This window comes from Diadema antillarum, unplaced genomic scaffold, assembly GCF_040938485.1.
Source record: "Diadema antillarum isolate AM-2024a unplaced genomic scaffold, OU_Dant_1.0 seq00000124_RagTag, whole genome shotgun sequence".
Taxonomy (NCBI): domain Eukaryota; kingdom Metazoa; phylum Echinodermata; class Echinoidea; order Diadematoida; family Diadematidae; genus Diadema; species Diadema antillarum.
The window spans coordinates 54,327-126,415 of NW_027271204.1; the positions used below are offsets into that span (position 1 = coordinate 54,327).

A 72,089-nucleotide genomic window follows, 5' to 3' on the forward strand; every position below is an offset into this window, starting at 1 on the left:
CTGACACTTCACAAAACTTTCAGCTCGTGAAGTACCTGCATTGTTGGAATCTTGTCTGCAATCACCAGCATCATTTGTCGCTGCCTCCTGCATCCTCAGCTTCTGCTGTGATTTCCGCATAGCAATGTATTTTGGCAGCTCCCCCTCCAGCTTCTTGCGGAAGCGGTCTTTCATGGACTGCCAAGAGTGGTTCGTTATCTGGCAGAAGAAGTAATTAATGGCAAAGACAAAAACAACAAGAAAAGAAACATGGTAGTGTCAATTGTCAATGCCTGCATCTTTCTCTTGGGTTTATTATTTTTTTCTTCGTTTCTTAGACTTTCATTTTCAAGTCATGAGAGTATATACATACTTTGGGGAAAAAATGTATACAGGAACTGAGAATAAAAGGGTTATTGAAAGGGTACTGCCAAATTAGACTCTACAAAAGAGCTGAGAATGTAAGGGTTATAGAAACTGGTCTGTACAATGAAAGGGTGTACAGAGGTACAGAGAATAAAGGGGATATTGAAAGGGTACTGTCAAATCAAGGCTCTATAAAAGAGCTGGGAATGAAAGGGTTATAGAAAATGTTCTGCAAAATGAAAAGTGTACAGAGGTACTAAGAATAAAAGGCATATACAAATAAAAGGCATATGGCACTGCCAAATGAAAGGATCTACAAAATAGCTGGGAATGAAAGGGCTATTCAATGTTCTGGAAAATGGAAGGGTGTACACAGGTAGTGAGAATAAAAGGGTTATTCAAGTTCTTGCACAATGAAAAGGTCTACAAAATAGCTGGGAATGAAAGGATTATAGAAACTGGTCTGCAAAGTGAAAAGGGGTACAGAGGTACTGAGAATAAAGGGGTCATTGAAAGGGTACTGCCAAATCAAGGCACTACAAAAACGCTGGGAATGAAAGTATTATAGAAACTGTTCTGCAAAATGAAAGGGCGTACAGAGTCATTGAGAATTAGAGAATTATTTAAAGGATACTGCAAATTTAAAGGCCCCACAAATAAGCTGGGAATGAAAGGGTTATAGAAACTGGTCTGCAAAATGGAAGGGCCTACAGAGTCATTGAGAATTAAAGGGTTATTTAAAGGATACTGCAAATTCAAAGGTTCCACACACAAGCTGGGAATGAAAGGGTTATAGAAACTGGCCTGCAAAATGAAAAGGGGTACAGAGGTACTGAGAATAAAAGGTTATTGAAAGGGTACTGCCAAATCAAGGCTCTACAAAAAAGCTGGGAATTAAAGGGTTATAGAACTCTTTTACAAAATGAAAAGGTGTACAGAGGCACTGAGAATAAAAGGGATATTTCAAGGGTACTGCCAAATGAAAGGGTCTACGAAAGAGCTGGGAATGAAAGGGTTAATGAAACTGTTCTGCAAAATGAAAGGGTGTACAAAGGCAATGAGAATAGAAGGGTTATTTCAAGGGTACTGCCAAATGAAAGGCTCTACAAAATAGCTGGTAATGAAAGGATTATAGAAACTGTTCTGCAAAATGGAAGGGTGTACAGAGGCACTGAGAATAAAAGGGTTATTTTAATGATACTGCTAATTCAGGGGCTCTACTCAAGAGCTGGGAATTAAAGGGTTATAGAAACTGGTTTGCAAAATGAAAGGGTGTACGGTGGTACTGAGAATAAAGGGATTATTTGAGGGTACTGCCAAATCAAGGCTCTACAAAAGAGCTGGGAATGAAAGGGTTATAGAAACTGTTCTGCAAAATGGAAGGGTGTACAGAGTCACTGAGAAAAAGGGTTATTTAAAGGATACTGCAAATTCAAAGACTCTACAAATGAGCTGGAAATGAAAGGGTTATAGAAACTGGTCTGCAAAATGAAAAGGGGTATAGAGGTACTGAGAATAAAGGAGTTAAAGGATACTGCAAATTCAAAGGCTCTACAAAATAGCTGGGAATGAAAGGGTTATAGAAACTGTTCAGCAAAATAACATGGTGTAAAGAGGCACTGAGAATGAAAGGGATAATTAAAGGGTTCTGCCAAATCAAAGGCCCTACAAGAGAGTTGGGAATGAAAGGATTAACTGGTCTCCAAATTGAAAGGGTGTACAGAGGTCCCAATAATGAAAGGATAATTCAAAGGGTACTGCCAAATGAAAGGGTCTACAAAAGCGCTGGGAATGAAAGGGTTATGAAAGAGGGAGGGGGGCATGGTTCCCATTTGAACAAAGTTTGTTCTCCCTAGGGATGCTACTTGTCAAGGTTGTCGAAAGCATGTATTGGGATTTTCCAGAAGAAGACGAAAATGTACAAAATTTATGCACAACAGACAAAGCACGATGCAGGATGCAAGACTAATAACAACACAGTGACATGCCGGACACTGGACGATGAGTGATCGCTACAGCTCAGGCCAACTAAAAATGGTACCTTCATGATCTCCATTTTCTTCCAGGTTTGGTTGCCTCCATAGTTAAACGGGTGCTTGGCGATGTATTGCAAGATGGCCTTGTCCTCAGCTGCAGTATAGAAAGACCGCCTGTCACAGCAAAAACACACAAACATCACACACAGTCACTCAAACAATGTGATACATGGATTATGCTACCACTAGTGTAAACTCAGTGTAAACTCAGAAATTTTTTTGGTACATTCATTTTTGTGTTTTTCGCGCTACTTCTGGTTAATTATAGCATGAATTGTAAAACCTGCAAAAATAAGATCACAATTTTTTCTGCACATTTGTATTTTCGAATGGGTTGACAACCAAGTAGCACAAATTTATCAACCCATTAATATGTTTTTTAGCTACTCAGTGGAAAACTTAATAATCCTTGGAAAAATATTGACATTTACAGTATTCAATAATTCATATTAATGTCATTCTAATTGTCATACTATAAAAAGTCGAAAGTTTGGAAGTGTGGAATCTTTTTGAGCACTGCTTGTGAACAAAAACCAGCATGAAAATCCAAGCATGAGAATATTTTTGCTTGGTTTTAACAACATTATTTTAATAATACTTTGGTTCTGTGTAATCAAAAACGTTCAAAATACATCTAACCCAGCAGAGTGTGAAAAATTGCTTGTGCCAAAATTTCCACTTTTACAGTACTCTTGACAACATTTAGGTATTCTTCTGCTCACAGTTTTCAATGATCTGTAACTTTTGCCCCATAGTTGTTATTGTGTGTGTGTGTGTGGTTTTTTTTAAGTCCCCTTGTCTGACTATTACTCTAAAGGGACATTTTTTTGAACCAGTTCAAAGTTGGCACGCAAAAAAAAGTACAATCTCACAAGCACAATAGCAAAAAAATTGATCACATTGGCATTGCGGAGTTTATTTCCCACAAAGGACAAATGAGAGTCCTGGACCGTTTGTTATCTGTTACAATTATAACGCAGAACTTTTCACTTTGTATTTGTTTACTTATGTTCAATTGTTGTTTAACATATATCGCCATGGTCAGTCGAGTGTTGAAATCACCACAAGTTTTATGTAAAAGTTGGAATATGTTGTCATTATCTTGTTTTGACAAGCTGTTGAGTATTTTGTTTTGGGTATGGGGTAAAAAATGATGTTACAAATAAGATCATTTAATTGTAGGGGTTTACAAGATAGTTTTAAGAGAAAAAAAGTGTTTAATAATTTTGCAAAAAAAATACTGATATATTATTTTTACAAGAAATACATTCTGATAAGGGAAATGAAAATTATTGGTCATCACAGTGGGGGGGTCAGTCTTGGTTTTCTAGTTATACATCCAACAGCAGGGGGACCGCAATTTTGTTGAAGGCCGGTTTAAAAGCTACAGAAATATCATGCTGCAAAGATGCAGAAGGACGGTACATAATTTTAAAAGTGATTATTCAGAACATATCATATGTATTAGTTAATGTGTATGGTCCAAATAGGGACTCGCCTGAGTTTTTTGTCGACCTTTTTGGACAAATAGAGCAAATTGGTACCGCCAATTTAGTGGTTGCAGGTGACCTCAATGTCACTCTAGGCCCTTTGGACTATAAAGGCTCCAGTAAATGTCATTCTAATAAATTTGCTAAACAACAATTACATACACTTATGGAGGAATACAATTTGGTCGATTTATGGAGAAGGAATAATCCTGATACACCCAATTTTACCAGATACCAGAAAAACCCGGAAGTTTATTCTCGACTAGATTATATTCTGATATCTAATGATCTTGCTAGCAGTGCTAAGGATCCAGATATTTGTGTCGGTATAGATTCTGACCATAGTGTGGTTGGGTTGAAATTAGCATGTGATAGTACCCCTCGAGGCCCAGGATATTGGAAACTTAACTGTTCATATTTAAGGCATGATTCAGAATTTTGTTTGTTTATTAAAAGTAAAATAGATGATTTTAAAAGTAACCATGTGGGTTGTACCCAAAACCCGAATGTGATTTGGGATGCATTCAAATGCACAATAACAGGAAATTGTATGGAATACACTGTAAGAAAGAAGAGAGCTATTCGCAAGGAAAAGAGTGATTTAGAAGCTGCAATTGGTAAAGTGAGGGAAGAAATTGCTTCTCAGTGTATGACCCATCAAAATGGTGGTTCTAATGACACCTCCCATGATTTATTGACTAAGTTAGAAGACCTGCAATTTAAATTGAATAAGATTTTGGACAATGAAACTGCCGGTGCAATTACACGGTCTAGAATAAAGTGGGCAGAATATGGAGAGAAAAGTTCTAAATATTTCTGCAATCTGGAGAAAAGAAATTTTGAGAAAAAGAATATTCGTCAAATAAAGGTGGACACAGGAAATATTATAAATAATCAAACACAAATTTTGGATGAATTGAATTTGTTTTATGCCAACTTATATAGCTCACAGGAGACTCCCCTTTCAAAACAAAAGGCTTTAGATTTTCTTGACAAGGTGGACATTCCCGTATTATCTAATGATCTCAAACCCATTTTGAATGATCCAATCACGAAAGCTGAAGTGTTGAATACGTTGAATACCATGAGTAAAAATAAGACTCCTGGATTAGATGGTCTACCAGTTGAGTTTTATGTTGTATTTTTTCATGATATAATAGATATGTTGTTAGATTCTTATAAAATATATTCTTTTGAAAATGGACTTTTGTCACCTTCACAAAGAAACGGGATAATCACATTAATTCCTAAGAAAGATAAGGATCCTTTGTTTGTCAAAAATTATCGACCTATTTCATTATTGACAACTGACTATAAATTGATAGCTAAGATTATAGGCAACCGTTTGAAAAAGGTGTTGGAAAACTTAATACACTCTGATCAGCAAGGATTCATGAGAGGCAGAAATATCAGTTGCAATATTCGAACAATTATTGATGTAATTGAATATGCTGATATGAATGATATTGATGGAACAATTTTACTGCTTGATTTTGAAAAAGCTTTCGACAGAGTGGAGCATAACTATCTGTTTGAAGTTTTGAAACGGTTTAATCTTGGGGATAATTTTATTCAGTGGGTAAAGACATTTTATAATCTGAGGACGAGTTATGTTTGTAATAACGGCTTTTTATCAAGGCCACTGTCTTTATCAAGGGGAATCTTTCAGGGATGTCCTATTTCTCCTCTGCTCTTCTTATTAGCAATAGAACCTTTAGCTATATCTATACGGAATAATGAAAATATTGAAGGTATTTCTTTTGATGGTTCGGTTAAAAAAATCAGCCAATATGCTGATGATACTACTATTTTTTTGAATGGCAAGGGCAGTTCTTTCAATTCCCTCTTTGAAACATCACAAACATTTTCAGAATTCTCTGGATGTAAACTTAATATGTTAAAAACAGAAGCCATTCATATTGGCAGAATGAAAGACAGTGATTTTCAGCCTTTTAAATCTGAAGGTTTAGGTTGGCGTACCCAGTCATTTCAAACATTGGGTATTACTTTCTCCTTAAATGTAAAATCTCTTTATGAGTTGAATTTTGTACCAAAACTTCAGCAACTACAGCGTACTCTTAATTGTTGGAAACACAGAAGCCTGTCTCTTATTGGAAAGACTACTGTGATCAAAACTATGGTTCTTCCTCAGTTATTGTACCTGTTTTCTGTACTGTGTATACCTATACCAAAATCTTATTTTAAAAAACTGAATGGAATTTTTTTTAAATTCATTTGGAATGATGGTAATGACCGGGTGAAACGGTCTATTCTCTGTAATGACTATGATCAGTGTGGTTTGCGCATGATAGATCCTGAGACCTATGCTAATGCCCAGAAAATAGTATGGGTGACCCATTTATTAGACCCCCAATATAACAGCCCGTGGAAATCATTAGAGGAACACTTTTTGATAAAATTTTTCCCAGATCAGTCAGTGTTATGGAAAACTAATGCACCAGACAGTGTATTGAGCAAATTACATAATTGTCAGTTACAGGAAACTATAAAAGTTTGGTATTTGTATAGAAAGCAGTGTATTCTTGATACGAATTTGCAGAACTATCATTTACAAGAGTTTTTATGGTGGAACAAAGGTATCAGCTTAAAGCATAAATCATATTTTTATTATCCGATTTGGCTAGAAAAGGGTTTAGTTGAACTTTCTCAGTTATACACTGCATCTAGGGTCAAGCTCTTTGAAGAATTAGTAATCGAATATGATATTCCAATCAGAGATCGAAGGAAATATGATTCCCTAATGAATGGAATCTTTTTACAGTGGTTTGACTTCCCCCAACAGAATGAGGATATTGGAAATTTGTATGATACAATTGTCTCACAATTACTGAGGGTAAAAAAAGTTCCACGTCATTCGTATAGTGTGTTGGGATGCTTTATGAATTCATGCAAGGCAGAAAATAGATGGAATGATGTATTTCAAGAGGAAGGAGAGGACTTAAAGGAGGTAGATTGGACTATTTATCATACCAACAATTTCAGATGTACAATCGAGACTCAGCTACGAGCATTTTACTTTAAAATGTTTCATAATGCAATAGGGATCAATAGTTTTCTTTTTAAGATTAAAAAGAAGAATTCACCAAATTGCTCTTTTTGCAATGAATATCCTGAAACTTTGGATCATTTGTTTGTCAATTGCCATAAAGTTAAACCGCTTTGGCATAATTTGATTTCTTTTATTTCAAAAGAAACCGGTATGAATGAGGATTTTTCATCATTTCATCTAATGTTTGGTATTGATGAGGAAACAAAACATAAAACATGTATCAATTTTCTGTCTTTATGTTTGAAGTATTTTATATATGTGTGCAAATTTCAAGATCGCCATCCAACTTTTGAGGCATTTCTGGTTTTTGTAAAAATGAAACAAAATATTGAAAAGAAAATTGCTGAAAAGAAAGACAAATTACCGAACCATTTGAATAAATGGACAATCCAGCTTAACCCTCCATAATGTTTTTTTTTTTTTTTTTATTGTACGCCCGTTTTATGTGATGATATATTGTAATATTTGATAATTTTATAAACAACACCCAATTCCCACAAGATATTGACAGCTGAAACTTCGGTATAACCAATATTCTGTATACTTAGCATGTGATTTGTTGACCTTGCTGATATTGACTTTATGTGTACCTTTTGTAAATAATGTAAATATGTTGTTTACCTGTTGGTTTACATCCAATAAAAAGTTTAAAAAAAAAAAAAAAAATTGATCAAAATCCTATGAACACTCCAACTGTGTGGAGGACTAGACTATGTTTCCTATGCAAAGCACATTTGTGAGCAGGCCTTAAATCAGCTTCAACAGACAAATATGATTCTTCAAAATTATTTCACATGAGAGCTGCTACCTTCAAAGCAATGTGTGATTTTGCTTGTTTTGATACTGTGCCCTACTTTTTTCTGTCAAACTAAAAAAAAAAATCTTAAATTGATATTGTGGAGGAAAGACAGTAAACAGTAAACAAATGGTTTAATCAATGCATGTAAGTGATCTTGCCTTTCACGATTTTACATACAAAAATTAGTAAAACAAACAAAGCAAAACAATCCATTAAGATAAATAAAAGGTTATTTACCCTTTGGCATGTCTGTCTACAGACACCTTGGAAGGGGAGAGCACATCCCCTTTCTTGGGAGCAGATGTTACCCTGAAAGTTAAAGGAAGCAGAAAAGAATTCAGACTTGCACAAAATACACACCTTTCTTTTAACTGTGCTACACAATGTAAAAGATGGAACATGACAATCAGTATGTTCAAAATGAGATCCATTAACTGCAAATACTAAGAAAAAAAGACAATTCAGAGCAAAAAGCTTCTAACAATGAAGTCATTGGCTATGTCACTGACTACATATTACATGGTGCATACTGTACAATTAGAAATTTTCGCTGTGTTGAAATTTTTGCACATTTCACGCAACCAGACACTAGCGCGAAAATAAAAGCATGCAAATATATTTGCTTGCCATATGTGCCAGTAGTTGATGTCTTGACTCCGCGGAATTAAAAACACAAAACTCTTCCTACCTGGCTGAGCGCAAAAATTAGTCGCACGAAAATATCCACTTTTTACAGTAAACAAATCTATCAGCCCGTTGAGGACGGGCTGATATTGCTACAAAATGCATTTCCCATAGACACTTGCCCAAGTATACTCAGGACTCGCATTCAATAGGTTAAAAAGGCTATCACTGGTATGCTTCATTGCTAACACAAACACACACACATACACACAATGCAGATACAAATTTCAAGGAGTGCTGCTCTGCTATAATACTGTAAGCCTATAACCGGTAATATACAGGGCAGGAAACTATCACAAGTCAGAGAGCTGACTGCTCTTTTTTTTTCTTGTGGTGAAACTTTTTGGAATTGCCACTACCGTTCAGTGCATTGTGCAAACAGAAACTTTTATGTGCATTTTACTTAAATTGTGAATTTTGCCTCCTCTAGAAATTCCAGAAAGTTTTATGCATGAAACAATTTCTGGTTTTACAGTACTGTACTACACTGAAACATATCCTTTCTAATTTTCTGACAAAAATGCTCAGCCATCAGAAGGCAGTTTATCACAAGACAATCAGCACCACCTCAGGGTTTAACAAGCGGCATGCCACCTTTGTAAATCCAACATACCAATGATTTGTATGGGAGCAAAAGAGTCAAAGGAGACCTCTGAATGATTTTCAGATTTTTACATTTGAACAACTAAAAATTAGTTATACTGAGGACAGAGCTTCAGAATTTATGATAATCAGGATAAAGAATAAGAATATGTTCGACATTTATAACAAATTGCTATGAACAAGGATGATGACATGGCGGGGTCACCATAAGAATGCTTGAGTTGGGGCTCAAGGAAGCAGAACAAAAGAAGAAGGCACGCATAAATTACCACACAGGTGAACTCCCAAGCAAGTGGTATTGTAATGGAATTACACTGCTACATTTCTGAAATATGTGAACCTCCTATGTCATCATCCTTGTTCAGTGTAATTTGTTTAAGGTTTTTCAAAGTATTGTTTCTCTGCTCAAGACCCACAATTAATTAAACAAATCTATACATGGAGCTGTTGATTTATGTACTACATGATGTGGAATTATAAAAATTGTATGGAATGCTCCTTGAGAATACCTGTACTCTGACTTGTCTAGGAGGATGTTGGCAGCCCAGCAGGCATCGATGTACTCATGGGAATAGTAGTCATTGGACTTGCACTCATCTCCTTCTGCCAGAATCCTGTGAGAGTATGTGGGATAGTTTTTTAGTTTTGTCTTATTCTTTTGATGACTTGAAATTACTGTATGAGCTGTAATTTTCGGGGTTTTTTTCAGAGAGATATATTCCTGAATTGTTACTTCTCGGACAATTTCAGTCTTTTCATGCAGAAAAGTCTTTGAATAAACACCAATGGTGAGAAGCAGCAAACGTCAGAATATGACTAATTTTGTGTATTTTCCTTGGAAATTACAGACTCGCTTGCTATTGCTCACATACACAACCTTGCCAAATAGTGAGACATACATGTCCACTTCCCTAAGTTGTCTCTTTTTACTCTGGAAAAATGTGCGGAAAAGATGGAAAATGAGATTACAAATCATAATCAATTAGGTAAAAAGTTAGCTTTGTCTCAAGTATCTACACTTTGCTGATGAAGATATCTGAGCTGTGATATAGTGATACATACTGCAACCGCATCCATTTTCCTTGATTTAAGACAGTTATTTTCTTCAGCACATTTGTTTTATAATTTTCAAAGCTGTGTTGTGTTTTGCAGCTCTGGCTTGCCGGTGGCGGCGATCATGAGATCAAAGCAGGGAATGTTTATAATGTTTTTGTGACACTTTTGACACAGACAGATGCATGCATTAATTAGCGAAGTGATAATGTCCATGTGTAGTAGATCCATGAATGAGGTCATTGTGAAACAATCAATGTGAGGTTGAAGACTCTTACTTGATGACATTCTCTCTGGCTTTGTCAAGTCTGCTGGTAACCTCTCCACCTCCATTCTGGGGGAAAAATAAGACAAAACAAAAGAGAAAAGATGACAAATTGCTGGTGCCCTACATAAATGTGCATTTAACAACAGAAAAGCAAAATACTTAAACATATTTCTGACAAATCACCCTTTGTTTTAAGGCATTTGTTCATTAATTGTTGGTGGCATTAAGAACAATTCAAAGCTTACTAAATATTTGACCTTGCCTTTGATGTTTGGATTTATGCTTTACATATAGCCCCAACATAATCAGATGAATATTTAAGTAAGGAAAATCTGATCAAACTGGTCCAAGTCCCATTTTTCAATTTTGGCAATGGAGATAAATTTCCTTACCTCTCCCTACAAGCACAATTGCTGCTGCCAGCAGATATCAGATTGAACCAGAGACTCCACTGGGCTGTCTGTGGTTTTGTGGTCTGTGCCACATGAGCTTCCTAAATGACTGATCACAGGCCACTTATCATATACCATCTGCCATCAGAATTACACAACATCAACCGTGTGATATTTTCTTGAGCTCAGCTCAGTTGTCATTTTGCGAAAGAGGTTTCTGACTTAGGAAGAAACTTAGGAAGATTTTCAGAATACCATCCCAAGTGAATGACCATAGCCGCATTCACACGTACAAAATAGCGGGTTACCGAGCACGCTAGGAAACTCAAGTTTTTTTTGCAACAATTCAGATGCTCAAAATTAGCAAGTTAGCGATCTCGCTCACAAACTCAAGTTTTTTTGCAACTGTTCACACGTACAGAGAGATGACCCGCTAATTGCCGATCAAGATAACTGCCAAACTTGCAAAGTGGGTCACACAGCACACTTCCTTGCCTCCACTTCTCTTTGCCCATTGTCTTTTGTGGTGTGGTTCGCGCGCTGTTGTTGTGGTACACCAAAGAGGTTAAGGACCTCTTCGCGGAACCCTCGCTGTTGTGATGTGCACAATGAATGATGGGATATAAAAACTTGAGTTTCGAAACCCGACCATTCACACGTACCAGCAAGGCAAATTAGCGTGCTAATTCAGAAATAAGAGCAAAATTTCTTGGGTTTAGCACCATGCTGCTGATCACACCAATTTTGGGGTTTTTCGTGTCCACACGTGCAAAAAAACTTGAATTTGCTAGCGGGTTACAAAACTTGACTTTTGTAACCCGCTAAGTTGTGTACGTGTGAATCCCCCACCTGTTGCTACAAAATGTGTGACCCCCTCTAAAAACAACTCATGAGGTACACTTTCACCATAGTCAGCACTCAAATGCTCCAGTCCAAATTTGACACAATGCAGACTAGGCCTTTACCTAGCCTGACCAGACCGCTGTGCAAAGCACAGCAGTCCGACATGTACTAGTGTTTAAACGTTGTAAACGACCGTCGTTTTTGACGGCAAGACCACAAAAAATGTCTTTTATTTTGTTTGATTTTAACAGTAATACCACCCACCTATATTGCATTTTGCTGATGGTTGAGTTGAATTTGGTGTTTTGTTAGTATCCAAACCTTATTGTTGAATTTTTCGGAGTAGATTGTGCGATGATTCACAAAATCAACGAACTACCACAAACGCTCAACCCGAGGTACCGTGGTAGCATTTTACGTACGCCCGTGCGTTTCGTGTGTTACGTAAAGCTTGTCGTCTTCTACGTACATGTATTTCCGCGCGTGCTTCTCTCATGATTTGACGTCACTTCCGTTCCAACTAGCTCATCCACTTCCGCTCCGACTAGCTACGTTGTAGTATAGGAGAGTGATTGCCATTCAATAACACGCAGAAGATGAGGAGTGAAGCAATACGGACGCTTACAGACCTGATTTTAAGGAAGGATTTCGGTGGGTGTTTGACGTAATTAAAAAAAATACACATACCGTAGTTATGGGTAAACTCGGCCTAGCGGGTAAAGTCGGCCGCCAGCGCGCACAGTACAATTTTATGTACTGTGCGCGCTGGCGGCCGACTTTACCCACTAGGCCGAGTTTACCCATAACTACGGTACCGATTATTGAATGATTATCATAGATTACGGGGATTCCTTCTATTTTAGTTTTCCACGATTAATAAAGATATTCATAAGGAAACGTACACCCACTGCTGAAAAATAACGTCTGCGAAGGAGTAGACGTGCAGCGTGTAGTTAGGCCTTTACCTAGCCTAGCCCCGGAGACCGCGCCGCCAGGCGCGGTCCTGGCGGCTTCCCCGCAGTTTCGCTAATGTGAGAATAACGAATAGCTCCCCTAGTCTGTGTGCTTGTGCAAGTGATTGTGAATTCTGTGAACATCGGTGAGCTGCTTATAAGACATCATTTTGTGCATCACAAGCAATGAAATGCCTCAAACAGTCGCCGATGATAGTCATTGAGGTTTCATCGACCCATGTAAGTATTCCTAGTAGTTTCTGTTGAAAAATTAAGGAAATATAGCGCCGCAAAGGCACCCGTTTGTTCAACATGAAGATCTGAAATGGGAGCACGGCGCAGCCGCCACACCGTGTGGCGGCTGTCGCAGTTATACCTAGCCTACATTACTACACTGTAATCACATAGAAATGCCTACTACACCTGACCTATCAAGTATTACAGTAGGCCTAGTTCTCTGTAGATCTACAGTTCCCTTAGCTTAGTTCCCTTGGCCTTTTGAGCGCTTAAAGTTTGTCAAGGCTTGAACGCACCCAGACAGAAAGATCCGTCTATCCGGCGTCTGTCCGGATGTCCGGAGGAGTCTTAATTTTTTACGTTATCGCTCTCCTCCGTAGACAAGAATGCACCCTAACCTTACTTTGGTAAAATATTTGCTGACCAGGGAGTGAAATCTTTTGGTTACTGAGAGACATTTCCATTTTATATTGTCAGGCAACATGTACAAATACAGGCACTGCACTGCAAAATCTGGTACCAGCTGCCAGTGCTAGCTGCAGCCCAGCGCGCAGAGCAGCAGCGCGGCGGCGGTGCACTGGCATCGTAGCATGCAGCGGACGGTCGACAGTGCCGTAGCGGAGCGGAGGAGCCAACCATGCCAGCCATCCAGGGCTGAGTGGGCTGCAGCAGAGGCGCAGGTCCACGTTACATACAGCGCGCAACACTGAATGGGTAGTTTATGTACGATTGCAAATACGCACCTCGATGAGTTCTTTCAGTCTCGCTTTCGTTTCCGATGGCCGTATGAAAAACTGGATGGGTTGGCAATTTTCATCGGTAAAAAGCATGCTAGATTTACATGCTGCTTCATCGAGGTCTTCGTCGACATCGCCGTCGAGCTCTTCACCTTGATTCCTCGGCTCTGTCGTATTTTCCGCCATCTCTTCAAATCTGGGATTTACAGCTGATGTAATAAATGTGACGGGAGAGGGCGCTATCTCCATCATCACGACCGACAGAATACTAGTAGAAGGCTCTGCATCACGACTGTTTTCGTCACGTGCAACTTCATCTTGATCCACGACAGCTTCAACGCTGTTGGAAGTGGAACTGGAACGCCGCAAAAAGTAAAGATAATAGAAAGTACCTGCGTTATACAACAGGTGCATTTCACAGAGTGAAACATTGATTTAAAGTATCTTGATATACTAGTAACTACTAGTCAGTATGATGCTTACAGAGCATTATAACTCATGTCTGACCATCAGAGAGTCAATTTAGATGAGAACTGTACTAAGATAGCCAATAGGCCTACCGAATATGACTATAGTACATGACTTTTAATGAATCCATGCTTCCATCTCCTGCATACTTAAATTGTGTCTCTTGCTATTTTTTCACAAAAATTAAATTTCCTAAGACATCCTTTCGACTTCACTTCTTACATTACACGTGTGAACTCACATCGGTGGACTGATTTTCCGTTTCAGGCAACAGCATGAACAATAAGCTAGATTACATACAGAGATGACCAACTGCGCGGACCCATTATGCCGCGGTTAATGTCAAGAGACTCTAAGAATCAATAAATTTGTCGCTATTCTTTCTTTTTTCTTGGTAAGATCAAAGTATTGTTATTATCATCATACCATTGACTGATATAATTGGATACAATAATTTGGTGGCACAGAAATTTTCACTTGAATTCATTTGTATATGGTGTTACTCTATCTCAGAATATCACTATATTTTGTAATACATGTAATATACTCTGTATAATGTCCACTATGTGTTATACCCTGTATATTTTATCATATAATGTCCACCATGTGGAATATGAATAAATTTCATTTCATTTCATTTCATTTCATTTCATTTCATTTCATTTCATTTCATTTCATTTCATTTCATTTCATTTCATTTCTAATGATGACATTTCATTTCATTTCATTTCATTTCATTTCTAATGACGACAAACAACCAAACTCAACTCATATCAATGGACAGAACAATATCAAAATCATCAAATACAATTCGAAACATAGAAACTAGTGACAATAGTAAGTGCAATGATGTATGGGCAGATAGATAACACTAGGCTATGAACTATGTCTTTGGTCAATAACGAATGGGATTGTGAAATATGACTAAACCAATTTCAAGTACATGAATTACAGGTATATGAAATTAATGCTGGCATGTAACTAGTCGGTATTTCTGTTAAGAATAACATTTGTAGAGAACAAATCACATGAATTTTCCATGAAGATGATATCGGTAATAAACAAGAAAAAGGTTTTGAAAAAGTACGTTTAATAGTTAAATTCACTTTCTATAATAAACACCTCTTTAATATCCTTTCTTGCATGTATCAGGAAGGGGAAATATTCGCATCAAATAATACGTGCTCTAAAGCTATTATGGATGTGTAGGCAATGGCGATATTTTAAAGGGGTATAAAGTTGTAAATGGTACACTCGTAAATCATATGAAACAAAATTCAAGATCTTGCACATAATAAAAGCTATGATATAAAGCGGCATTTGGTGCATTCTGTTAAAACAACACAATGGCGTTCTCATCTCTTTTTTTTTTTTGTAGGAATGGCGTATAATAATTATAAGCTATGGGTGGACTGTTCGCCAAGCTTAATGTGAAACAAAACAAATAGGATGAAACAAAGTAAACACGACAGCAATTTGAGGATGTTAGCGCTGCATACAACATGTATGTCATATTACAGGAATTACACATATAACAAAATACGTGTATGAGAACTCTTATAGCGACCATTACAATGTAAGACTGCAAAACACTAAAAACAAAAAGAAGGTCCGGAGAAACACTGACTTAAATCTCTGAAGTATGAAATGTGCCTCTTTGTTTCAGAGGGTTTTTTTAACAATACGCAGCAAAAAATAAAAAAGTATCCTTGAGGTAATATAAATCTCTTTATAATTCTTAATTAATATGACAGAAGCGTCATCACTTTTAATCAACTTTACTTCACCCAGAAGGAAACAAGTCTATTTTACAACTTGTCTGATTGATAAGAACGTATAGATGGTGTTGATTATGTTCATTCTTGTTGTATATTTTCCTCAAATTTGTTTTTGTAAGACAAAGAAGTAGGTCTAGTCATTTCTCCTGGGACAGAAAATAAAAATTGCCATAAGACGAAATTACTACTCGCCCGGCCTTTTATTTATTTGTTTGCTTTCTTATTAGTGCATGTGTATGCTCTGTTTCATTTCTGTGGATTGAGTTATCTCATTGAACTTCCACCTTAGTCAGTGTAGGACTATGCCTATATCGTCGACTTTTGTTTTGTTTTGTTTTCGAGGACTCGATAGTGCGTGTAAAATTTGTCGGTTGAATTTCATTTTTGATCGTAGGTATAATACATAACGCTATATCAATTATCCATACTATTATCATACACACGCATCAGCCGTGGATTGACAGAATCGGAACATCAGTTCAGAACCTGAACACTACACAACGATGTTTGATTATGCAGTAAATGGCCTAATTTTTAGATACCATTATGTAACCGTTATCCATTATGTAACTTCTCTTCAACCGAATTAGACGAGTTTAGTTTATTATTAGTTTATTTAGCATTTCCCCACTTCTTTGGAATAAACTCCCTTTTTATATTCGTAACGCTGAAAATGTCGATAGGTTTAAGTCATTGTTGAAAACTCATCTGTTTACACAACCTTAATTTTGCTGCTGTTGTTGTTGCTGTCGTTATCATAATATGTACATAATGCTGTATTTTGTTTTTACGTTATATATATTATTTTTCCCCGATTTGATGCGCTTAGAAACATCAGTATTAAGCGCTATATAATATTATTCGCTATATAATATTATTCATTATCATTATCATTAGTTTATGTCCTAACATTGTGATATCGAATGATTATTTTAAGGTCACTCACTGCATGGTGAGAATGGCATGAGGAAAAGGATCATTAATATCCTCGTCTGTAACCCAACACACGTGTAAACGAATCTTCATATACCATCGAATGGCAATTAGGCAAGTGCCGCCGCGAAATGTCTTTCGACGCTTGTCTGTGCACTGTCTGTGTAATACAGTATCCGCCCCCTTTCAGTATCCCGCGTTGCGTAACGAGGTGACGAACAAGGATGGGAAAAGAGGATGGGGGGGGGGGGTGACAAATAGTTTATTTAGCCTTAGGAGGCGTGCCAATGACTGCGGTGTGGAGGGTGCTAGTCAATTCGTCCATAACATATTCGCCAACTGAAAGGTGTTATGCACCAGCCTCTATCTGTATATAAATGCTGTTATACAAAGTGTAGGCCTACTGGTCACTAGTATTATCACTATTTACGATTCACCTATACTCAAATGTTTGTGGTTTATAGACAAAGAAATACGATTAAAAGGACTGCTGTATACAGTATACTTTTATCTTTTTTGTATGAGGAGTAAGTTCACTTCCACAGTCCTGTCACTGCATAGCACGGCGTGAGGGTGAGGGTTGGTCACTTTTTTTTGGGGGGGGCGGTTATGAAGGGCCTACATTGCATAGGGACTATTTACACAGCTCCCTTTTCCGTTTTTTATCTTTTTTATTCATACATTATTCTTTTGCGCATTCTGGTTTTGGAAATACTGCGCTTTTCTGTAGCAACGCCGCGTCGAGTCATTAGACGGTTTATATTTTGGCCGAGTTACCTGTGCACGCAACCCATCTCCCAGCTCGAATCCCATCGTCAAAGTCCATTGTTTACTACGCATAGTGTGCCAGCTGATCTGTCCATACATTTAGCGAGAAGCGGGCAGCTATAAAGACGGAATACTCACAAATTATATCATAAATCGCAAACACCCCTGCTTCCGAGTCCAAGATTTGACTTGTTTCTCATTTGAAACCGGTTATCCTGCAGATCAGATGTAAGTACGTTTGCATCTCTTGTTTCTTTGTGTCAAGTTACAATCAATGCCGATCCGTTTGAATGAACTACATACCAACTTAGCGGAGAGGGGAACATTTTTGTAACCTCTCGCGGAGGTGCTCGGCTCGGACCGCGGTAGAGCCGTGGGCGACAGTCAGCGGTAAAGTCTGCTGACTTGCCACTTACGTGATTTCCTCGTTGCCGACGTTGGCTACTGGTATACTTGATCATATCAGTATATGCCAGCAAGATCAGAACAACCAAATTCAGTCCCCTTTCTTCTGTCCCACTAATTTATTTGTTTGTTTGTTTGTTTGTTTGTTTTCTCAAATATTTTCTTTTTCATGTTCATTATGTTTGCTGCATGTGGGGATTGTAATGATTGTAAGGATGATGATAATACTGATGTCCCATTGATGATGATATGATGATCTTGTATTGTTCTGATCAAAATTAAGCAGTAGGAGTAGACAGAGAAGTAGCAGTAAAACTAGTAATTAGCTGGTTGTAGTAGGAATTAATCATTGTGGTAGTCAGTGGTATATGGAGTAGTTTTGGAGTATGTCACATAATATAGTATCATATTGTTACCATGAGCTTGCACACAAAATATCCAAAAAGAAAAAAAAACAAACAAACAAACGTTGATTACGCAGCAATTGCAAACTTTTCTTCCCTAAAAAGTCATTAATAGGTAATAACAATATGACAACATTTAAAAGTTTTCTCTCTCTTGACAAAAATTGAATTTCAATACGATTTACAGGCCAATGGAAAACTTATGACTGTGACAGCATCACATCTTCTAATTTGCATATTTTGATTGCTGCGATCCCTCCCTCTCTCTCTCTCTCTCTCTCTCTCTCACTCTCTCTCTCTCTATATATATATGTATATATATATGTTTCATTGTATAAATTAAACATATTTTTCCAGATAATGTGTGTGGTTGAAAGTGATATATAAAGAAAGAAATAATATAAACAGGGAGAGGGAGACCTCCCCTGCTGTAAATGACTGAAATAGTCTAGTGCCCTTCTGTTATGATAGTTTGTAATGACTTGAGGCCCATCTATAAGGCTGTAAGATATGTTATATATATTCTGTATTTCTTTAAAAATACTTCAGTGTGATATATTGAATATATTTCTTTCTATTATGCTATTACGTCAAATGAAAGTACAGTAATATATTGACTTTAATTCAGTGAACATCTTTCATTGATGCCAGATGCTATATGCCAAGTCTCTCACTGTTCAGTAAAGAAGACTTATGTGTGATATGAGATATATAAGTGTGTCACTTCCTTTGAGCCTTTGCAAGTAACTCTCACATTCCTTCATGACATCTCTGATGGAATATGAAATATGATACTCAAACACTCCCCCCCCCCCAAAAAAAAAAATGCTTTTCATAGGTTTCAGGCTGTACCTTTTTGTTTGAATTTCAATACTTGTATTTAAGTTTCACAAGGGAGGGTACAAATTTTGTTTGTATTATTTGCAGATTTTTTTTTCCTTTTAAATTGACCTCTGATTCTTTAACCCTTCGTGTGCCTTGCTTCATTCCTTACCATAGGTTTATGTGTGCAATTTGTGCATACTTGACTCATTGGCATAGAAAGGGTTAATTGGCAACACACTTTGGAAGACAGGTCCTTGTTCCTCTCTCAAATTGGCAATGTTTTGGTTTTTTTTACATTTTTTTATTTTATGCAGATTTAATGAATTTGCATTTCAATTACAATTCAGTTCATTTTATTGATAATTTTAAAAACAGAATATGTGTATACAGTGTAAAATGTGTTCGGGAGTTCACAGAAAAGCAAATGCGATCCCCGTTGTAGAGATGAATACATAAAAATAATTATGCAAATACAGATACAGAGTCAAGTTCAGAGTACTTAGTGACAGTAACAGATTACATGTACAAATCAAATGAAATATGAAACATATTCTACTACATTAAACAAACAAAACAGACAGACAGAACAAAACTAACAAGGATGGACAGATACATTTGGTATAATTTAGTAGGCACTTACAAGATGTCTTTCATAGCTAGACTTATTAAGTGGATACGTTCTCTTAAATATTGAGTCTAGATCATTCCAGAACTTGGCACCCCTGAGTTCAATTAGTTACATGTAATCTCTTTTTTTTTTTCAATATAACATGTGCATTGAAAATTCAAAGGTGCTGATGAACAGATATATATGTGTGACAGCAAGTTTCCCCTAAAACTTGCTGGGTTATCATGTTTTCAGAGTATATATCATGGAAGACTTGAATAAATCAGCAGATGAGAAACTCTGTCATGACAGATCCTTTGTTTTGTTTGCCATTCATCTGTAAGGTCTAATGCATTTCCTGGTGCCAATCTGCTGGGAGCAAGGATGAACAAGTACACGCAGTTCTACGATGAGGACGACGATGGGGAGTGCGACCTCGGCATGCAGGGAAGTGCCGTGCTCACAACTGATCATGTGGCTGTAGACAGCAACGGTGACATTGTTACCCTTGGCAACCAAGCGGAACAGCCAAATGGAACAATCATAACAAAGGTAATTAGCAATGACCTTATGGACTGTATTTGTGAACATTAAAAGTTTCAAAGGTTTAATGGTTGCAATTATTACTTCCTGAAACTAAGATCTGCCTCGATATTAAGCTGCGGAAGTAATGCTTGTCCTTAGAACAGTGACATTATACTCATTTTTATTTGCAACTTTTAGACAATAAAAAAAACAAGCTCAAGAAAATAAATCCTGTTTGTATTTTTTCACCATTTTCACTAGTAGAAATAGCAGTGGGGGTTATGATAGATCTTAAAGTAATGGTATAGTTTTGGTCAAGATAAAAATTTGGGTTTAACTTTTTGTGAGATAATTAGAAACCATTTGTATGGAATATGAAATAATTGATTTATATGACATAATAGAATGGTTAAAGGTGGCTCCCACCATTTATTCCTTACTTTGTTTTTGGATATCTCAGCCATTTCAAACTGATTTTCATCAAATAAACTTTTAATGTGCTTAGAAATGTCAGTATTAAGCACTATATTTATTATTAGTAGTAGTAGTACTAGTAGTAGTATTATCATAATTATTGTTATTATTATTATTATTATTATTATTATTATTATCATTATCATTCCTCATCGAATTTTATGCCTTTAATATTTCATATGCATTGATAAAATGGTTTATATCGCAAAAAGATAAAATCAGCATCCCCATCTCAACCAAACCTATGCCATCCCTTTAAAATGTGTTGTGGGGAAATCCCCTAACAGGTGCAGGATGTTTAAAGGGACGCAGTCCTCATGAAATAAAAAAAAAATATGTTGTAGTTGGTACCTCCAATGAACTACTTTCATCAAAAACAAACTTTCAAATCACCAAATAAGCTCGTACATTTCAGTTAAAAAAGTGTGACTCTGCAAATGAGCAAGTCTTGGCGGAGAGTCATACGTCATCGATGCACAACTCTTTCCAGCGGTGTTCTGCTCGTCATCCCTAGTTATTTATAAATACATGTTTACTATTTATTTTTATATTAATTGTATATATAAATAAGCTTGAAATATTTTGTTTGAAATAATAAAACCACATATTGTCACATTTTATGAAAAAATCAGATATGATCATTTTGAACACTTAAATTGGTTTTCTGAGGCACGGCTGTCAACTTGAGAGTAGGGCATCAATGACGTTGCACCTTTTGGCAGGCTCTTACACGATCGCTTGCAGGAATTATTTTTTAAAAATCGCGTACGGAGACAATTTTTGATGTCCGCACGTATAAATTGGTGAAAGGTTACATTTTTTACTCTTCTTAATTATCAGTACAGTGAAAATCTCAGGACTGCTTCCCTTTAAGGGGAGAGTCACATGACCAAAAGCTAGTGACAGGTGAGTGAGCATTTACATTGGGGTTTGAGTGTTGTGTAAACTTTCAAAGGTTTTCAGAAAGTTGCCAGGAAAGTACCAATGAAAGACCAAAATATACAAAAATGTAGATGATTGTTTGTTAGCTTATTATCTGGTTAGGTAGTTTTTTGTTTGTTGTTTGGGGGGGGGGATCTACTGCCAATGTAAATGCCTCTAATATCCAATCCATGTGAGTGTGTGTCTCAAATCTCGAGCCCCTGCCTCGGTTGTGGCCTTTACATATAATTATCACTGACTTCATACTCTGATGATACAGTAGAAAGTCATCTAAAGCAATACTTGAATAGGTTTCACCCATTGTGCTAGTCTAAGGTGTTAGTTTGCTCTGTTGGTTTCATAGATATTAAATTTCAAAAATTTTGTTGTGGAAGTCCAAATATTATTAGATTGAGAGATATTTCATATTATCTTCTTTTTGTTCAATAGCCATTGAAATGATCACTTTTCATTGCTTAGTAATGATTCTGATAAACTCGGAGCAGTTATGCACTTTTTCCAGAAACTGGAAATATTAAAGGAAATTGAAGGAGAAAAAGACAGAAAACATGCAGATTTGGCTGTCTCTTTTTTTTGGTGCCATACTCAGTATCTTCGAATCATTGATTCTATATTCATGCAATATTGCATAAGGTAATTGACAAAATATACCAAAGTTAAAGAGCTATGTAAATGTTTTATTCCTGCAGTTGATGACACCCCTTTGTTGTGTTCTCAATCAGATAAAAACTAAACAAACAACTTTTTCTTTATTTAAACAAATTCAGTTTAATTTGAGAAAACAGTGTAGCCTATGTTGTGAGTGAGTAATTCTAAGATTGTTTTTACCATCTCCAATGACGCAATGCACTTTTAGATATTTTCATTGTTTTTTATTTCTGCATACAAATAAGAAAAAATGTGTATGTTCATTGTAATTTCACTGGAACTGACAAGATAAAATAGAGGAAGGAAATGATAATGATTGATTAGTATATGAATTCCTGGTCTTCAGGTTGATTTTTTTCCCCTAGGCTTGTGTTTATAGTTGAATATTGACCCTTTTATATTTTGTTTGGATGACTCTGAGTTTTAAGATTGGGAAATATTTTGCAAGCTTTAAATCAGGTGACAAGATGTGGCCAGAATTTGTGGTCAAAACTTATGGCCAACAATGTAAATAGATAGATGATCAAACCACAGTGGATGAAACATATCCCTTTATAATAATGCTTGAAATCATATAGTCAAGGGCTTGCATTGATTTCAGTTTCATTCACGCAGTCGGTGTCAAGTATCTGGTCTAATTTTTCAGCTTGGCACACACATCAAAACTGTGTCTCTGTGTGGAAGCATACTGTGTGTTCACTCTCACTGGATTGCTTTCTCTGAAGAGGAGTTGATCCTTTTTGCCGTTGACTAGGTGTCACTGATATTTCAGCAACAGTCACAAATGCTGCCGCCTGCTTGCAAATAGGAAAGGCCCTGGACTATACTCATTTAGACTTCTTTCCTTGTAGTGTACATTTAGTCTGTAGAGACACCTGACTCTATTTCCTAGTGAGATCCTGCTCTGTATATTTGCTACAATTTTGCAAGATTTTCTATTCTATTCAGTCGGAATAGAGGTTCCCGTATAGATGTCCTAGTGAATCTGAAGCTTTTGAGGAATTCTGGGATATATACCACTTAAACAAATATTTGTGCACAATGCTTTTGGTGAGTATAAAGTATATATTTCTTTTAACTAGAATCATGTTAGATAAGAAAAGTTTTATCACAAAACAAGCTAACTCAATTATTTTTAAGTTGAAATATTTGTGATTAAAGCTGCTAAAAAACAAAGAAAATAAGAAAATATAGAATATTTTTAATCATAATTTCTAGAATATTTCTTGCTATGTCAAAAGTGAGGTATTACTGGAAAGGTTTAATTTTGCTCTATCTGATGATAGACTTACTTTGAAATGTTTAAAAATGGCACTTAACTCATTTTGCAATAAAACTCTTCATATAAATCTTATTATAAATCATCGGAAATGATAACACTCACAGAAATACTGAATGGCTGTATTCAAATCTTCTATATCTCTTTGAACTGTTCCAGACTTTGAATACGAATTGTTTTTCAATCATAGAATTATTACATAATTTGCATAATTCTGAAATATTGAAAAATGCGTAGAAATTGAACTTCCATTTTTTTTTTCGAAAATGCATTTCACTTCAAGAGAAATTCCAAGGGCCATGTGGAGCTTATTCATTCATGTGTTACTTTCAGCATGAGATATTAGAGAGCCAACTGAAACCTGATTTGAATTTTTCTAAATACTGTAAAAGTGGAAATTTTCAAGGTGTGGAAATTTTTGCGCATTCGCGTGACCAGAAACCAGTGCAAAAATAAAAACACACTCAATATTTTTGCATGTCATGATTTTTGCCGGATTAAAAATATGCAAAATTCACCTCACCTAGCTGAGAGCGAAAGTTACTCATGCAAAAATAACCACTTTTACAGTATTTCTTGTTGAGGTAAAGTGACATAAGCTACTAGTGGGGAAAAATATAAGAAGTTACTTTATTCATTCTTTCAGCAAAAGGAGTGGAGACAAATCAAAATTACATTTGTGACCAATTACAATGAAAGCCTGGCAAAATATCACAAACTTCTTATTGATTTCCTAACTTTCTCTTGTGATATTGTCCATATTCTATCATTTTAAAGCTTTGCAGTTTTTCAATTTATTTGAAAAAGAATTGAATCTATTGGTAGTCTAAAATCTTCCAGATGCTTAGTTTTCAAATTTATATGTTCTATCCTAGTATAAAAAAAAAGATTAGAGATCTGGCATTGTGCAAGTAAAGTTTTTAGAAAATTAACTTTTAAGTTAAGATGTATAGTCATGCATCCAGGAGCCTAGGTATTACAAAAGACAGGCCAGTTTAAAGCACATACTAATATGCTTCTTAAAACTAAAACTAAAGATTTCAGACTTTGAAGTTTTCTACATGTAAGACTCTATATTGCCAGGATGTTGCTGAGATATCAAACTTGTTTTTAATCAGATATGAAGATCTCTTATCTCTTTTAATAGTCAAATCATCTTATTTTTGTAATATTCTCAGCTTTAGTATTTGTAATGTTATCAGGGAAATATGATGATAATCATTATATAAATGGTGTTAGTACCAACGAACAGATGCAGGCTTGGACACACACACACACACACACACACACACACACACACAAACTGTTCCATTTCTAATGTTGTAATTATAAAAAAGAATATTAAGAAACCATAGGGATTCCATTGTAATTATTTCAAAATTTCCTCATCCCCCCCCCCCCCCCGATAGTTATCTTGTATGTGTTTTCATGCAAACTGATAGCACAAGTGAAACTGTTTCAGTCACCTGTAATAGTTAAGACTGATTCAAACATAGCAGTAGTTCAAAGTTTTTCTTGAGCGTGAAATGTTAAATTAATGTACCATAAATTCAAAGTTATCTGCTCATATCACCACATTTATTTTCGTAGCTAGTTTCTTTGTTTGAAATTGTATTTTGCTGATTTTGCTTCGTTTGAATCCAGTGATATGTACAGAGATGCCAACTGTTACTTTATACAGTTGTACCATTTTGTTCCAAAAAAAAAGTACTTCACGTTGTCTAAAGTCTGTCACAGGAAAGGAAAAAAATACTGTTTTCCACCAAAAATATGTCTTTTCATTCCTCGGAATACTGCAATGCTGTTCACAAAGTTGTTATTGAATTTGAAATATGAGAGATTACAAAGTTGTAAATCAATTTAATTCAAAGTTGTTTCAATTCAATATTGGTTACAAGATCCGTGTGCAAATTGCATTAATCTATAAGGCAATATGCCAGCACCTCACTTCTTCTGTTGGTTTGGAAAAATGTCATTGGTTAGTATAGCATGTGACATATTTTAGGCCGTATTTCATTCTGTGGTTGCCCATAAATACATGTAAATCTATGTCACCGTTCTACGGATCAGCTGACCGGTGTGGTAGCTTATCACTGGTATGCAGTTAAGCAACAGCCTTTCATCCTTAAAAGTCATAGTCACAGTCTTAATCAATACAAGCTTGGAATGAATTTATGCAGACATGACGTGATCCATCATTTTTATTTCACAAACAAGAAAGACTTGTCTGTAGAACATTCAAAAAATTGTGAGGCAATGCAGGAAAAATGGCCTAGGATTTCAAAATTGAGCAGCATATCCCATCTGGTGAGAACTGATTATTTGTGAATAAGAGGGATAAAATGTTAAGATATAACTTTGTTTGTGTACCTGTAATCATTTTATCAAATTTATGTGGCAGACCATTTTTATATCGTACCTTGTCTGAGAGCTGCAAAATTTCTAGTGGAACTCCCTTTGGATTAAGCTTGATATGTCCTTTACATGAACTTTTTGGCTTTTAATTTGGTGTTTTGATTGAATCATCCAGGAGATATTTAAGAGGGGGTAGACCATGTAGTTTTAATCTGTGAGGAATGGGAAATTTAGAAGCAGGATTATGCATACCTCCAACCCACTCTGATTACCACGAGATCAAATCCTGAATGATCATAGACCATGGTTCTAGTTTAATCTTCCAAAAAAAAAAAAGTAGATGTGATATGGCAAATTACCTTCATTGGCTGCCATTTAAAACTACATGGAATGTCACAAATCTCATATTTCTGGAAATATTGTTTACACAAGGAGTCTGTTTGACTGCATATGGGGAACTGTGGATACTTAATGTTGAAATAGTAATGTTGTTCTCTATAATCCTGGCCTGTCAGAGCCACCTCATATCAACATTCTTTGCCTTCTCTGAAATTTGCCTTGTTTGTGTTGCATTCAAACAGCTCCATTCAGTGTTGAATGTCCTGATAAAGACTTATTGACACCATATACCAGTATTAGTGAAGTTTTGACTTGATCAAGCAAGAGCAAAGTACTGTAGGTAGCTTGGTATTTAAATGTCAGCTGATGGTAGACGGTTTTTTATTATTTTAATACATAGCACCTATCTAGAGGGAATCCAAATACACACACACACACACACACACACACACACACACACACACACACACACACACACTTGTTATATTAATACATACAGGGCTCAACACTAACTCTTTTTTTTTTGTCTGGTGGCCTGAAATACAAACATAGTGGCCCAAAATAAACGGAGACATCATAGCAATCCATTTTGAATGTGAGTGTCCGATCTGGCCACCAAAAGAAAAATTTAGTGGCCCAACATTAAATTTTGGTGGCCCTGAGCCACTGCTAATGTTGAACCCTGATATATCTTTGGATGCCACTGTAGCGAGACAATGGGTGTTAATTATTTCTGTACATTAAGAAGACACTAGACCTTTGGGTGACAAATTTGTGTCTCCTTGATATTTTCAATGATGTAATATTCTATTCAATCCATGCTTTACTGCCAACAGTGCTGTACATTTTTCATTTATACACCGTCTCCTTAGAGCAAAACTGTGTCCAGAGTAATATATTATAGTAATAATAGGAATATATCTGACAGTGAAATTTGAACAGAAAGACTATATTTTATCAGCAATGGCAAAGTTATGCAAGCTATATGAATGTTATGGATTGCTGCAAGTTTTGGTACTTCTGAAAAGTCTATGCCAACATAACATGCTGATTAACAGTACAGGATTTTGCCCTTTGTAATCTGTATGTTGTTTCAAATGTTTTGCAAGCATTTTTATTCAGTTCTCTGATTCAACAATTAGCCTTGTACACAGCTGCACAAAAGAATTATCGCCCATGACATACCTTGACGTGGCCATTATACAAACTGATGCTCAAAAGGGTGAAGGGGGAAGAAAAATGAGGAAGAAGAAATAAACGTCAGATACAAAGAGACAGCATAAACAGCCATTTGGTGCCCCAACATATCAGCTGAACTTTGGAATGATCTATCTGACTAGGGATCAAAGTCGGACTGAAGATTATTGAAATCATTTTAGGGAAAATACAGCACTGATGTGTGCAATATTAAATTTTGGTAGTGATCTGGGAATTTTTTATGGATTTTATGAAGGATTTTCGATATTTTGTCAGGTAGGGTCAATGAACCTGGCAGTTCAAGCTGTGCATTTTTTTTTTATGTTGGCATACGCTCACTAAAGTTCATGCTCTAATTTTTGCTAGCATGAGGCACGCTGGAAGTTGATGATGTAACAAAAGGTTTCTATATTGGGAAATCAGGCGATTTTTAACATGCATAAGGGTGGGAATCACTGAGCTCTATGGAAGAATAAGATCAGTGGTGGAAATGAGCTGCTTGGCAGAGGTCTACGCTCTCAGAGTGCTTCTCTAGTATTTGAAATTATTTTCTTGTGTCAGATCTCCATGATATAGGAAGTTTGCTGATTATCCCTGAAGAAAGTGGACATATATGCATCTGAGTAGTATTATTGAAAGTTATATTATGTGCTTTTGATCTGAACTCCTTTTCTTATTTTTCCCCTTACTCTGTCACCTTTTACGGTTCTTGCTGTGTCTTCTCATTTTTTCACCTTTTGTTATCCTTTACCTGTTTCTCCTTTATGCTCTTCAGCTCCATTATCATCACCATATTGCACTGTAGCCGCTTAAATTTCTTCTTCTCATTTTTCTTAATCTTTATTTTTTATCTTCCTGCTTATTCACAAATGTCTGAGCCGAATGGGAGCCATACCTTTGACAATAAATACCTTTAGCATGTCCTGCCCAGGTGTACTCAAAATCATTCTTATTTGATTTATATGAGAATAGAAACTATGGTGTCAAAATAATGGACTCTCTATACAGTGTTGTGGATACTGCAAAACCAGAAACATTTGCAGTATTGCACCATTGCAAATTGGAGCCAAAGGCCTTTTTCATGACATTAAACTTGCGCGAACTGCCACTGGCATCAGACAAAAACATTCGAATGCATTTTACTTTCGCGAATCTTGGCTTCTTGTGAAATTCACAAATGTTTCTTGTTTTACAGTAACACGATAGATCTCTGAAAGACATCAAGTAGATCAAACTCTGGTATGTAGTTATAAAAGAAACAAAAAATCCCATCCCCCATCCCCAAACAACAAGTAATTTCTAAACTGTATGGGCACATACTTGCATTAATTGGAAAAGTTTTCATATAAATTCTTACAAAGCTTTAAGATGATAAATGGTTCTTCCGTTCATGATGCAGAATTCTGATGGCTCTCCTGCGGACATTTCAGAGTCTGAGGCCCGACAGAAAAAGGTTCCCCAGGAGGTCAAGGTGCCCATTGCTGATACCAATGGAAGTGTCCAGTTTCAACAGGGTCCCAAGCTGATACCTGTCACACCTCTTGCGTAAGTTTTGAAGAGAACACTTCCCACTTCTTTCTCATTTCATTGGTGAATGTTATAGATTTGTTGCCAGTTTCCCCATTTGGTTGAATTTATACAAAAACTGCATCACTTTGGTGATCCCTCACATTTATCCCCAAGTTTATTTCAATGTTGATATCCTTCAGGTTTATTTTAGGTATCTAATCAGCTTCTTTCCTCACAAGCAATGGAAAAATAGGGTTTCAGGTTGAATAACGTAGTAGGGTTTTTCATAGCGCAGTCAATAAGAACACCAGTCTAGCAATTCTGATATTTCGGGTTTGAATCCCAGTGGATTTTCATTTGTTTTTAACATTATTATTCATATATTAATCAGTTTTTCTTTTCTTTTTTAAATTTAGAATATGATTATTGACATAATCATAGACTCACTTGAATTGTATTCGCCCATAATCCCAATAATGTCTGTTTGTGTCTGTATACATTTGTGTCTACATATCTGTGCATACTGAGTTCATGGAAATTCAATTTCTTTATTTCTGCAAATTATACCATATTATCCATCAACATTGTTCAAGTTTTGTGATTTGTTAATGTTGTCTATGGCAGGCATTATGTTTAGGAGTGATGGATGATATATTAACAATATACTTTAAAACATGATATATTCGCGGCATGAAATTTTCGCGAATTGGAGCCAACGGCCTTTTCGTGGCATGAAATTTTCGTGAATTGCCACTGGCGTTCAATGCATATAGTGTAGACAAGAAATTTCGCGAATCTTGGCGCTCCCAAAATTTGCGAAATTAAAATGCACACGAACATGCCATGTTTTACAGTATGTGTCATGGTCCATATGTTTATGCCTATCAGGAGTTAATATCTTGGTCTTTGTAGTCTCAAATTGGCGCACAGATGAAAGTTGACTCACTGGCTCTTGTTTTAGAAGCATGTTATCAGTGTAGCAGACTAATTAGTTCTATTTTCTAGCACATGTGGGCATCGGAGGATACATCAGGAACATCTGGCTAGAGCTAATTCCCCAACACTCTCAACAGTATTAAATCATTAAATTCTTCTACGTCCCATTTCCCTCCCAGATCTCTCGTCTCACAGCTTTTGCTTGATTAAAGTGCAATTCCACTTCATGTTGGCTTTTATGAACAGAACAGATAAACAAACAGACTGAAAAGAATAAAGTTTCATACAGAATTAGACATGAAATAAGAAAGTAATGAGAATTTGAAGATCCATGTGCTGTCATGATACCATGATATCACTATGGCAACCACATCACATTAATAGATGAGGTGCATTTGTCACTAATTCCTTCCAACTTTTTGATTGATAGGCATGAAAGTTCGAACTAGGTTTTGTACTTGACATGTACCCATTGCATCAGCTTATTGTTAGAATAACCTAGCCATGATAACTTCTATGGGAAAAGGGATAGCAGTTTAGGAATTATGAGCGATATGAGATTTAAGCAGACTTACAACACACAGACAAAGGGGGCTCTTTGTGTGAGATTCCCTTTATACAAGGGATATGAACGTGAGTCATGTAGCAAGAACAGCTGCTAGTGGGCTTGATAAGAGCAGTTAATGCCCCAGAATGGTAAAGTTTAAATCATTGGCTAAAATGATTGACCTCTTCAGAATGTGATTTAATCTGAAAATTCCCATAATGCACAAATGTGTAAACCAAACTACAAATACATGCACTTCCTGCAGTGTACTCTGTACATGGTACACGGTATTTTGCAAAATTCAGGAGTTAAGTGATATTCTCAAAATTAACAACTCACAAAAACGTTCAATTTTCGATTGAGTTTATCAAAAATATATATTGCCTCCCACAACACAAATGTATCGTTATTAAAGTACAAGTCAGAAATCGCTAATTTTTTTCCCTTTCTCATTCCATGTGGTTTTCAATCACAAATTCAAACACTCACAAAGATGTCTGACAAGATATTACAGTGTATAAGCAAGATATTTTGCTCATGAAATAAAAGGTGTGTGCTGTAAAACATAATGGATTAACAATATATAATGAACAATATTGCTACAGATTCTCACAAAGCAAGAGGCTTAGAAATGTTGGGCGAAACACATGTTAGGTGAAACGCTGACTTGATGAAAATGATTTAATTTGTACTTCAAAGTACCTCAGTACCTCACAAGAACTTGTTCCATGTATTCATGGCTTTGCTGCTTTTCATTTTTATCAGGGTATCCGCAATATACAAATTGTTTGCATCTTTAAATTTCTGTGTGTTCTATTAAATCAAAATGATGATTCATAGCAAGTGAAATTTAATCCTCAAAAGTGTGCATTTTGCCTTTCTTTGAATGGAAGTGTTCAATCTTTTTTTGAATAGAAGCTGTCATTTTTTTTAAAATCTAAGTCACCTTGTGGTCTAATAATTTGTCACATCCTTTTTTTTAACCAACTGTGTGACGCTGCAGTTGACCTTTTCTCTGACATTGAATACAGGATTTTGGAATAACTTATCATTTTTGTTTTTTCCCATACTTTTGTTATCAAAGGACAAACCTTGTGTATAGATGCTTCTTGATTCTTCTCTCAAACCCAGTGTGTGTCTCTATATATTCAGACTCTCACTTCCCTAATCTGACCGCACAGCCAGGGATGTTATGAATGAAGTGATTAGCAGAGGAAGTGTGTAATTCCTTCACGTACGGTGTTTGTGTGCGAGACAGCCGGCCGGTGAGAGACGTCTGGGTATACGAAGAAAGATGTGATGACTGTGATCATATATCAACAATACCCTAAACAAAGAGTAAACATACAAACACACACACACACACACACACACAGTCAACTGTATACTAAACATGGTTAAGAAATGATATACAGGAGAATCCCTCATGCAAAGGCCGGAGAATGGTTTCTGCCTCAGGATTGTTATCATCATGATTTTTTATCATTTCTTGTCATGATTTTTGTTATTGCTTTTTTCATTCATATGGGTGGTAGATATGCTATGATTTATCATTATTATTGTTATTATTTTGGGTAATTCTTGATATAAATTGATACTTTAGCTAATAATTTTTATCTCTTCTCTATGCAAATGTGTTCATGCATCTTTCCCTCAGTTTACTTTCAATAATGTAAGGGGTTATGTATCCATAGAGTAGACTCTTGTTACCTCCATCATACTTGTAATAATTAACTGGAAATGAGAGGGAATTACATGAATGAACGTAGTAATTTTTGCCTCTTATGGAATTTTTTTTTTGCTTAGGTATGTTTCTTGAATACTACATTTTGACAGAAAAAACATGACATTCCTAGAATCACCAATGTCAATGAATGAAATAGTTGACATCATAGTTGCTTCACGTATATCAAGAGATTACGGCTAAATGTCAGATGAGTCCTGTGGTAACTTTCTCAGTTTAGAAAAAATGAAAACAAAAAATATCTTTTTATGGGTATAAAACTGAGTTGTATGGCAACTTTCAGTTCTTGTTTAATTGCCTGCGTGCTTGAAGTCAAATGGTGCTGTGCAATATGTACCTCTTTTCTTACGGTCATAAAAGAGGCATAATGATTATAAAGTGTTCATTGAAAGGAGATGATTAATTCCCCTGCATCCATGTTATAGTCTGAGTGGTATGATCCCTCTTCACATAAATACCTTTAAATGTAGTGGACAGCTGAGTGGATCATGTCATTCACTAAAGGCGGTACAGGATGTATGTGTGTGCAATATAAGTGACACTTATACTGCATGTATCCTTGGAAGTATCAATCATGTGCCTTCACTAAGTGCTAGATATTTGAGTGTGAAGATCGATCTGTCTACTTGGAGGCAGACAATTTCAGTAGGCCTACACTGTATGCAATGTGTGATGGGTGCAATATAATGCTATATATAGTGCACTGCAGCTGTGTGCAGACTGTTTCTGCCCTCCTGCCCCCGCCCCCCAAGGGAGGAAAGGAGGAGAGATGAGGAGGGGTGTTTGAATCACAGCCTCACGTGTACCTGAGTGTGTTTTTCGATTTATTTTGTGAGACAAAGGTGGCAGTACTCTGTACACACTTTCTGCTTTGAATGTCCCTTGATTATTACTGTACAGTTGCTTGTTTGTGTATGATTACTATAATGTTTTGGGGGGTTTTCAAACCATTCCCACCCAACCAATCTTTCCACCCCCCCCCCCCCCAAAAAAAAAAACACACACAAACAAACAAACAAACAAACTATCTATAAACTAAATATCATACATTTTAACTTTTCACAAGATGATTAGAAACCACTTAAATATGAAGGATTAAAGAGCATACAATTTTAGAGGAATTCAAAGTTTATTTGATAAGCATAAGCTCTGAAATGGCTGAGATATCCAAAAACAGAGAAGTCCTTATAATAGGTGTGATCCACCTTTTATTAGTCCTGACCACTTTGTTTTACTTTATTTTTGGAGATCTCAGCCATTTCAAAGCCAAATTTCATTAAATAAACTTTTTAATTCCTCATAGAATTGTATACTCTTTAATGTTTCATTTATGGTTTCTGATTATCTCGCAAAAAGTTAAAACCTGAATCCCCATCTCAACCAAAACCATACCATCCCTTCAAGTGATTGGTTTATGAGTAGGGTGAAACTTGTTCAGAGGTTTCTTGATACAGACAGGATGGCTTGCAAACCTTTATGTACTTTAAAGGCATTATTACCATTTGCAGATGAAACAAAAACCCAGCTTTAGTGCTTCAAAATAGTTTTCAAATGTGAGTTAAGGGTAGAAACAAGCATTGTAAAAAAAAATCAATCAGTATAATCAGTGTTAAGTATTGTTAAGTATGCAAAATGTGAGCAATAGTTAAAATAAAATTGTTTCAGACTAAACTGTGTACATTTATGGTTTAGAAAGAAAAATAGTGATATCTCCTTTTATTTTAGGCTTTATTGCAAAATGTTTATATGGCAGGATGTTTCGTGATGCAACTAACACACACATAGGCATCAAATTTGATAACTCAAACATTTTTTAAATCACTGCTCCCAATGGTAAACAGTACCTTTAAAAGGGGGAATGAAGCCCCAAAGTGTATGTGGATTTTTAGCAAATGCAAAATTTTAGCTGAATACATTGATGAAGTTTGGGGAAAATCAGACAATTTATCAAAAAATTACGACTTCTTTAAATTTTGGTACCGCAATTGCTGGATAAAAAGACTATGACAGTTCATGATGTCACTTATGTATGGACAATACAAAAGAAAATATAAAGAAACTTCAACAAATTCTATATTTTGTTACAGCAAGCATTCTTTCCTCCTGTTACAGACATATTATGTTTATAAAGGCAATGAAATTCCCCCAGCCTTCTGAAAGAGTTAAGCCAAGTGCACTGTCATTATGCTAGAAAATGAAAATGTGTTGAATCTTCTTTTGAATACATTGTCTTTTATAGGTCAGCATTGTCCATCACAAATTGTTAGTAGCCCTTCTTGGCCAGCAATGGCTGTACTGTTAACGCTTTAAAAGTTCATAACTTTTGAGCAGATTGTTTGATTTTCCTCCAATTTCATTGTTTCTTTCTATCAATATCTCTGCATTACCTCCATCTACATATATGTATTTGGGTTTCATTCCCCTTTAAGTGTGTGTGTGTGTGTGTGTGTGAGTGTGTGTGCAGTGTTTTTCCATTTGAACATTGATATACAGTTCAGTCACCAATTATGTTTATCAAAAATAAACCAACACAATATCAAACATTGTCTGTAATCCTCTGGTCTATTTCCCAACTGGTGAATGATCATTTTAGTTTCCTGTAAACTGTGTTTTCATTTTTATGAAAAGATTCTGAATAGAGTGCAGATCGACAATTCAGTAATTGTGGTCGTTGAAGTAAGGGCAAGTTTTGCTTTTCAACTCAACAACAATCTACCACAAAGAGCTTGTTTGATGAAGTATTACAATGAAGATTTACTGACACAATAAAGTTGGTGATTCTGTCTGTCTCTATCATGACAAAACTGGTCATATGTCTATCAGAGAGCGACAGGATAATAAAGACATACACAGTGGTTCCTCAGGGTACTTTTGATACTCGGTGTGAGGACAATGAAAGCCACAAATTAAAGGGATGGTACAGTTTCATTTGAGATGGGGCTTCAGGATTTCAACTTTTTAATGATTTTTTTTTTTAGGTAATGAGAAACCTCTGAGTCTTCAGAAATATGAAAGAGCATATAATTCTAAGATCAATTCAAAGTTTATTTGAAGAAAATCTGTTTCGAAATGGCTGAGATGTCCAAAACAAAGTGATCGTGATAAAATATATTGCCTTGTTTTACTTTTTTTTGTGGATATCTCAGCCATTTCAAAACAGATTTACTTCAAATAAACTTTGAATTCCTCTAGAATGGTACACTCTTTAACATTTCATAAAGTGGTTTCTAAGTATCTTGCACAAGGTTAAAAGCTGAATCCTTGCCTCAACCAATACTATAGGCCCTACCATCCCTTTATGGCCTCTTTGTTATTGAGATTCATGAGAATATCCAATGGACACAATGACAAGTTTCAACAGAGGGGTGGAAGGGAAACCTCCCTGGTTTCAGTTCCCCAAGTCTCTATGGCAGGCGTGTGACTTTCATTTAACTGGATATACAATATGTTTGAGAATTCCTTGCAGTGGTCAATTGTTAAGTACCGCCATTAAGCTACCATTATTCATTTCCTTTTGATGTGTGGGGATTATACAAAGACTAGTATCTGAAACCAAAACCAAACTTTCAGAAAAAAACTACACCTATCAGGACAAATATCAATAATGACCTGTGATTTACCTGTCAACTTACAACTGTATGGCAGCTGTCTATTGCTAGGCTGTCTAGCACGACATTCACCCCAGACTCAAGCCAGACTCACTCCAGACTTGTGCTAGATGCTTTGTGCCGAGACCGTTTAGAGTCCCCATCATCTGGCACGAACACGGCACAACCTCCAGAGGTTGTGCTGTGTTTGGTTGAACTCTAAACGGGGTATTAGATCATAATATCCTGCAGCCTGCATCTTTACACTGTGATATCAAAAACAGTGAAACTATGAATACAAGTTTAATAGGAGATACCTCTCAAGAAATTTGGAGACCCATGACAGAAAGGGGTTTTCGAATTACTCATGGTACCAGGAAATGAATGCAGTGATTTAAGGTATACCAGTATGATATTATGTGACATTTATTTATCTTTTTGTTATTTTCATGTATTTATGTATTTCATTTTCATCTCTGTATATCAATGTATGTATGTATGTATAGGGTTTGTAAATAGGTAAGATATTCTTGTGTGTATGAAATATTAGTGTTGTTTAATCATATTGTATTTATATATTATATACGATATGAATATACAACATTAATATTTCATACACACGATCATATATAATATATTATTGTATGTGTGTATGAATATACTTTTATTTGCTTGTTTACCAGGTTATCTATTCATGACTGTTATTTGCTCATCAAATAAGTTATGAATCTATCTCAGATGCATTAATTGATTCTTTCACTCATTAATTACTATATTCATAGTAATCATTGTATCTCAGATTCTTTACCTTTCTCTATCAAACAGGAGAGCACAGTTGAAAGTAAGGAAATTTGTGGAGCATCTAGCTGTGAGGTAAGAGCTGCTCAAGGCGTTTCTTTGCCTCATGTGTAATTATGATTGTACTGCGTGACCTCCATATATATATGGAAGTTACCGGGTACTGAAAATTAAATACTGTACACTGAAAGCAAATGGGAAAAAGCAATCAGGTTTGACACAGTACAGCACCTTCAGTCCATTGCATTTGGGTGCACAGTCCCTAGCATGTCACTGGATCATGCTTTTCTGCGTCGTCGGAACATGAACAAATGAAGATGAAAATGAATAATTGACTGGCATTGCACAAGTGGATCATCAAGCAGAAGAATACATTACAAGTGATCCATGTTTACTGTTTTAGGACCTTAGGACCTTTAATGCTATGCACTGATATTGCATGCAAGGGAAATTGCCAACAGTAATGGGAGAGTTAAGATAGAGGGCATCTGTGAGTTTGTGTTGACCACTGCAGTGTGATAGTCAGAAAATATTGCCTGGAGCTGATGCTGAATCTATGTTATCTGCAACATAATTATACTGGAACAAAGTAAAGGAACATAGCACTTAATGTCATTAATGCATTAGCAGTGTCACTCTCCACTCAAAAAAACAACAACAACAAACAAAACAATGTGTCTCTTATTATATAGAAAATCTGTTTGAAAATTGCATGAAAGACAGCTTCAAATCATTTTTTCTCACAATGGTCACTGTTTTCATCGTATATATGGCATGATGTACAGAATGATTGTTTTCTCCGTCGTTTGCTTACATTTTTTAAGTGTTATAGTTTATCAATCATTATTTCTTCAGTGGAGGTTGGTGTAAAACATTTGCCTTTAATAATAAAAAAAAAAAGATACTATCATACATACAGCAAAGGTTATATCTGGGCAAAAAATCAAACTGTCCCTAGCACTCTCTATGTTTACATTCACATTGTTCCGGAGATATGCATCAGTCAGGGCTTTAGAGAGAATTATATCCACACAGGATAGATGTAACTTGGGAACAATCTTTGATACATGAGGCTTGAGACTATGTCATCTGATGAACCCATCTCTGTTACATTCGACCCAATTAACTCAGGGATATATGCTGACATTTTCACATCTCGTGTACAGTCTGCCCACAGTTCGCATCTCCATGCTTTTGTCTTGGAGCTCTTATACAGTGGCGGATCCAGAGGGGGGCGCAACCGGTGCACGCCCCCCTTTATTTTTCATGAAAAACAAAAGAAATAAAAAGAAAAAATTGAAATGAAACCCAGAAGTGCCACCAGAAATATTAGTCACGCCCCCCCCCCCCCCTTTACAGAATTCCTGGATCCGCCCCTGTTATATCATGTAAGATGGTAAGGTGACCAGGCTTCAGAGGAATAAAAAAATTTGTCATGAGAAAAGAGAAAAAAAGGATGAAAATTAAAAAAGAAAGAGATAGCAAAAGATAGTAGCTTTGAAATGTTGCTCAAAAATCCTCTTTGTGCTTATCATTTCACGTGAATTTTTTAGGAATAACAGTGAAGGAGATTCACATGCTTAAACGATTGTAATATCCAATGGCCTTTATCAAAAGAAGTTTTGTTTTCTGTTGTCTACATAAGATCTCCATGCCCCCCCCCCCCCCACCCTCTGACTTTGTTCCTTTCCTGAAGTGTTTTAAATTTAGAAGCTTATATTTCTAATAAAATTTTATTTCTAGAGGTGAATAACAGAAAGAGTCATCATGTTATGTCATATTAGATCCCTGACTAACCCTAGAAATAAGGAAGTTATGACATTCTGTATTTTCAAAAAATTTTTGAAAACACTTCTTGACCAGTTATGAATATTCAAATTGGCAAGTTGCTGATGTCATGCTCTCACAATTTCTTATTCATTTCATATACAGAAGTGACAAAAATCTCATAATTCAGCTGTATGTATATGGAACTTGCCGTAGAACCATCCGAAATTAAAAAAAAGAACAAGTGTTACTTCTGATATACTTCGGTATGGAATTTGCTTTTACCTGTATTAGTTAAAAATAACAATTTTTTGAAATTTCATATATAACATACATTAAAAATTGTTAGGGCATGATATCACCTACTTGCTCATTTGAATATTCATAAGGTCTGGTCAAGATATGTATCCCAAAAAAATGTGCAATTTCAAAATGTCATTTCATAACTATTTCTTATGCAATTTTTGTCACTTTTTGGAACGTTCTGTAGGATCTTTTTTTTCTCTCTTTCTTTTGGAGTTTAGGTATTTTGGGGGTTTATTTCCTCTTTAAAGGAGACCTCTATGATTTTTAGATTTTGCATTTGAGCATTTATTAATTGGTTGCACTGGGTACAGACTTTTAGTATTTATACTGATTGTGATAAGGAATAAGAATGTTTACAAAATTCATATCAAATCACAATAAACAAGGATGATGACATAGCATAAGAATACATGATTGGGTGCTCAATGAAGCAGGACAAATGAAGAAAGCATGCATAAATTCTTCACAGGAGAACTTGTTAGGCAAGTGGTATCATAATGGTTACATTGCTACATTACTGAAATATGTGAGCCTTTATGTCATCATGTTCATTCAGCACATTATGTTGAAGGTCTTTCAGAGTATTTTGTTTATCTGCTCAAGGATCACTAAAAAAAATTTCACAAATCATGGTACTATCAATTTATGTACTTCATGATGTGAAATTATATAAATTCTCTGGAATGTTCATTTAAATTTGTTAAAATTGGTCATTCTTCTTCCCACAGGTTGATTGGAGTGGTTCTAGTCTTTGTTGATATTGCGATCGTCATCGCAGACATCATCATCAATCCGCAGAAGGAGTCGACACTGGAAATCTACGACATCTTCTCACTCTGCATATGGGTGTACTTCTTCCTTGAAATTTGTCTCAGGATATTTGCCAAGGGGTAAAATACCATGATCCTTGTGAACATTTCTTTTTCTGCTGTTTACTTGCAATTAAGGCTCATTGTTGACTGCCTAATGCTCCAGTGCCAATTTTTCGTTGAAGCAAGCAGTGTATTTTTTTAAAGTGAAAAACAAGGCATGTCGAGTTTACGAAATTGATTTTCATATTTTTAATCACCTTCCAAATATCATTGCCCACATTGTATAATCTTTTATCTGTTTATACATTGCTTGCATGAAATGACAGCTACTTAACCAAAGGATAAATTAAAGCTTTGGGAATGTTGATCACATATGCTTGAGTAAAATATGTAGGGGATTTATCATACAGAACTGTTCACTGCATCATAAACCCCTCAATTGTAATTCAGTGAGAAGATGCCGTACCCAGTTCATGAAAAGAGAGAGATATTTTATGAGTACCTGTGCACTTTTATTTCTAATTGCTTAATCTGTGTAGAATTACTGTTCTTTTACTTCATATTGTTTTCAAATAAGATATGGTAGACACTGAAAAAAAAAAGTTGTACAGAGCACCTGTCCATTATTTCAGTTAAAGTTTGTAGTATAGTATACCAGGCAGTTGTCTGTGGCTGGCTTTCCTGTTGCATTTCATCTTCAGTCATGTGAGTTTTGAAAAGATTTGATGTTCATGAGATATTTTCTATCATTATTCATCTCAACTGTTTAGTTTTGAAGGAAAGAAATAATAGTAATTCACTTCAATCAGTGCCTAGCCATACTTATTCTATATGTAACAGTTTTATTGGACAAATAATCTATTGTGGGACTGTAATTGTCTTTGTTTGGAGGTTGATGGGAAACTCTTTATCAAGTTATTTGTTTCCTTTCCTACAGACGAGAGTTTTTCCGCAACAAACTAGATCTTCTAGATCTGGCAATTGTAATTATCACTGGAACAGTCACTTGGACGTACGTCATTGCTGACTTCGCAGGAGCAAAGTCAGATATAGGAAAGTGAGTAATGTCTGCATGGCTAATTGTGCCAGAAACATGTGCGTCACCATTAACATTTAAATGATACAGCACAGTGACTTTAATAACCTCTTTGCTCCCATGTGCACCATCTGTGTTTCCCTGTGATTAATCTTCCACCAGAAGGTCGTTTAATCATACAAAAGACCTTGTACTGAGGCACAGTAGGCTTCTGATTCTAATCCACGTTTGTCTACGCGAAAAGATGTGTACGTTGCATTATTTGTCAGCATCTTTGTGATGCTTTGTTTGAGTTGGCTATTTGCCTAAAGATGTAGGAACTGAAATTTGAACTGTCATATGTGATATCTGATGCAGAGACAAATTAATAATTCATTGTATTCTCTGAACTGAGATAATTGTAGGAAGGAAGAGACATCGTATCAATGCTTTCAGCTATGGTAGTCATGTGTTCAACATATTTGCAAACTTCATTTTCCTGAGAAAAATTGTTTTATCTCCACATTCCTCATAACTTTTGCCAACCTATGCCCTTTAATCTTTACATTGTGCTGTTTACAGTAAAATGCAGAAGTATGTTATAAGCTGTGATTTTCATCTCTTAGCTGAATAGGGATAAATGAAAAAAAAAATGGAGTAAAGACACTGCTTTTAATAACACTGAACAGAATGAATATCATTAAACTGTTGTAAGTAGTTCCTGCTAAATGAATTAGATTTTCACTTCTGAATTTCCTTTTCAGGAACGAGTCTTGCTCTTTTGATGTTGGAATGGATGTTTAGCATAGCTTCAAATTCTATTAGAAGAAACTTTGACAAGAAACTCATCAGTTTATTGTGATGTCACAAATGACTAATTGGTGTCGTTGAAATTACGAAAGCCTTATAAATGATGTTCATGAGGGACTTGCATTCGTTCATCCAGTTATATCAGAGACAGACATGCTATATGGACTGTTATGTCTTAAATGGTTGCATGGTTTTGTCTGAGGATAACAAATGATCAAATATTTAGATTGTTCTAGCTGTTTGGATTTAGTCACCTGTTCGAGCTATTTTCAACCACACAACAGCACATAAGCATAGAATCATTGCATTATTGCATAGTTATTGCATTCCACCCATATGACTCCAGGATTGTGAATGTGTGTCGTGTCCTGCGAGTGTTCATGTTCGGCCGACTGATCAGCGAGCGACGACATGTTACCAAGGCATCCAGGAAACTGGTGAGTCATGTGATTTTGTGATTCCTCCGAGAGCTAAAAATACTCACATCCATATCAATTATAGTATCTTCCAGCAAACCGCAGCCTTCAGTTCCCAAACCTTGGGATGAGTCACCAAAAAAATTGCGGGAGAAGATAGATTAAAGAGTCGCTAAGAGAAAGTGATGATGCTGATGCTGATAATCATGGATCATGTTAAGGCTGAGATAATGATGATGATAATAATGATGGTTGTAATCATATGCAATTATGATAGTGATGACAAGCAATGGTGGATAACTTTAGGCCAATTCTTGAAGGACAAGATTTAAAGGGATGGTATAGGTATTGGTAGAGGTGAGGATTCAGCTCTTAACTTTTTGCGAGATACTTAGAAACCACTTTATGAAACATTATAGATCATACAACTCCAAGAGGAATTCAAAGTTTATTTGATGAATATTAGTTTTGAATGGATGACATATCCAGAAACAAAGTAAAACAAAGTGATCCTAATAAAAGGTGGGTCCCCATCTTTTATTAGGATTGCTTTGTTTTGAATATCTTAGCAATTTCATAACCAATTTTCATCAAATAAACTTCAAATTCCTCTAGAATTATATGCTCTTTAATATCTCAGAAGAAGTTTCTCATTAGCTCTGAAAATCATCATCAAACAACATTGGAAACCTGAAGCCCCATCTCAATGGAAACTGTACTCTCCCTTTAAGATTGTGCAAAGTGCAGCCATTTTGTGTAACGATTACAGAACATGATAAAAATTATGATACTTTGGGGAGAGTATTCAAAGCACAAGTTTGATCATATGGTAATTTCTCTTAAATGCTCATGTATGAGTGTGTTGTTTTTGCGACCACTTGAAAGATATACTGAAAAGCTTTCTTTCTTGATATCAAAATCTTCTGTGAAGATGATGTTAAAACTTATTTTCCTAGCTTTGTTTGACTTAGGAAAAAAAAATATTGCAAAATATAAAATCAAATAATTTTGTATAGTCACAAAAAAGTTAGCTCCCTCACATATATTGCTTGTTGCTCCTACTGTACCTGGTTTTCCATCCATACATCGGGGGTATATAACAAATAACTATTTCACCACAAAACATAATTGCATGAATTGATACTTTTAAGCATGGACTGTCATTAATTAGATATTGGGCAATGGGATTCATGTGTTATAATCTCATATTTCCTGTTGTGTATGTGTGCGTGGTGTGAATAAAATTTTTTTTGGTCCCTTTTATGTGGATGTTTAGGTTTCAGAGAACAAGAGGCGGTATAAAAAGGACGGCTTTGATTTGGATCTGACTTATGTCACTGGTAATGTCACACGTTTGTTGATATACGTCCTTGCTTGTTTGTCTCGTCATGTTTCCCTGTATGCATCAAACACCAATAAACATTCTTCTTTGAAATGTGACCAAACATCTCAATGTCTAGTCGGTAGCAGATCAGCAAATGCTATCAATCAATCTCCCTCTAATGTATGACAGAGATTCATGAATGTCTTAGGTCATAGGTCAATTAACCCACTTCCTGCCATGATTGATTTTTCATCAATGACCTACTTCCTGTTATTATCTCCAATGTCAGACCCGACTTTTGCCTGAATTGGAAGTGCAGCTATCCCTCCCTCCCCCCCCCCCCCCCCCCCCACCTTTCATCTTATCATTGTTTTCCCTCAGTTGGAAGTCAAGTTTAGGTTCACAAAATGCAGTTGATGATGCATGCTTCATTATTTTCCCAGAAATTTTTCGTGAGGTCATGGAAATGATCATGTTAATTTGTTTGGTATCAATTATTTCTGTGTATGGTGAACTTGAATTGATTACACTCATAGCATGCTATAGCAGTTATAAGAAAGTATCTTTTGTCAAATATATCATTTCAATACTCGGTTTGGATGCATAATAGCTAGAGTGTCACTTAAATAAGGTACTCCTGTTCACTGGCTATGGTTTGAATAAACACTTTCTTTTTAACGAAAAAGATTTTTTTCACCTCTTAATTGTGTACTCTGGGTAATTGGGTGAAATCTGCTTAACCCGTTAAAAAAATAGTCCCAAGTATTCTCGAATTGGGGTAAAAGGGAATGTGTGTTATAGGAGAATCAGTCCATTTTTAATGGGTGAACAGACCTAGCTCATGTAGCTATTAGAGTGGATAAGTTGTTTCCAGTGATACATGCCCTATCTATGAACGGGAATAGACAATGTCGTTGGCTAAGAGGATCTGAGCTGACCAAATACTTCCCCTCTGAGCATTGAAATACAGTTCCCAGGGCCCCTAGGTCTTATTTGCTTATGCCACAGCCACAAGGCTGCACCTAAACAGAACTTCCTCTTAACAGGAATCACAGAGTATGTGATAAATCCTGCAGTATTCACTCCTATCCTCTTTAATTGCTATTAGCTTACTTTAACCTGTTGAAAACGAGTCCCGAGTATACTTGGGCTGCTGTCTATGGGAAATGCATGTTGTAGCAATATCAACTCGTACTCAATGGGTAAATGAATAGCAGTGAACAAATTCTTGCAGAGGAAAAAAAAACATCAGAGGTGATTTCAAGGAATTCAAAGTGGCTGGCAGAAATGAGATGTTGCAGACAGACAGTGCATCAAATATGGAAGGAATTACAGAATAATAACAAATGATAATATCATATGAATTCATGATATTTTGTACCTTCTAAATTCATTTAGTGTGAAGAATGTTTTAAGGAAAAACTGAGAGTGCCAAATGTTCCCATGTCACCAAAGGTCATCAGCTGGAAGGAAACTACCAAAAGAAAGTCCTTTCTGTAAATTATTATGGATCCATAGTAAAACATATTTAAAGCTTTGGTACATGGTCATGTCCAGACTGATATAAAGTAAAGATTTATTGACCAACAAATGACCTTGCAGACTGAAAATTAACTTTGCCAAGAATGATGAGACATGTTGTCAAAATAATTCTTTATGAACCTCACCATCAGATCGCATTATAGCATCATCATTCCCATCGTCGGGCAAGCAGTCGATATATAGGAACCCTATCACAGAGGTCTCACGTTTCCTGAACACCAAGCACCCGAACCACTACAAAGTCTTCAACATGTGCAGTAAGTACTTCACAGCTGTGTGAGATGAAATGAAATAAACTGAAATGGAAACTGATTATTTTGTTGTCTTTTGATATGTTTGATATATTGAAGCTGAAAAAATCCTTCAGAATAAAGCAGTGTGGGGTCAATGCATTTTCATTGAATATGCTATTTTATAGGCATTATTGCTACAGAATTACAACAAAATATATTTATGATAATATACCATTGTATGAATGATATGAAGTATGAATTTTTAATTGTATTGATGAAATGATAGGTGAGAGTTTAAAGGTCATATAACTGTAGATGAATTGTCAACTGATATTAGACACAAGAAACATGTTTCTCCCCCTTTTATCAGTACATTCCAAATCACAGTGAGGAATTCACCACAGTCCTTTTGAAATTGTTCATTGCACAGGTGAGCGTCACTATGATGAGTCCTACTTCAACTATCAGGTGGTGCGGGTGCAGACAGATGACCACAATGTACCTCGACTAGAGTGAGTTATATTTCTTATACTTCACATAAGACATATCCTTCCACAGGGAACTCTTTCCAGTAAATATAAATTGTGTTCATACACCTACCTTAACTGGCTGGACAGATAGATGATAACTGTATATAGATTGGTAGATATAGATAGTAACATAGATTGATATGTAGGTAGGTAGATAGATAGATAGATAGATAGATAGATAGATAGATAGATAGATAGATAGATAGATAGATAGATAGATAGATAAATAAATAAGTAAATAAATAAATAAAAAGATAAATACATAAATGAATACATACATACATAGATACATACATAGATACATAAATGAATAGATAAACTAATAAATAAATAAATAAATGAATAAATAAATAAATAAATAAGTAGGTCCAGTGTACTCCAGTCATAATGAACGTGGTCAACACAAAACTCTTTTTACGATGAAGTAAACATGCAGGTCCAAACATTGTTTTCTGTATCTTTATAAACTTTATAGTTTGGCTTTTTTATCAAAATGTCAATAAAATGAAATTAAACTGCTTGTCCTGAGGACTTTAATATAATGGGAGTTACCTGTGAGTAGAGATAGATAGATAAGTAGATAGATTGATAGATAGATAGATAGATAGATAGATAGATAGATAGAGATAGAATGATAGATAGAAATATGGATAGATGCATATATGGATAGATAGATATATGGATAGATATATGAATTGATAGATATATGGATATATAGATATGTGGATAGATAGATATATGGATAGATAGATATATGGATAGATAGATATGTGGATAGATAGATATGTGGATAGATAGATATATGGATAGATAGATATATGGATATATGGATATATGGATATATAGATATATGGATATATAGATATATGGATATATATAGAAGAGAGAGAGGAGAGCTTCATCCTCCATTCAAAATTATAACAAACTCACTTAGTTAAATGAGTCAATAAGTAAAGAAGATACAACTTCTGACCTTTTTTTTCAGACCATAAATCTATTTTTTGCTTTTTAATAGCCGCAATGAAATTACATCTGCGGTTATTTGACCAATTCATTTCCTTTGTTGATTCTACTGTTTGTAAATACTTGAGTCATGAACTTCCTTGCTATAAATTCATTACTGATTCAATTAAGTACTGAGGTTAACTCTCAACTTATATGTGAGGTGGAGGAAATGACATAGATATTGAAGAAAGTTATATTTGTGGTTTCATGATCATATTTTCTGTTCAGGCAGCTGATGAGATTTGGTAAAATAGCCAAACAGTGGATGGAGTCTGACCCTGAAAACATCATATTTATTCACTGCAAAGGAGGCAAAGGTGAGGATGCAAATGATAGGTAGGCAAACTTCTTAACAGTCTTTGTAAGAAAAGAAAAGAGAATGTACTATCAATCTATTGACCGATTTGGGTTCGTTGAGGGCAGCAGACATTTCATGGCACTGGGCGCAGCCATAGTGGGTGTCTCAGCCGACCCCCCCTGCTCTCCCCCACCCCGGGCAACATGTTTATCATGCACTTGTAACAAAGGTTCGCGCACTAAGCAAGCATTCGCGCACTCAGTACGAGACGCCCATTGGCTAAAGCAGTTTTTCATTCTACGCGCGTGCTAATGTAGGGAGAGGGGTGGGGAGTGGGAAGGGGGGTCGGCTGAGACACCGAGTAATGGCACTGCCCATGCCAAAAATACACATAGCGCGTCACAGAATCGGTCAATAGAGTGGTGTGAGGGTTTAGACGTTGTTACTTCATCATATAGCAATTCTGTAGATATCTGATGGAATGGATTGTTTTAGACATGTTCAATTGGATTTTTGTTGTTTGGCAGCAGTACATTTAATATGAAGTGAGTATCCAGCATGTTTGGTATGCTTGTCTTTTTCTGTTGTTAGTTTGTTTTCAGAAGTAAACTTATAGCTAGATTCATGTTAACTTTCTAGGAAAAAAGGGATATAGGAAATATATATTTGAAAAAAAAAGAAAAAGAATGATGCTGCAATTTTCAGTGCCAGCCATACATAGATGACTCCAGCCAGAACAGCTTGATATGAATTGGTATATAATCATCTTTCTAAATTTGTAAATCACCAGAAATACCCACTTTTAGTAACATGAGTTTTACTACATTGTCCAGCAGTTTTCTAAATCAGTACTAAAATGTAGTTAAATCTTCAAGAACAAAAAGATCAATAATGAATTATTTGATATTAAATTGAATTGTTAGCTATATTCAAAATGAGTACAAAATACAAATTGTGATATGGAGAATATTTGAAGTTAATTCATGGGTACTTAACTATCATTGGTTTGCTGAGTTTTGTGATATGTGTACAAAATTGACCAGCAACACTGTATTTTTTGGCTAACCAGCAAATTAGTATTATGGTATTTAAGCTGTAAACAATTTTTGTCAATGATACGTACCTTGTGAATGCGTTTTCTTTTACACTCTTGTGCATCGATGTCAAAGGTCGTACTGGGACTGCTGTCTGTACATGGCTGTTGGAGAGTGAGGCTTTCAGGACAGCAAAGGTGAGGAGATGTGTAATATACCGTGAGTGTTAGAAAAATTTGATAGTTAACTTTGGATAAATTGAAACAAAATTACTTAACTTCGAATCAATTGACTTTGATATGATTTTGAATGGTGTATCATTGGTTCATTAGGCTTGTAACACACCAAAAACAGGATTAGTTAACTTTCTATGAATTGGCTTTGATATATCTTTTAGGAGTGTCACTTTGGCTCATTACCCGTATAGAATCTGAATAATAGAGAGGTGGAGTTTAACAAAAGCTAGAAATATTTGATGATTATAATTTCACAATCTGACTGAAAGGTGGGAGACAACTTATGATAAACAAACAACAGTATCTAAAAAAACTACTTGAACATGGATTAAACAATGAGCAGGTGGATTTGCTGTACATGCTTTCTTTCATTTGCAGCATTAATCTTAACCCGCTGAGGACGGGCTGATTGTGCTACAACACTCATTTCCCAAAGACACTTGCCGGAGTATACTCAGGACTCGTCCTAAACGGGTTAAAATACTATAAGGTTTAACTTTTGGTCAGACTTTTCCTGAATGACATATGCATGTGTGACCATGGTTTCTACATCTTAGCACAAGATCCTTGTAAAACAAATAAAATGTAAAATTTGGTACTAATTGACCTTCATGATATACAGAAGAAAAGTGATCATATTTTTTGCCTGAATGAAATATTCAAGTTAAACCCAAAGTTCTGACTATTGAATGTTTAAGCATAAATGAAGATGGAACCTTTGATATTCGATACATTGTACAAGTGAATATTCTCAAAAATGGTTTGCCAACAGGAGAGTCTACAGTATTTTGGCAGCCGGAGAACAGATCTGGATGAAGGAGTCAAATTTCAGGGAGTCCAAACACCAAGCCAGGTGTGTATCAATGTGAATTGCTTAAATACTGTATATCTGCAGAATTTTTTTTCCTTAATCATTTCCTCTATTTCCATGTAAACCATGTGGCATATATCAGGGCTCCACACTAACTTTTATTTTTGGTGGCCCAAAGGCAAACATCCGACCTTTTTTGGTGGCCCGATCAGGCCACCACATTCTTCAATTCTGAAATTTTGGTGGCCCGACGTTCATTTTTAGTGGCCCCAGGCCACCGGGCCACCGTTAGTGTCGAGCCCTGCATATATGCACAAGTATACCAGAATATGTCCTTTGCTTACTATTGTGGACAAGTTTTGATGTAATGTCTCTCTGCTGAATGTGTAAATTGTTATAATTTGTATGTTTGTAAAGTAAGTCTGTTTGATTATGTATGCATATGTCACGTTTAGATTTACTATGAAAATCAGTATTGTGTATTTTTGTGTGAATGGATGAATTGATATATGACTGTAGTTTGTGTGTGGTATTAATGTCAAGTGCTCCAGTAAAATTCTCGCTTTTGATTTATCTGAATTCATGATGTTGTTAAAATTGTTATTGTCCTGAGCCATGAGATATACTAAAATTAATATGCATCTTGTGATATTCATTTCATATATGTATAGTCTTTTTGAACATATCTTGCTCACTGAGGTGAAGATCTTTGAATATCAAAGAAAATAAACACATTATTCGTAAGTAGATGAAAAATGTTCCAATGTTCAGTGTTTGCTACAGCCTTCAAGTCGCAGAGCTTAACAACCCTTGTTCACCTTTTCATTCATTCATTCATTTTATTTCACCACGGCACAAGCTTCACCTATGGCTTTTCTTCGACATGTCCATACACAGATAAAAAGCAAAACAAAACAAAACAAAACAAAGATACAATGATGCAGTCTTACAAAGTAATACACATTCATGAACATAACAAAATCTTCTGGCCAAGGAGGCAGGCTGTGTGTTTCTAAAATGTGGGGACATGGATCCCTCATAAGTTGATAATTGATATGAGCTCTCTCCTCTGAATGTTTCTGCTAGAAGTTTCTCAAGTTGCAGCTTGGGAAGTGACAGGCTTCTCACGTAGTGTCATTCCACATGGCATATTATCTCACAGACACCGATTACACGTTAGCATGTATTGCATATCTGCCTCACAATTGTTTCCGTTTGAAAGCTCATTAGTGGAATCAAATAACCAAACAGTAGAAGAGCTAAATATGAAAAAAAAACACCAAAATGATTGACTGAATTATTGTCTCTTTAGTAACCTTATCAATGTTGAAGCATGTAACTCTTTGCACTATTCTGTATTTGATGTACATTTCCTTGCCTCTGCACTTCAATTTTGCCATGTTGCTTGCTGTAGGATGGTAGTAGTTTTGCATTTATTTGACATCTTTATAATGCGGTCTATTTCTGTCTGTTTGATGTATATTGCAGAGTCGGTATGTCCACTACTTTGAACAAGTCAAGTTCAAGTTTGGTGGACAGATTCCAGAACCCAAGGACTTGGTCATGCAGAATATCAGAATCAAAAACCTGAGAGGTGAATATTTTTATGACATAAGGTTTCCAATAATTTTTGGCAATATCTTAATTTTCATCTATACACATTCAATTTTAATCCAACTCAGATAAATTGATGAAAAAGCCACTCTATCCTATTTTACAATGCGATATTTGAGGCATATTGGGTATTTTTATTTGTCATGAAGAATGAATTAGATATTCTTCAACTTTTTGAGATAACAATTTCAGCCTTTTCTTTGTCCTTGTCACCCAATATTATTTATCACAATGTGTAGGTATGAAAGCTGTGTGCAACAAGTGTTATGGGTGATATGCTAAAGAAAAATGAATTTCAATGTCCTTACTTATTTGATTATGATCCGATTTTATGTTGGCAGTAAAAGTCTGTAGCTCAATCAAATGAAGGGGTCTTTGTCTCATTTATTCTGATATCTTGTTTGTGTCTCTAAAGTCTGTTTTATCATCTTCTGAATCATGCATTTGTCTCATGCAGGCCTTGGTAAGGGTGATGGCCGTGACCTTTACTTCGAGGTCATCTGCAGCAACAAGAAGATCTTTGACTGCCAGTTTGAGAATGGTCTTAACTGCCAGGTAAAATGAAGTAGTAAAGACTTTTCCCCCTGTTGTATTGTTTGTCATTCTATTTGCATTAAATAAACTGTATAATATAATTATGTCATATATTTTGCAGTGGATTATCACAGGTGTCACAAGTCCATTCATATTTATAAAAGTAAAAACATGCTAAAGTATACTTGAAGGCAATATGCAGGTGTTGTATTGTAGATAATTTCTCTAATGTTACTTTTGTTATTACAAGCAGGAAAACTGTTGCTCAAATGTGTGAGTGCAATATACGATATTTTGGTAAGGTCTACTGCATTATAAGATAATGGTCTTTCTTTTTTTTTTTGCATGATAAGGATGTTGAAAGCCTTTTTCTGCTCTGGCCCACAGGTAATCTATGACCCTGCGTCAGACTGCTTGTCGGCTCGCATCAATCACTGTCCTGTGTTACACGGTGATGTGAAGATCAGGTTCAAGTCTACCAGCAGGGTGAGTGAAAGACACAGTGATGCAATGAATGTTCTGAACCCTATGAAAATGAGTCCAGGGGACCGTTTCATGAAAGTTGTCAGCCCTGACAAGTTGTCAGTCACTGACAATTACCATGGCAACAGTCAGTGACAAGAGCTTCTTAGCCAATCAAAACCAACGATTTTGCTGAAATTGTCGGCGCTGACTACTTGTCAGCGCTGACTAAATTGATGAAACACCCCCCTGATAAGGATACTCAGGCAGGTTTTAAAGGGAAACTTGAGCTATAGCAACATCAGCTCGTCCTCAACAGGTAGATGGGGAAACTGATAGTCACAATGCAAATGCCTTTTGCAAACATTTGCTCAAATGTCAGTAGTTGTTGCTAAACATCGCTAAAAGTTGCTAAATGTTGCTTAATGTGACGCGAACCCTGATTTTCACCAACATTTTGTCAAAAACAATTGGTGAATCAAAAATTCGCAATATATGTTTGTACTAAGCATTCGCCGCTCAGTAAGATACCCCTTTACTTTACGCTCATTGCAGTATGTTGATCAATTTCATGTATTTGATATTTATTTGATATCTTTGTATCCAAATCTTTCAAACAGTGCATCGCAATATAGCATTAAGAAACTCAAGCAGTGTAGGAGAATAAAATAGACACAGTTTCTCGCTGCTTTCAAATGATTTATTTCTATTATTTTTGTGAAAGAAATGCATTCATGATAAGAAGAGACAAATTGATAATATAATCATGAGAGTTATATCTTGTTGTTTTCTTCTCTTTTTTTGCATATTTTTCAGAAAAAAGTGAAGGGAAAGTATTATATCTCATTTCTAGGATCACTTGAACTCTGTACTGTTTTTCTACATTGCACAGTCCATTTACATTTAAGAGACACTGAAGTTACTTTCTTATTTCTTGAATTACAGAAAGTTCCTCAGGACTATGACAATTGTGCCTTCTTCTTCTGGTTCCACACGGGTTTCATCGAAGATAACAGGTGTGGTTTTTGGATATTATTCATTTGATTTCTCTTGCATCTTTTTGTATTCCTGATATCTACATGTCTTCAATCCCACTCTTTCTTGCTCTACACATGCACACACACTTACACACATGCATGCAAACATAATGATAGTAATTTATGCACACATTGGTCATTATGTATGTTTATATGTGTGTCTCTATGTGTATGTGTGTCTATGTGTGTAGAGCAAGAAAGAGGTGAATACATACATACATGTGTGTGTGTGTGTGTGTTTTATGTGTGGTGCGTTGATGAATTGAGTCAATGCAAACTAACAGCACAGTAGAAGTTTCTTGGAAATAAAGAAATTGAGGGAATTGACTGTTTTACATTTAGTTTTCTCAAACACAAGTATTTTTCAGAGTTCCCTTTTTTTTCTTAAATGAAGACAAATAAATAGATTATATTAAGGGCATCAAATTAATGTAGGGTTGTAATAATTTACCAGTGATCACTTAATTCAAGGCTGAGGGAATTACAGTTGCTGAATCAACCAAAATATAATATTTGTGATACCTTAACTTAATGCCAGAGTTGTAAGGCAGTGATATTGTCCTCATATAGTTTGCAATTATGCTTGAAGAAGATATCAATGTTCCTTGAAAAGAATAGATTAGAAAGGATTTGACTTTCAAAACTGCCTCCTTTTATTTGTGTATGCCATTTCTTGCAACCTCCACTGTTTGATTTTACTGCAGGTATCTATAGTCACATTGTTCAAGTCACCCTGAACACAGAGTGATGTGAAACTTTGAATATTAGTCTAGATCCTAGACTCTTTTAATGATATCTTCATTTGAGCTGCTTAACCTCACTGTATGCGTCAAGTCAAGTGATGGTGAGGTCCGGAGAACCTGCTGGCCTGGAGGAGAGGAAAAAGAAAAAAGAAATCCAGACTGACTGCTCTCAACTGACAACCTTCCCTCAGAATTTTGAGGGAGTGCATGCGTAAATTACGAGTGCGAGAACTTTTAACCTCTGTCATCAGTGGAGAGCAATTAGCCCAGATCCTTTTTTCTGTGGGCTGACAGGTAATTGGGATCCCAGCTCGACTTGACATGGACAATGAGGTTTAGCAGTGGCTTTGGCAAATAGAAATGTCATAAAAAGAGTCCAAAATCCTGCCTGTGCTCAATAAATTCTGAAAGAATAAAGATACACATTTTTTTTTACAGTACTTATACATTTAGTTAAAGACTGTTGTTTTGAAAGATAGGGGAGAAAAAAATGTTAATGGACACAGAGTGATCAAAAGGTCAGACATTTTTTTCCACAGTAGGTGGGTCTTCATCAGCTCGAGCTTGAAGAATAGCGAGCTTATGGGGGATCAGAGAAATAAGCCTGAAGTCAGCTGAAATGTGCAGTCGCGTCTTCACCAGCTCGAGCTTCAGGCATGGCACGGTCGGGTGTATAAGCTCGATGCTGGCGCAAACACACTCCAACCCGACTGCCTACGTTCCTGCGTGGTGCACAACGCATGCAGTGCCGATGTTTAAGATCGAGCTGATGAAGACGCGTTAAGATTAGCGCGCTATTTTGCAAATAAGCTGGCTATTCTGCAAATATAAGTCCAAGATTTCTTTGGCTTATTTTCCAATCGGAATAGCTCGTTATTTCGGTCTTCATTGCAAAATTAGCAGGCTATTTTCTGATCGGGCTAATTCTTTGGATCAGAAATAGCGGGCTATTCTTCAAGCTCGAGCTGATGAAGACCCACCTAGTGTGTACTGGTTTTAAGATGACTGGGGGAAAAAGGTATTTTCTTCTCACTTACACTTTCCTTTTTTCCTGATCATTCAGGATTTTCCTGCCACGTGATGAGCTGGACAATCCACACAAGAGCAAGGCGAGGAAAATCTACTGCGACGACTTCAGCGTGGAAGTACAATTTACTGAGGGGACGGAGTCCATTGCATAAACTTTAGAACAATTTCATCATCTCCAAGGGGTCAAAGGTCAGATGCAGCAAAATCAGGATTAAGTTGAGGATGATCTAGAGAGGGGCCTATTTGACCTTTTGAAGGCCCTTTTGATATTTTAAAAGGATAGATTTTATAGCTGAACTTTTCTTTGCCAAATTTTGGTTGTAATTCAACAGCAGAGGAAATGTATGAGGACCAATAAAGTACCATCTTTATCCACTAGCCTTCAGAGTTACTGTACTTATTGAACAACTAATATTCGATAGATTTATCCTTTTTCTCTCTCTTATAATAGTACAGTCTACTATGTCGAAATATTGGGTCCCGTGAGATTTTCGTGCCAAAATTGATTTTTTTAGCTAACTTGGTCAATTTGGGGGTGCTGAATCCAAAAAACTTTGGTTCCATTTTTTCCGACCACGTCTTCAGTCGCCATTTTGAATTTCAAAATGGCCGCCATAGCAAACTGTATTTTGACCCAATTTGCATAATGTGAGCATCATAGAAGGTTCAGATTTGATGCAAAAAGTATGTTTGTGATGTCAGACATTCTGATACACCATTTTCTAATATTGTAGATAGCTTTGATACATTTTTTAGGCAGCCAACTTGAAATTCAAAATGACTGCCATAGCTAAACATATTTTTACCCATATCTCAGGTTGTAAGCACTATGTAGAGTATAAATGTGGGGCAAAAAGCATGCTTATGATGTCAGTCATGCTATTTTATGTACATTTATTTATTTAATGATGGATCATTTTCCTTAGCGGCCATCTTGAAATTCAAAATGGCTACCATAACAAATGTAATTGGACCGTTGGTATCTCATATCGTATGCATTGTGTAAGGTTCTAATTTGGGACAGAGAGTATGCGTATGTTGTCAGACATTCTGAAACATCTTTTTCTGAGTGAACGATGGTTCATTTTGATATTAAAGGTGGCCATCTTGAAATTCAAAATGGCCACCATACCAGAATGTATATTTTGACCCATATCTCATGTTGTACGCAATACAGACAGTTCACATTTCGGGCATAAACCGGGCTCATAATGTTGAACATTCAGATGTACTTTTCCCCTCCCTAAAATTGCAGATAGGCCTAACTTTCAAGGCTGCCTTCTTAGAATTCAAAATGGCTGCTTTTCAGCTAATATCTCTGGTTACAAGCATCAAGTTTTTTAAGATCACCTTCAATTGCATGAATGCTTGCTTTTATACAGATATTCATTGATTGGGATTAAATATAATCATTAACGAGGTTCCACAACACAAAATAACGTGTTGCCTGAGAGGCAAAAACGAACTGTTTTAGCGCGCAGTTTGCAAACCGCATACCCGCCTGGCTATATGGGATGTAACGCTTACACGCTTGCCCACACTATCGGACAGTGGTATGCCCCCTCCCCCCTTACGCAGTTCTTGCCCCTCAGCATCTCTTGATGACGTAATTAGAACCTCATCCTTACATTTTGAATTTATGGCGGCCATTTTGAATAGAGAGATGGCTGTCATTCTGCGTGAACTGGAAATAAATTCAATCTAACTAGGACAATTTTGGCTCATTCATCTAAGGCGCTTACCACAGTATTATAATTATGTTTTCTATGGCGGCCATTTTGAATTTCAACATGGTGGTCTATCTAATGATCCACAATTAGGAAACAGCTGTGCTGGACCATTGAACACCACAAGCATGTGCATTCTTAAAACTTTGATGCTTCTACAATAATTGCAAACAGATATGGGTAAAAACGCTATGGCGGCCATTTTGAATTTCAAGATGGCGGCCTACAAACTCTACAAAGCAATCCACAATATCAGAAAATTATATATCAGAGTGCTTGACATTATAACGATGCATTTTGCACCAAGTTTGAGGTTTCTACAATGCTCACTTTATGAGATATGGGTAAAAATACATCTTGCTATGGCAGCCATTTTGAAATTCAAAATGGCAGCCTATAAATTGTATAAAAACAATCCACACTATCAGACAGAGATTTATCAGAGTGTCTGACATCACACCCATGCATTTTGCACCAAATTTTAAGCTTCTACAATGCTCACTCTATGAAATATGGGTCAAAATACAGTCTGCAAGGGCGGCCATTTTGAAATTCAAAATGGCGGCTGAAGACGTGGTCAGAAAAAATGGAACCAAAGCTTTTTGGATTCAGCACCCCCAAATTGACAAAGTTAGCGAAAAAAATCAATTTTGGCACGAAAATCTCACGGGATTACATAGTAGCCTCTACTATAATCTCTCTCTCTCTCTTTTCTTTACGGTGTCAGTGTCATAAATCACGAGAACTCTGGAATGATATGTGCTATAAAAGGAAACATCTATTTTATGAGACCAAAATGATACCAGGTGCTTTATATTTTGAAAAACAAAACAAAATAAACGACAAGGTATCTACTCGTTACCTCGTGCTGTATGAGTGCAGTGTGAACCATGTAGTAAGAATGACTTTATTTCATGATTTGTCTGTTATTAAGGCGTTCTTGAAAATGTTTCAACCATGGAAGATGACTGTAATTCAGCTCATATGCATCATTTTAAGAAAGAGTAAAATTAGGTGTCACTATGCTAATGATTTGTTAATATCTCTGTGTCCTTCCCAGAGATGACTTGAAACTTGTGTGCAGAGATTTTTTTTTTTTAAACATTTGATGTAGTGTAGGGAAACATAGAGAAATCTTTACCACACAGTGTAGAATTATGGGTTCACCTGAATGTATTGCATCACTCAAAGAATTATTCACAGTAGATAGGGTATGTGAGGATACAGCTCAAAGTTTTGAAATAAGCAATGAATGAGTGAAGATTCCAAACTGCAATTCACTGAAACGTTGAATTTAGTCTTAATTCACATATGGATGCAATGAAATTAAATGTAGCCTTTACAAATTTGCAATCAGTGTGACTGAACATACAGGATGAAAGAAGCATATCAACTCATTTGGTGGATCCACACTGGTAAACTTCTTCTTCTTCTTCTTCTTCTTCTTTTTTCTTTTTAGGTGAAATGAAGTAAAAAAAAAAAATCTTGTAAAGTAGACTCTATGCATTATTATATATGAATGGAGAGTGCTAGAAATAATTCCAGAGGTTGCACAGAACTAAGGTTCACAATTTTGGCAATTTTCACAAACTTGGACCAAGAAAAGCCAACAACATCAACTGAAGCCTAACTGAGTACTTGAACTGCACTCTACAATTTTGGACTGTACTTGGTAGTCACTCTGCATGGTTGTAGTCACTATCAGGAATAAGGTGCTTGTGAAATCACTTGTGCGGTGCAGATTTGAAACTTGTTAGTTTGTGCACATGTGCTGACTGTAATATTACACACCTTACTAACCCACAATTATAAGTATCACCGAGTACTCTTGCACAAACGGCTGTGCTGCTTGAATTGTGCGCATAGCTTTTAATAGGGTGGTGCTGATTTATTTTTTTTTGTAAACAGATGGAATGGGAGGTAGTTCAAGCAAGGTACACAATTTGTGGGATATCATGATCAGTATTGATTTTTTTTTCATATATATTTTATCTTGTCAGATTGTGTGCTTGCCAGACACACAAGCATGATTGTATGGTACAGTGGAACAAAAAACAATTCAACAAAAACTATTCTCAGTTTATGTATCATGCTGTAACCCCTAAAGTCAGGAAGCCCAGAAATTTCCAGACTTTAAAGGAGTTGAAAGAGTGTTTTACACTGTGGGTCAGATACCCCATTTACTTTGAAACATGAAGTTGCTCTTGGATTTTGTAATCTCATTTGCTTTTACGCTAAAGGGATCTTCTTCAAGTGACCTTTAAATAGCATTCCCCAGTTTTGACTGAGAAAAAGGTCAACTTGGGATCAATCGCAATAGTTTGCAATGAAGGCCAAACAATATAGTGCAGAAACTGTGCAATGTGATTGTTTTATGGATGTTAACATAGATTATAATTGTGTATTTTCTCTACCAGAAATATGATCATGAACTTGTCTCAAATTGACTTGGGATTCTACCTCATCAAACCACGAAATTGCTTGCCAACTATTGGATGACCGTATTATGCAAAATCACATTTGCCAGTGAATAAGTTTGAAAAGTTTTGTATGTGAGGGAAAGTTGCACTTAAAGGTCACAGATCATGATATATGCTTTATGTTGTAAAAGAGTTTTATTCATATATAGACGTATATTTCATGGTTTTCATATTGTGTAACTTGTCCAGCAAAATGCAATCTCAAGTTGTTTATACAGCTGATAATTATTGTGGAATACATTGTCGTCGATGATTTGGGTTGCTGCTTTGTTTATTTTAAGTTATGTAAGATGAAAACTCAATCATAGCAGCTTTATATAAGCAATGATGTCTTTTGTGTGATATGATCATTTATTCATAATTTATTTACATTTTTCATCTTTTCCACCTTCATTGTATTCATTTCCATCTCAGCTACAGCTGAATTTGCTATGGTCACAATGCATATTGATTCCTTGTAGAAATATGAAGATATTATGTTCACACATATGAATTTGCAAGATCTACTTGTATTGCTGTATGTGATCTACCATTAATTTGCAATTTGAAAAGAAGAAACATTGTTTATTGGTTGCTGTTTTGTGAGATTAAAGATACAAATTGAAGTTGTATATTTTTCTTTTGTCAAATGTGCGAAATCTGAAAATGGAAAGAGTTGTACATAGATACAGTATAATAAGATATGACGTATACAGAGAACCACCAGATGTTTTATTTTGATGCAATATTTTCAGTATACACATATTATGCATTTACATTATTCAGTTAATTTATTACATGAGATATATATACTGGTAGCAATTGATCATTGTCAAATTATATTTCAACACTATGTGTATGTAATATGCTTTTGAATTTCAGAATAAAGTAGGCCTACTGATTTTGATAATAAAAGATAATTCACATGAGAAAGGCTAATTTACCAAGCAAACTCAAGCTTGCCAATACTCATTTTTTTCCACACATCAAACTGAATATCTACTTATAGTCTTATTTTAACTGTTCTGTGATACGGAGGTTCTATTGTTGATATAAAAGCTTTTTACCTTACTTGATTGCTCTAATTGAAAAATAACATTATGATTTGTCATTCGAAATTACAGTCAACCTTGTTTAAGTTGACCTCGCATAAGTCAAATAATCGCCTAAGTGGAAGGACTTTTCAAGTCCCCTTCTCTTTAAATTCTATTGATTTCATTTGCTCATAAGTCAGATTTTCTCTAAGTCAAAGCTGTTTCTTCAGTCGAAAAAGATTCAACTTAGGCAAGGTTGACTGTATATGCCCTTCAATTATTGTGTTGATGAGAGCTTCTGGATTAGAAATTAATTGTGATTAACAATCTGAAAAGTAGCAAAAAGCCTGTTTTTTTTTCATTAGAAACTCCCGTGCATTGATCATCAAGATTTGGTATGTCTGTATGAGAGAAGATAGCATGCCAGCAAACCTACAGATTTGTGGACAATTTCAAGTAAGAGCTTCAGAAAGGTAAAAAAAAAAAGAGTGATATTCGCATGGAGGTGCATACGGGGCAGCCTGTAAAGGCAAGACATTGAGAGTCCCCATCCAAAATGTGTCTTTTAGCAAGTGTTGTCCTGTGGTAATGACAATTGACTTTGTGTGTGATTTTAAAAGAAAAATGCTTGTGGGTGTGTGTGTGTGTGTATGTTTGAGTTTATGATCTTACTTATCTGCAATATTATTTCTGCAGGACTGGTCTGTATACATACCTTGCCAGATAGATCACACAGATAAACAGATTGACAAATTGTCTATCATTCCCTCCATTGGTAATACTTGATAGTATGCACTTTGTAAGTGTGTGGCTTCTCTGTATTTTGTTTGATTTGCCTCAAAATGCCGTCTTTTGGAGGCGTTTGCCAAAATTTATGTTTAATAACCAAATGCATGCATGCACAGTGTAAATAGAGAAAAGTTGTATTAGATATGTAGCTGTAGTTTGCTAACATGAGATAGCATGTTTTATTCAGTGGAATGGAATTGGACATAAATTAGGCTATTAAAGAATCTTGAAACAATGTTACTATGTCTGGTACAGTGTACTGTGAGGGATCAACTCAGTGTGTGGTAATTATTCAGTGCCATGCAATGTATGTGCAGTACATGTACAATGTATTACATATCCAGATCTTCCTAATAAAGCAATTCTCATCTGTGTGTGCCAAATAAAGCCTGCTCCTGAAAAATGTTATGTTTTTATCTGTCTTGTCAGGGGTTTGTTTGTTTGTTTTTTGTTTTTGTAGATCTACTGATTTGAGCAAATACTAGTACCAGTTTGCCATATGATTAAAATGTTTGCAAACTTGTCTAGAAAGAATCGAATTCGAAACAACCAGAAAGTATGTTCCGAGCTTGCCCATCATAGCAACAACCTCATGTCTAAGTCCACATACATGTACCAGTACAATTTACTGCACTGAAACAAACTTCTACCTGTTTTTCTTAAAGTCTCCCAATACATTGTATGCAATCCACCTGTTGTGCATTAGTTTGAGCCTTCTGGTCATCAGAAATAACCTAGGAAGTGGGAAATAAAACAATAATATGGTATACACCCATGTTCTGCAGACAGAATACCAGAAAATGTGTCTTCGTAACCTCTTACAGTATGTAATACAAAAAGTTACATTGTAACTTGACAATACAGAGAAGTCACGTAATGCACAAATGACAAACGCACACTAGATTCAAAGTCTGTATAGTCTCTTTATTATTTTTTTTTTTGGTAATCTTATCATTGCTACTTCTGTGACAAATCGCAGTTCTCTTATGTACAATTAATCATTTGCACCACCAAAAACACTCAGGTCGATGATAGTACAACCATTGTTCTTGCACAATTCATCAATGTAAAATGGCACAATTCATCGATGGGAAATTATTAATGTTTTTTTTCACTAATTGAGCTGATTTTTAATACAGAGGACATGTTCATACATTGTCTTTGTTAATTTTGTTTTTCCTTGTTTGTTTCACTTATTCTTTCTGATTGTCCTTTAAATTCTGAATTCTTTTATTAAATATTTCATACATGGTAAAAATGGGTACTTTTCAGCTCAAGGTCATACATAACTGGTGATTGGAGGCTTTTAGAGTAATTATATGTCATTCAGGGTAAGTATAATGGCATTCACAGGGGTTATATGGCATCACTTTTTTTCTCACATATAATTTCCTTGACTAGAAGCTAGTTATTTCACTCACACATTCAAGGTACATCAATGTAAGAGAAACATTACCTTTTAAACCGTTGAGGACGGACTGATTTTGCTACAACACACATTTCCCATAGACACCTGCCCAGGTATACTCGGGACTTGTCTTCAACGGGTTTAAAAACATCTCATGATTGTCTGTGTAAGTTGTACTCTTGCCTTCACTTTCCTTATATCCTGGATATCAGGATAAAAGATTTCACAGTGTACAAAATTATGATAATAATAGATGCACTTGTATAGTATGACTGCCCATCATTCCCATTCAGCGCTGTGGTATTTTTTTTTCTTCAAAACAATGGAAAATATGAAATAGCTTTCTATATTTTGTTTTGTGACATACAAAAAAAAAACCTGTCTCTGAGGAATAAAACCACACAGCAAGAATGCACAAGCTGTTTGTACATTCAAGTGTAAAACACACTCCTATTGCAAGTATCATCTGATTGCAGAGAATGCAACTTCATATCATGAATACTGAAAATGCAATATATCTTGTGAATTTCACAAATTTGACAACATGCAAAAAATATGAAGTCTGATCACGACATATGAATGTGACATGCATGCATACAGTTCTCTTGTTTATTCACTGTACTCCACAGTTGTGAATTTAATAACTCGTGAAGTTGTCGGGAACTTCCGATTCACACAAAATAAGACTTGCTAAATGTATGGCATATACAGCCAAACCTGCCATAGCAGCCCCCTGCTATATACTTTTAGTTGTCTCCTATGGGTGGCTGCTATAAACAGGCTTGACTGTATACAGTAATACACTTGGTTCTTCTTTATTGCGGGGTTACTGTGAGATATGCTGATAACGATATAAGTAAAACTCAAGGTCTGGTAAACTTCTAGTAGCACAGTGATTACTAGGAGGTTAGAGAGGTCCAACCTGATATGGTGTCCCCACATAGCCATAGAAAGTCACTTTTGCATTGACTACATACAGATGCTTGTAGCCATACAGCCAGTAACTTACACTGATAGTTTCATACTATCAACCTTATGTACCAACACTTTTTAAAGTCACTTCAGGAAAAAGAGGGGATGTCAAACTCATGATGATAATTTTGTCAACCGCCACCTGTTGCTTGAACCAGTTCACACAAAATTCTAATGAAGAGAAGAGCAGCTTTCAAATCATTAAAAAAACCAAAGAAAAGGCAAATTAAGTAACAGTGCATAAATGTCTTAACATACAGCAAGATTTTCACACAAACAAACAGAAATATATACACACAACTCATTGCAAACGTTACCATCAAATACCACCCCACAACAAAACTTTCATTGCCAGTAGGTTTAGAAGTCCTGTTCCTGTATCAAGAAGTAAATTGACAAGAGTCACAGGGAAAATAAAAATCACCACCACCAGGGTAAGTCACAAAAGTAGATTTGATAGTGGCTCTAAAGTCTATTGCAATTCTTTACAAAGTATTGGGCCTACATAAAGTATAAGTAGTAAATGTATATACCGGTGTGGAAATCTCCCGTCCTTATACACACACACACTTCATATTTCTTTTGGTTTACCACACCATAAGCATAAATTGAAACTTTACCTTATCACCAGTGATACTGCATTTCAAGTGTTTGTCTGATGAAATCTGACAATTAATTTTATAGAATTCTAGCATTCCTGCAAGCAAAGAAAAAAAATGATGTATTTCATGTGATAACACACAGCCTTTGTTAAAAAGAAACCAAAAAACTTATTATGTATTTCATGTGAAAACACACAGCCTTTGTTTTTAAAAAAAAAAAAACCTTATTATGTATTTCATGTGATAACACACAGCCTTTGTTAAAAAGACCCCCCAAAAAACAACAACAACAGAGGTTCCATAGTGAAGGAGAAGACACATTTAAACCCTACACAACCCCAAAACACAGTTTTGATAGAGAGTGATCTATAGCACAACATGATTCTATATTCATAACAAGCATGTCATTCTTCTATTGATAGATTGCAGCACCACGCACCATACCACAGAGCAGCACTGCTTATTTTTGATTCATTACTGTATGTTCTTGCTCCTAATGATATCTGGGCTGTGGGTGGTCATTCACACTTGGCCCACAGTGAACATAGTATGCCTTTTAACTCTTTATGTGCCACATTCGCATGCCCGACTCAGTCGACGGTGTGCCAACTTTGCCTATTCTGCTCAGACACACAAACCCGCCTAAAACGATCGATAAATCGCCAAATGCCACTGTACAATGAAAGTGTTTCTCGCAATTCCATTCCAATCACAGGTACCTTACATTTTATGCAGTGATTGACTATCAAGAGGTGTTCCTTACTGGAATTGTGAGTAAATTCTAAGTTTCTGTCACTGCTTTGTGTGCAAAAGTCATGCGTCTTGCACAATAACAGCTAGATGTACTGGTCATTTGAAAGACAAGCAATCATAGATTTATTGTACAATTTACATCAATGCAAAGCTCACCATTTTCTCTACAACTTTACCCAGTATAAGTCCAGTGTAGCAGAAATCTATGAAAGTTACATAGATAAATAAAAAAAAAAAAACATTTCCCTGAAACTTGGCTACATTGCTATCTCAGAATAATGTGGCACATTATAGGGGGTTTACACCATGGCACATAAAGAGTTAATACACAGACACCATCACCCTTGATCAATCAATCTGGAAGCAGATCAACTGGCAAGACTCGGGGTTGACAAAAATAGCAATGTATGAGCCCCCAAAGTTACTGCGAAGTATCTTTGGAATGGCATGAAGCATGAGATTCAAGTTAGTTGGTGCCCTTTTGGCTTACTTGTGTTGTCTTTGGTTTATTTGTTCTTTTTTTTTTTTTTGAGGTCACTCCTGATGAAAGTAGTTGCATTAAGTCCACTGTACTTTCCACGAATTTGCCATGAATTACTAGTCGTGCGACCTCAAGTCCGGAAGTGTGATGTCACCAGCCTTGCCAGTTTTCAGCAATGTGACTGGATAGAGATTTGACACGTCAAATTGTCACGACTGGTCATAGGCTTTCAGTCAATCACAATACAGTATCACAACATGTACTAAAGCCAATATGGTCACAAGCCTAGCTGTGTTATCTAATTGCATAATATGCGGTGTTGATTCATGCGACCAGTCGTATGACCCAGCTGACCCCTCTAGTCGTGTGACCAACCTGTTTGATCGTGTAGTGTGCGGTGAGCTTTAGAAGTTGATTCACACAGTAAAACTACAATGTAGGCTCATGCTATGAGTACACTCTCTCAGATGTGAATCCTCAGCGATTTGATATCTGAGGGTTGTTATCATGACACTGGAAAAAAATTGTTTCCATCATTGGTAGGCTTGGTTTTAAGATCATTCTCTACTCTACATAATTGAATAGTGTAACTCTATCCAAACAGGAGCGTACATGGTACATATTATTTCTCATGTCCTTTGTCAGAAATATTTTTTGATTAAACCAAGAGTGGCAATAATTATTGTCTTTTTTTTTAACAAATAGTGAAAAGAATTAGAATCAGAGATATGACCACAAGTGACTGATCAATAAGGTACATGTATATTCAATATGATCAACATGACAAAAATAAGCAAAATAAGGGCAGATGACAAAGAGAGAAATCATGCCATTAGAATTACAAGCATATTTGACTATGACCAGAACACATAAACATCAAAGCACCTTGATAGTCTGTTTAACATTATAACCATCCAGTGAAGAAATTTTCTATCATACCAGGTTATATCATTTTGAAAAACTGACAAAATACTTTCTTTTTCTATCTATGTACATTTGGCTTTGGGTCATTTACAAGTCTCCAAAAATATGCATAAAATTCTATCAATCTCAGATGAGCTGAAATGCATTACACCAAAGAATGTTGTATCATCAATAAATATTTGCATAATAGAGAATTCTCATCAATGACAAAACCTCATTGCATTAATAAATACCAGGTTTGCACAAGTCAAAGCATTTTCAAATACCAATGATTAGCATGTTTTGATCATTTCTTCAGTTTCTATGTAGAGGGTCAACGATATGTACTTACAACAAACATGCCTATTAAAATGAAAAAGGAATCAACACTGACTTAACATGATATTATTTTATTAGATTTGCAAACCCTGTTGGCCAGCCTGAAGAATTGAACATCCCCTTGTCATCATGTTTGTATTAAAGTCTCACACAAGGATGGAAATCAGCCAATCACAGGCGGGCAATGTGTGTACACACCCACAACAATGAGCCAATCAGTGTCAAGCACTTTAACTTACCATCTGGTTACAGTCTTACTTTGTTATACCTCCAAAGATCTACCTTTTTGTCAACCATTGATTCCATATTCACACATCCACTTCTACAAGAATATTTAAAGGACAAGTCCACCTTCATATACATAAGGATTGAGAGAGAATGCAGCAATATCAGTAGAACACATCAGTGAAAGTTTAAATAAAATTGGATAATACATTCAACAGTTATGAATTTTTGAAGTTTCAGTGCCACCATCACTGGATGAGAAGACTACTACAGCTTGTGATGTCACGTGCTTAGAACGATATAAGGATAGTATAAAGAAAATTCAGCATATTTTCACTTTTCTCGCATAATGATAGAACACTTGATTTGCCTCTTCCAGAAGGCAGGGGGAATAATATTACCCTAGACATATATGACAGTATCAGGTCAAGGGAATGTGCACTTTCTTTTAATGATAATTTGCGAAATTCTCTTTACAATTTCCTTATATTGTTCTACATATATGTGACACTGTAGTAGTCATCCAGCAGTGACTGTGCAGAAATGTTAGGAATTCATAACTTTTGAATGGATAGTCCAATTTTCCTTAAACTATTGTACCTTCAAATCCAATTCAAGAGGGCAATAACTGATAGTCAGTAGCAGCATGTGATATAAGGGCAAGTGGCAACACACATTTAGGTCGGACCTTTGAAGGAAATTTGACAGCTATATTTACATGCACCACTGAAGATCATCCAAGTACAACAGAAGGTTTTGTTGGCACAACATCCGTTGATAACTTCTCTGTATCTACTATTGATAATGAATGAATTAATGACCCCGTAACGCAGGAATACTACGCAGTGGGAAGGCTGACCTGGCTCGGATATATTCGAGAATCCCCGTAACAATCTGTGCACAGCTTTATCACTGATGTCTACGTATGGTCAATACACACAGAGGCGAAAAATCTCAACTGGAATCAACTGTTACCGTTTCAATGCATATATTCACAGATGGGTGCCATTTGTGGTTTTCCAATGTACCCCAGTGGGCAGCGAATGATAAAGATGTACTAATTCTATTTCGATACTTGATTGAGCAATATGCACCTGAATAATCATAACAACATTCACACTTGTGTTCATCTCCCACAGCAATCCATGATTTATGTGTCTTTTTAGTCTCCAACTTTAAACTACATTGTATGCATTCGTACATCTGAAAATTCAGCTCTTTGTATCGAAATTTCGTGCTGTGAAATTAAACAAACCAATCAAAGTCATTAAGGTAAACTGTAGAGTTCAGAAGTGCAGTGTCAAAAAAAAATAAGCTAGTGTTCATGATCTATTTTACACAAAAGAGTTGGAAATTTGACTTGCATTGATCTCATGAACACTGGTGGACTATGGGAACCTTACTAGTCACACACACACACACACACACACACACACCCTATACAGCTGCAGAGAAAAGAAAAGCAAACCCACTATGCTACTTTTTTTTTTTATTTGCTTTTTATGATCAAATCATCTATTGTTCCTTGGATTAATTTTTCCTAGCTTGGCACATCATAGTAACGACAAAGTTGCATGCATCCCCTCAGCACACATAGTGAAAACCTTCCAAATCCCTTGATATGAATAAAAAAACTTAGCCCTGAGGCCATGATCTCTCCAGAAATACAAAAATGTCATGTGAAAATCCACAAATAATTCTGCCCCTTGCCTGGGACTTCAAGTTGCCACTATTTTACTTAGTCCCTGTCATTCTCTCTCATGTAGGGCTGCAGGCAATGATTGATGGCAAAAAAGGAGTGATCCAACTGGTATCACTCAACCAAAATTGAAATAGAGGGTGGAACTTTTTTGGACATCAAACTTTGCCATCATTGGAGGAAATTTAGTACAGTATGAACATTAGGTCCATTTTGATTCTCTGCTCAAAAGCAGGTACTGAAGCCATTCCAATTACAACCAACTACTGACAACAAAACTTTAAAGATAGCCCTTTCATTTTGGTCCCACATTTCTTTTCATTCAAAATGTAGGATTATACTCTCTTTCAAGTCTCTAAGAATAGAATTTGATTTAATGCCATTGATTATAATTATATGAAAAAAGGTGCACGACACTTCCTCCATTTACAATTCTTCCATTATAATTATATCATCATTGCACTTTTGAAAATATGTCCATATTCAACAGATTGAATGTTACTTCTATGATGACCCTTTTACCTTGAGAGTTACAGAGACTCCAACCCCAAGCACCTTCTGATCTGGAGATTTTCCCGCCTGAAACCCCTAGTAAACGGGAGACTCCAACTTGATGTGCGCTACTCCGCGCACATCACGGGGTCCAGGGCCCTGGAAGCTCTAGGGTTCTGGATGCTCTCTCGTGCTATCTAAGGCCTATTTTTAAACATACAATGGCAATAAGTAAGAAATCATTTCAAGCGGGAGACACAGAGCCAGGGCAGGAGAAATTAAATCTCAAGTGGGAGAACGGGAGATTTTGCAAAAATGGGCTTTCGGCGGGAGATCTCCCGTCGAAAGCGGGAGAGTTGGAGTCTCTGGAGTTATTACGGGCCCTCCCCTATCAAGTGCACACAAGAGTGCACTAATAATTGAAAGGTGCTCCAAGTGCTACTCCAGCATTCAAGTCCATCATGAGATTGCTTTTAGACTCTCAAAAATCAGCATCACAGTCATCTAGATATTGTACCACTGTCATTCAACAATCATGGGCTTGATCAGTGCCGACTACTCTTAGAGTGCAAATTTCCATGGGGTGGATTTGGGGCAACATGAGACCAGAGAGAAAATAATAGGACACAACGTTTTGGTTGACATTACACTATATGTTGGTAAATATAAAATATATGTTACTAAATATGAAATATGTAATGCAGTATGAAAATAGGGGCAAGTGTAGCTTTCTGTTCTGAACTAGAGCAATAATGAAAAAAGGCAAATATTTTGGAAGATATCAAGATATAATGGTATGTAGATATCGACCAAATGGCAAAATCTTAAGCAACTGAAGTTAACTAAAATAAGCCTAGTGCACACATTTCTAGTAGCATTTCATCAAATAATCCGTAAGTATCAAGTCATGAGGTCTTCTGAGGCTAACTTCACAATGATGACTGCAATAAAGTTGCATTGAATACAGTTCCCATAGCAACAGCATAAATGCTCCAGGCAGATTGATTGTCTCCTGACTGCTGTCGTGGTAACAGCAATTATTGCAACTTATGAACAAACCAATAATGATGTGTTAAACAGGTATGACCCAGAGAAGAGAGAACATTCACTTATTTCAGATCCAGATGTTTTCAGCCTCTGAACAATCCCGTAAGATAACACACTCTGCATTCTTCGACCTCCTTGAAGGTTTTTGATCGACTCATGAGGATCAGCAATAATGAAATGTCTATTCTGGCCCAACTTACCAGCTGAATATAACTATTGTCAGTGACACTACATATTTAATGATATGTTTGTACTTTTGTATGCTTTTTCAATTCTACAACTCATTAGCAAATGGCCTAAAAACAGCAGTTAAGTATGACCTATTAGATTACTTAAATCCAAGATTAAAAGATATCAATATAGCCAAATCATTGAGCTAAGTGTGTATATGGAGTACTTGAGAGTAAATGCATATCATATTCTTTAAATAATGGCCTAACACAGAATTTCAGATGAAGGAACATTTCAACTTCCATAGTCCCCTACCTTTGGCTGCATGAAAGACCTGGCTTATAGCAGACAAGCTCTCTTTGTTTTATTTCATTCTTGGGGGTGGGGCAAGGAGGAGGCTTGAGCAGAGACGGAGTTTCAAAATATTACCTTTACATTTCTTGATTTGTTACAATAATTTCCTCTTCGTATGGTGGAAACGTAGCATACGTACATACATTATCATACCCTTATCACTTTAGAGTTACTGTAAAACCAGAAGTTATTCATGTGCATGAAACTTTTGTGAATTTTGCGAGGAGCCATGATTTGCGAAAGTTACATGCACGTGAAAATTTGTTAGTATACAATGCATTGAATGCCAGTGGCAATTCATGAAAGTTTCATGCCGAAAAAAAGGCCGTCGCCTGCAATTCGCGAAAGTTTCATGTCCCAAAAGTTTCTGGTCTTATAGAATCTTACAGGAAATACATATGAAAAGACAGATAGGAAGTAATAGAGAAAGACAGAGACAGAGAGTAGGGAGAGATAGAGAGTGGCAGCATTTCATACATTGAAAGAAGAACACTTTTTCAGTCACCAGTTATAAGCCTCTCCTCTGAATTATCTGCAGCGATTAATCAGACATGATCCCACGGCAAGTGCCAAAACATACAAAAGATTTACCCAGCTGAAAGAGTGCCCTCTTCAATATGCACACATCTGCTCCAATCGCCTTTGAGGACATGCACGGATACTATTGCATTTGCTCACACCACACTGCTGCATCAGACACAGAAGGACTGTGCAGGATATAAGTCGTCCTCCAAGAACATCCTTTGCACGCCCATCGACGTTTCCTGTCGCTGCTGGGAGGGAACGTGGCATGGTGGTTCACAAGGTGTTATGATATCCAGCCGGGACGATGATTACGCATCCACGACCGGCTTCCCTCGTATGCGATGAGCATGGCAGCGTTAGCGGGAAAGGCTCGTATAATGCACGGGTAGACACCGCTGAATAGAGACGCTACACCTGTCAAATGGGAACATGTATGCAACCTCTACATTAGTGCTATAAAAAACACTTCCTAAATGTCCATATCTTTATAATGTGCACTATACCACTGAATGGAATGATTTCCTAGTGTACTAACAGCAACTGTGTTTTAAAGGGATGGTACATTATTGGTGGAGATGAAAATTGGGCTTTAACTTTTTTGCAAGATACCAAGAAAACACTTATGAAATAGTACAGAGCAAACCATTTTTTAAGAGGAATTCAAAGTTTATTTGATAAAAATCAGGCTTGGAATAGCTGAAACACCCAAAAACAAAGTAAAACAAAACAATCATAATAAAATGTGGGTCCCACACTTTATTAGGATCGCTCTGTTTTGGATATCTCGGCCATTTCAAAACCAATTCTCATCAAATAAACATTGAATCCCTCTTGGAATTACATGCTCTTTCATATTTCATAAGAGGTTTCTCACTATCTCACCAAAAAATGATAAAAACCTGAAGTTAAGTCTCAACCAAAACTATACGACCCCTTTAACTGCACCCCAGCTTTTTTGGTGGCTTTGTGGGAAAAGATACGAATAATATGGCATGTTGCAGTTCAAGATTTTAACTTACATTTAATGTCCTAATGTTGTTACTCAGGACAGAAAATCAGTGGGGAAAAACAGTAAAAATGGATCTTATTTCCATCGATGGAAAGGTACATATGGTAGTGCTGTTTGTTTGCATTCCAGTACACATCGTTACATACAATATTGTTATTTTGAAGTGACTTTGGCAGAAGACAAAGAAAAGCCATGCAGTTATGAAGCCATTTGAGATATTGTCCATGTACAATAAAAGACCCCTTTAAAAATTGACAAAAGTCATGTCTGGGTGGAGGCATTCAGGTTTTATACTTCGACATATGCTGGTACGTGATCAAGAAAGCCATTCCTTTTTACCTAGGAATATGGGAAAATGGTACTACAAAGGAAGGAAAGCTTGTGCTGAATTGATGCAGCCAAAACATCCATAGCAATGGGTGCCCAAAACAGAAGATGTCAATGAAATGGTAAATGCTGTCTCTCAAGCTTAACAAACACATACCAATACCAAGCTGTACAAGTCGTTCTGTCTACAAGGTTTGAAACAAACTAACCTGTTGATACTATGCACATTGACTTGAGTCTACTATTCCACATGCAGACTGGGTTTGGTGGGAATATAGTCATCCCAATAATACCCAGCCAAAAGGGGTTATCGTGGGGCAAGGTTTGTTCAGTGTGTGTTATAGTAATGAGTTTGCTCCTCATCAATCTGCTTTGTTTTGTTTTGCTTTTTGTTTTGTTTTGTTTTTGTGTCTGTAAACAACTGAGATTTACATTCATTTGATTGTGCTGCTCAAGACATCCTAGCCTAAGGTATTCATAAATTGAGTTCTGATTTCAAGTGCACTTCTTTCCATTTGAAAGACTTGGAAAGGTGGACACTACTAGCTTGACCTGTCATTTATGAAACATATTTCATAAATGTGATGGATTAGCAATGAAACCATTTTGGCCATCTGAATAGGCTCCCTATGCCACA

General features: G+C 36.1%; 3 protein-coding genes across 3 annotated transcripts in view; 1 reads left to right on the forward strand and 2 right to left on the reverse strand.

The window, feature by feature from the left end:
* LOC139727266 (uncharacterized) overlaps positions 1 to 13,696 on the reverse strand; it is a 24,361-nt gene extending 10,665 nt beyond the window's left edge. Inside the window, exons 1-6 of the mRNA XM_071638221.1 lie at positions 13,517 to 13,696; positions 10,359 to 10,414; positions 9,537 to 9,641; positions 7,978 to 8,049; positions 2,387 to 2,495; positions 36 to 198 (exon numbers count right to left, since the gene is read on the reverse strand). Of these exons, the coding sequence (XP_071494322.1) occupies positions 36 to 198; positions 2,387 to 2,495; positions 7,978 to 8,049; positions 9,537 to 9,641; positions 10,359 to 10,414; positions 13,517 to 13,696 (685 nt within the window). The remainder of the gene's footprint in view (positions 1 to 35; positions 199 to 2,386; positions 2,496 to 7,977; positions 8,050 to 9,536; positions 9,642 to 10,358; positions 10,415 to 13,516) is intronic.
* Positions 13,697 to 17,549: 3,853 nt separating this feature from the next.
* Positions 17,550 to 54,409, forward strand: LOC139727231 (phosphatidylinositol 3,4,5-trisphosphate 3-phosphatase TPTE2-like). The gene is made up of 18 exons (XM_071638189.1): positions 17,550 to 17,685; positions 20,043 to 20,250; positions 28,857 to 29,002; positions 36,606 to 36,653; positions 39,380 to 39,541; positions 40,401 to 40,520; positions 41,635 to 41,725; positions 42,981 to 43,044; positions 44,702 to 44,827; positions 45,234 to 45,315; positions 46,567 to 46,655; positions 47,806 to 47,867; positions 48,679 to 48,759; positions 50,206 to 50,311; positions 50,789 to 50,886; positions 51,253 to 51,351; positions 52,273 to 52,343; positions 54,171 to 54,409. Coding segments are annotated over exons 1-18 (1,773 nt in total). The 5' UTR covers positions 17,550 to 17,683; the 3' UTR covers positions 54,289 to 54,409.
* A 15,936-nt stretch (positions 54,410 to 70,345) lies between these two features.
* LOC139727236 (mitochondrial ornithine transporter 1-like) overlaps positions 70,346 to 72,089 on the reverse strand; it is a 5,171-nt gene continuing 3,427 nt past the window's right edge. Inside the window, exon 5 of the mRNA XM_071638193.1 lies at positions 70,346 to 70,530. Coding sequence (XP_071494294.1) covers positions 70,400 to 70,530 — 131 coding nt within the window. The 3' untranslated portion in view covers positions 70,346 to 70,399. The remainder of the gene's footprint in view (positions 70,531 to 72,089) is intronic.

Excerpts from the sequence above, each read along its gene's own strand:
- LOC139727231 (XM_071638189.1), top strand. Across the intron at positions 36,654-39,379 it reads GTGGAGCATCTAGCTGTGAG|GTTGATTGGAGTGGTTCTAG; the intron begins GTAAGAGCTGCT and ends TTCTTCCCACAG. Across the intron at positions 52,344-54,170 it reads GGTTTCATCGAAGATAACAG|GATTTTCCTGCCACGTGATG; the intron begins GTGTGGTTTTTG and ends CTGATCATTCAG.